Source organism: Bubalus kerabau, chromosome 1 (assembly GCF_029407905.1).
Source record: "Bubalus kerabau isolate K-KA32 ecotype Philippines breed swamp buffalo chromosome 1, PCC_UOA_SB_1v2, whole genome shotgun sequence".
NCBI lineage: Eukaryota > Metazoa > Chordata > Mammalia > Artiodactyla > Bovidae > Bubalus > Bubalus kerabau.
In genome coordinates, this window is record NC_073624.1 from 230,862,209 (window position 1) to 230,929,938 (window position 67,730).

A 67,730-nucleotide genomic window follows, 5' to 3' on the forward strand; every position below is an offset into this window, starting at 1 on the left:
CCAATCACCCGGCAGGATAGGAATTATGAGACCCCTACACCAAGGAGGAAACTGAGGCTTAGCATATATCAGGTAGTGGTTGCTCAGCTGGGATCTGAACTCAGGTTGGCTGGAGCAGAAAGACCATTCCAGATCAAATGGTAGCACGGAGCATTAGGGCTTTGGGAAGCCCCTGCACTACCTGGTGAGAAGGGCATTTCAGCTGGAAGGGGATTAACTGGCTGAGGTTGTCCCATTGTCAGTGAATCCTGAGCGACAGGAGAAGCACCTGGGGTTAAAGGATTGTGTTTGCTGTGTACACAATACCCACTGTGGGCTGGAAGGCAACGCCTTATGGGATGAGGTGACAAGGCCCCAGCTGGCACATCTGAGAGAAGCTAAGCCAAGGACCCTGGCTGGGAGCCAAAGACCTGTGTCCTGTGAGGTTCCAAACTTTCTCTGCCTCAGTTTTCTGGTCTGTAAAATAGCATCACAATCTCTGCTCTACTTCTTTCTCTGCCAATGTGAAGCTGCTAGGAAAGCTATAAAAGTGTGTGCATGTTCAATGATAATTACTGCATAGAATTATTTATATAAATATATTTTATTAAATGTATTTTCTGTTGACATGGGGTCTATTTGCCAGACTCTGTTCCAAGCATTTTCCTATTTGTTAATTTACTTAAAAACATGTTTATAAAATCAGGAGCTCTAGGGACTTCCCTAGTAGTCCACTGATTAAGACTTCACACTTCCACTGAAGGGGGTTCGGGCTCAATCCCTGGTTGGGAAATTAAGATCCCTCATGCCACAGCCAAATTTTTTCTTTAATTAAAAAATAAGATAAAATCATTAGCTCTAAAGCCCATTGAGTCCCCAACCTGGCAGTACTTCAGAACCCCTCAGGGAGACTGTTAGCATGAATATTCTGTGGTCCTGGCTCTGGGGCACAGCCCAGGAATCAGCATTTTGGACACCACCCCCCCCCCCCCCCCGCCCCCGACCCCAAGAAATTCTGCAGCACCTGTAGGTTTCTGATCTGGGCCAGAGAGGTGAAGGGACTTGCCTGAGGCTTCACAGTGAGTTGGAGACCAGATTGAGACTAAAACCGAGGCCTGAAGTTCCTGGTCTGGCCCTTCCTCCTACTCATCAGCTACCCCTGAGCACCTTAAAGGGATGAAGCCAGGGATGCAGATGACTTTGATGTGCAATGATGCCAGAGCTGCTGGTACCGTTTACAGTGCTGTGCTAGGCATTTTACATGGCTTTTCCATTTAATTGCTGAAGGGATAGAAAGGGGGACCTTTTCCACAGCAACACGATCCCTTAGGACATTTGCGCATCATGTGGCCGATTTTAATGTTGACCTGGAAATGGGAAACTGTGACTGAGGTGCAGAGATGAGGAGAAGGGAATTTGAAACCACACATCAGGTCATGTGCCCTCCAGACAAAGGTGGTCTGGTGACTTGGTTACCTGGAGACAGGGCAGGCTGGCAAGAGGGAGACACGTGTGTCTCCCACAAGGTGTGTACCTGTTGTGTCTGTGTCAATCTGTCACCTGAGTGCCTGTGTGTCTCCACATGCATGCGTATGGTTGTTCTGTGTGCACACACTGGTGTGTAGGCTCTGCCACCTCTGTGGGTGCACGCATGTGTGTGGAGGAGGATATGCTGTTGCCGGCTAGGCTCTCGCCAGCATTAAGGAGGTATTGAGAACGTGAGTGTTGCAGGGTGTGTGTGTGTGTGTGTGTGTGCACGCAAATAGTTGCAATGCAGGGGGGTCCCCGAGACCCTGTACGGCAGAGGTAGAAAGGCCACTTGAGAAAATGTTTTCCTTATTCATGTCCCACCTCCACATTTCGTGCACCATCCTCAAACCTGCAGGGTGTGAGCCTGCCTCCAGACCTTAGCCCTAGCAGTTCCCTCTGCCTGGTCTCCCCCGACATGCACAAGCCTCACTCCCTCACCTTCTTCGCTTCTTCGCTCAGACGTGACTCCCAGTGACATCCACTTCGATTACCTTATGTACCTTTGCACACCACTCCCCACCCCATGCCATCTGTGTATCTTCTTCCCCTGCTTTATTCTTCTCTATAGAAGTTACCATGTGACTTAGTTGTACAGTTACTCATACGTTTATTATTTGGCTCCCCTGCTAGAATGCAAGCAGGGATTTGTCTGTTTCTCTTCATAGCTATGAACAGTACCTGACCCTTAGCTGGTGAGCAATAAATATCAGTTGAATGAATGAGTTCATGTACCACCTGTACTTACTTGTTTCCTTTAAATTGTCTAACTTTTGTTACTGAGATATCCACTTTTACCTCCCCTTAAGTACTCTTGCCTGGAAAATCCCATGTGCGGAGGAGTCTGGTAGGCTGCAGTCCATGGGGTCATGAAGAGTCGGACACGACTGAGCGACTTCACTTTCACTTTTCACTTTCATGCATTGGAGAAGGAAATGGCAACCCACTCCAGTGTTCTTGCCTGGAGAATCCCAGGGATGGGGAACTTGGTAGGCTGCTGTCTATGGGGTCGCACGACTGAAGCGACTTAGCAGCAGCGGCAAGCAGTAATATACCTTTGATGTGTTTATTATACTCCTTTTCCAATATACACATGAAATTTACATAACTAGTAAGATGTTAAGTATCAGTTCAGTTCAGTGCAGTTTAGTAGCTCAGTCGTGTCCGACTCTGCGACCCCATGAATCGTAGCACGCCAGGCCTCCCTGTCTATCACCAACTCCCGGAGTTCACTCAGACTCACGTCCATCGAGTCAGTGATGCCATCCAGCCATCTCATCCTCTGTCGTCCCCTTCTCCTCCTGCCCCCAATCTCTCCCAGCATCACAGTCTTTTCCAATGAGTCAACTCTTCGCATGAGGTGGCCAAAGTACTGGAGTTTCAGCTTTAGCATCAATCCTTCCAAAGAAATCACAGGGCTGATGTCCTTCAGAATGGACTGGTTGGATCTCCTTGCAGTCCAAAGGACTCTCAAGAGTCTTCTCCAACACCACAGTTCAAAAGCATCAATTCTTCGGCACTCAGCTTTCTTCACAGTCCAACTCTCACATCCATACATGACCACTGGAAAAACCACAGCCTTGACTAGACGGACCTTTGTTGGCAAAGTAATGTCTCTGCTTTTCAATATGCTATCTAGGTTGGTCATAACTTTTCCTTTTGCTCCCACTCAAGGTATGGCGGTACTACACTCTGGGGATCACTGCTTTCCCAGTGAAGGGGGTAACCACTGCGAATCAGAGAAGTCTGATGTCTTCTCTGAAACGCATGGACAAAATGAAGCTCAAAGAGGATCAGGAACTAGTCCAACATCTAGTCCATACTGGAGCAGAACAGACACTAGAACCAAATTTTCTGATCTCCAGTCTGCTTTCCTTTTGCAGTGTGAAGGACAAGGGGAGGGTGGGGCTGGATGGTTCAGCCTCTCCTCTGGCTGGAGGGGAGCCAGATACGCCCAGTAACTGGCGAATGGCATGGGAGGTATTGGTAGCCTTCTGCCCACTCAGGGCTGCAGGACTACATACTGAGTGGTGGGAGCCTCGACCACACCTTCCCTCCCAGGAGTCTTGGGTCTGGGGGCCATTCCAAGGGGGCCTGGGCACTCAAACCCAGCGAGAAACAGACCTGGGATTCAAACCTGATTCTCCCCTGCCACAGCATGTTAGCTAGAGGTCGACACTAGAGCACCCTTGCTGAGAGGATGCTGGAGTGGGAGGTGTCAGGGGGAGGGAAAGGTTGCACTGTGCCTGATTGTGAACAGAAGAGGGAGACCAGACCCAGAGATAGCTGGAAGGGGGAAGGAGACATCCAGCAGCCTAGCCTGGGAGAATTATACAGAGGTAGGTTTGTGCAAGGGCTGAATTTAAATCCCCCTCAGGTGTGCACAGTGTTTTATGCTATAGAAATAATTTCTGCATTTCATTTGCTCAGCAGTGACTCTGCAAAGCAGATATAATCAGCTCTAGTTTCCTGATAAGGAAGCTGAGACCCAGAGGTGAAGTGACGTACTAAAGGCAACCCTCACAGGATGCTCTGTTGAGCAGGACATGGGAAGGGAACGGGCTGCACCTCTGGTTGGATTTGGTAAAGGAGGGCTGTCTAAGGGAGGGCGGGCAGGCTGAATAGATACAGCAGTGAGAGGGTAGACCACTTAAGATTCCTAGCGCCTTCCTCAGCAGATATGAGTGAACCTGAGACCAAAAGTGAGTTGACAGGGCTAGGGGAGCTGCAGGCAGGTGAGCTGTCTATCCCAGGGCCTGCAGTGAGGATGCCTCCTAGGGAGAGGCAGCAGCGTGCCCACCCTCATCCCCAGGACAGGCTCTGCTCTACAGGGCTGGCAGGGCAGCGAGCTGGGACTGCTGCGTGCTGGGGCCGTCATTATCATTCCTCCAGAGTTTTTTCTCCTCGTTATTTATTTTTCTGTGAGGAAGGAATGTGGGGAATTTACCACAGGGTGCTGGCCTTGCTTTCGGCGGCGGCCTCCTCTATGAGAGGGAAGCAGCACAGACAGATGGCTGGGGAGGTGGAGGCGGAGGAGGGTCCCCGCTGAATCTGTGGCCCCAGCAGTGGGGCAGTTATGTAACCCACCCGGAGGCCCAGGGAAGATACCATGGTGCTTCTGGGCTCTAAGCATGAGCCTGCTCATGTACATAGCTCCCTGGAACTCAACCTGGACCATCCCAGTCACCATCAGCCTCTGGGCAAGCCTAATGAGTGGGGTGTATCCCCCCGTCAGAGGTGCTTTCCTCTCCAGCTGTCTTGACTGGGGGTATGAGTAGAGGTGGGGTAGGGGAGTCAGGTGGGGATTGTCTTGAGCTTTCCAGCCTCCATGAGGCTGCCCCATTGCTTGGAATGCTTCCACAACTCAATCTTTTCAGAAGGAGGGCATATGCCCACCTCCTACAGGAAGACTTCCCAGGTTGCTTCATCCTCATTCATCTCTCTTTTAGGCTCTATGTTCTCCTGGCACTCAATGGAATATTTTGCCTCTTGGATCTAACACTGCCATTTGAGTTTCATCTCCCTTTTCACCTACAGGCTTGTTACTACCTCTCTCTTTCCTTTCCCTGCTTCCTCCAGAAACCATTCTCTAGATCTGGGATCTAGGATCTCAAGGAATCTGAGGCCTAGACAAATCTAGAATTCATCTCCTGGGATGCCTGGTGGAGTAAAATGTGAGGTGGATTTGGATTGTGGGAGCCCTCCTGGGTGATGACCTCTGCTGAGTCTGGAGAGGATGGGAACAGCTATGGCTACAGGCTGCCACAGAACCAAGAAGAAAGGCTTTGGGCTTTCCAGGTGGCATTAGTGGTAAAGAACCCTCCTGCCAATGCAGGCAGATGCAAGAGATGTGGGTTCGATCCCTGGGTTGAGAAGATCCCTTGGAAGAGGGCATGGCAACCCACTCCAGTATTCTTGCCTGGAGAATCCATGGACAGAGGAGCCTGGAGGGCTACAGTCCATGGGGTCACACAGAGTTGGACACGACTGAAGCGACTTGGTACACCTGTGCTGGGTGCTGGGGACCCTGAGATAGACTAGACCCCGCTCTACTCGTGGGAGAGGCACAGGTTGGGGGAAATTCTCTCTCCTCTGCCCTCTCTCACCACTTGTTTGTCTCCTGGATCAAGTGTTTTCTCTGGAAGGGTAGGGTGCGGTAATCCTTTCTGTACACTCAAGGCTCCCTGAGCAGGGAAGATGGAGGCTGCTGCAAGGAGAGGGCTTGGGGGTGGGGGCAGGCCTGGCTCAGCAAGGCTCGACTGGGAGGGGGAGCCTGGGTCTGAGCTTGGCTCCCTGGGAACCAACCCTTTCCAGTTTGCTGTGCATCTGGGGCTGAGCTTGCCTCTACTAGCTAGTAGAGTAGGTGGAAGAAGGTGGTGGCTCCTGGCCTTCAGCAGAGGAGGACCGCACAGCATCAGCCAGCAGTGATCAGTGCCTGTGGACTACAGGGTTAGCTACTCACCAAGGCCCATGCCAATCTGACCTGGGGGCCCTTGACTTGGCCCACCCACCCTGTGCTGCCTGATCCCAACCCCCTGCCAGCAGGAGATACAGGAGCTGGACCAGTCCCAGCCTCCTTCTCTTTGGGCCTTGGTTCCTTGGCTTTCTCAGTCTGTCTGTTTCCTCTAAACCCCCTCCTCTTGGAAGCCCCTGGGCCAGGTGGAGCAGGGCAGGAGCATTGATCTAAGAGTCTGAATGGGTTGATGGGAGCTTCCTGGAGGAAGCAGCAATTGGGCTGGGCCTGGGACAATAGGTGGGGAGACTGTGCTTTGTGGGCAGAGCTCTTCAGAAGGAGGGGCCTGGGCGTGGAATCAGTCCGACTCCCGGCTCCAGCTCCACTCTGCCTGTCCCTGGCTGGATGGGAGACCTGGGGTGAGTTTGCCGATTCTCTGGTCTTGTTTTGTTCATCCCTAGAACAGCAGTAAGGGGGCCTCCTTTATGAGTTGCCGTGAGGATTCAATGAGAGCACACAGGCTACACTTTTGGCTTGGCAGTGTCTGGAGCAACTCCCTTGGCTGTGGCATCCTCATCGACGTCATCATTTCTGCAAGCCCCCAGGAAAGGTGCAGGGGACAAGGCAGAAGCAGCTGAGACCCTTGCCCCTAGGCTCTTGCGCTCTCTGGGGGAAATCAGACCCAGACCCTGACTGTTGCAAGGCAAGACGTTGGGAGGAGGCAGCATGGCCCATGTGATGGGTCCTGGGCTGGTGCTGGGCAACCCTAGGTTCGAATCCCACCTCTGCCTCTGACTAGCCATGCCACCTTGAGCAAGTCACTTCACCCCTCCAAGTCCATTTCTTCTCTAATGCAGAGCTGAGGGGACCACTGTCCTCCTGGCTGCTGTAAATGAAGGAAAGGCCTGTCATGGGGCATGTGGTGAGCATGCCCTGGAGGAGAACTCTCACTCAAACGAATAATATGCAAAGTGATGAGGTTGTTTAGTGGTGCAGATAAAACCTGGATGATCTGAGGACTGAACCTATAGAAAGGACAGGAGACAGAGCAGTGTTCTGGGTGGAGGCGTCTGTGCAGACCCATAGCAGAGGCTGGAACTCACAGGGCAGGTGAGGGAAACACGCGCCTTTGGACCCCCTGTGACCCTTGCTGAGGATGCAGGGAGCAGTGAGCAAGCTCTTGGGCAAGCCCTGACTGCCAGGATGAGGCCTGGCTGCTTGATGCCCCACGTCCTGGAGAGGAGGAGAGAGGCCCGACACAAGTGGAGTCAGGAGGGAGAAAGATGAATCTGGCAGCTTGGGGCGGGTAGATTGGCGGGGGAGAGACTGGAGGCGGAGAGGCCATTTAAAAGGCTGTTGCAAAATCAGTTTTCCTGATAAAGAGCTAAGCTGAGTCATCTGTGGAGGAGAGAAGTCAGATCCAGCTCCTCTGCGTTGCCGTCGATGTAGGATTTTCCTCTCTGTCAGCTAGTCGATGGGCTGCCTTTCCAGGAGGCTTTCAGAACCAAGGCCGGCTCGGCATCCAGGGGGGTGCAGGACAGCAGGGAGGACCCTGGCAGAGTGAGTAAAGCGAGCCTCGGTGCTTTGGGGCGTGTGACTCAGGGCATAGGGCATCCTTCTCTGGTCTCAGGTCCCCCCGGGGCATTAAGGGAGAGGCATGCAATGACTTCTGCCAGCCTGTTGATGGCAAGGCTGGAGCTAGGTCTGGGGCTCTCCACTTTCATTCCTATCGACTCCCATTCTGGCAGTCCTTCTCACCTTAGTATGAATTATTCGCCTCTGAGAAGAGACCTGGCAGTCTGCCGGGACTCAGTCAGGTTGTGCTCACCAGGACTTTGGCGTGGATGGAGAACTCCCCAGGGAAAGGAGCCTGTGTCATTTCCTCCTTTCAGTAGGGAGGATGTGGGGCAGGGGCTGGCAAGGTAGCCAGGCCATTACTCAGGCCCAGTTCATCTTCCTGCCCCCAGCTGAGGCTGAAGTTGTGCAGCGGCCAGCCATTGGTTCCTTCCTGATCCCACAGGGGGGCAGTTTACCCAGCCTGTTTACCTGTCCCATTGCCAAGACTTCCAGGCAGCCACAATGGGCTGTCTCCAGCCAGTCTCTCTTCCTACCTCTGGCTCCCCGACCCTCTCCACCCTGCTCGGGGCCCAGGCACTCCCATTGACGGCAGCCGTGTGAAGAAGCATTTCCTTGAATTCTCTCCCTGTCCTGACCTTCTGCTCTGGCCTCCGTTCCCCTGCCCCGCCTCCCTCCTTTGGATCCTCGGTCAAGAGGTCTGATGGTCAGCAGAACAGACAGCTGCCAACAGAAGCGATGGGGTGACAGAAAGGGCTGATCGCCGCCTGGGCACAGCTCGAATTCAGGTCTCCTGACTCCCCACAGCGCTCTTTCCACTCCACTAGTTTTTTATGTCCTAGCAGTCATTTCCCCCTTAGTAACAATGAGTTTATCAGCTCTTCTCCTGAGAGGAAGATGGGAAAGAAAGCATCAGCCACTTTAGGCAGCTGCATATGCAGAGGAGAGAACACCATGGTGGGTGCCGATTGTCAGATGTGGGAACAGAGGGGCCCGCAGATCAGCTGCATATGCAGAGGAGAGAACACCATGGTGGGTGCCGATTGTCAGATGTGGGAACAGAGGGGCCCGCAGATCAGCGTCGGAGAGCACTAGAGCCTCTATCCATACCCCTCCCACCAGAGTCAGGGTCCGGAAGGCAAGGTGGTTAAGAAATGAGATTCAGCAACCAGGCTTGGGAGTTTTGAATCTCAGCTCTGCTATTTACAAGTCATATGACCCTGGGCAGGTTTCTCTGAGCTCTAGTTTCATTTGCAAACTGAGAAGAATAACAGTACTTATTCCTCGTGATTGTTGGACGGATCGAAGGAGACGATGGGTATAAAGTGCATGGCGCAGAACATTACAGCGGGCCGCCGAGGGCTCAGTCATTGCAGCAGCCTCTGCGAGCTTCACTCTATGGGCGTACTCAGGGCTTCTTATTCCCCTTCCCCACTTAGGGATTCAACCCTGTCAGACCCAGGTCTCCTGACCCCGGGGCAGCTCGTCCTTGAGTCTGCCCTCATCCCTGTATCTCCTGAAGGCCTGTCTTCAGAACCCCCTCATCCACTGTCCAGGGTGGGTCTTTCATGGACCACCACTGAAGAGGCTGGGAGAAGGGAGGTGTTACGGCTTTTACGGGTGCAAGAAGATCGGGGGCTCAGCAAGGGGACTGCCCCCTGTGGGCTACAGCCATCTCTTGTGTCTCTGACACTGAGGACCACAATCTTGAACCCAGCTGGCTGGGGCATCACCAGGGGTGGCAGTTCCCTAATCTGGGGAATTTGGGGTGGAGCTGCCGCCCCTGATGCCCTGCAGTGCCTATAGTTGGCCCAGCCCCCCATTCTCTCAGCTTTGTTTGTGCAGGGTGGCAAAAGTCGTCTGGATTGCTGGCTGGGTCTGGTCCAAGCCTCCTGCCAAATTCCTTTTCCATGGAGTCACTGCGGGCTGGGATGGGGGTACGGGAGCTCCCTCGGAGGCAGGGCTGTCTCACCCCCTGGCCTTTTCTGCTGGGTTCCTCTGGTCTGGGAACAGTAGCGGGGGGGAGGGTCCCAGGCTGGCTGGAGGTCAGCAGACCAGGTCCTGGCCCATGGCCTTTTCTTTGACCCTCTCCCTCTCTAAAGCCTCCCAGGCCAACTTCTCCCTGAGGGCCCTTCATGCTCTGACACTGGAGCATTTTCTAGCCCTGTGACCCTGAGAACCAGCCTTGGGATAGGACTGAAACAGAGAAGCGAAGAGAAAAACAAAACAGAAGCACAGAGGCTTTGGAAGGTCTGAATTATACACACACTGAGGCCCTGTCTAGGAGCTTGGCACTGTGGAAGCTGCTGGCTGGAAAGCCTGGTGCTTCCTACAGTCCTGAGAGCCAGGGGTGAGTCCACCCTGCCCCTGCTTTCCGGCTCTATGACCTTGGACATTATCTCTGAGCCTTGGTTTTCTCGTCACTAAAAAGTGTATCATAGGGGCTTCCCTGGTGGCTCAGTGGTAAAGAATCCGCCTGCCAGTGTAGGAGACACAGGTTTGATCCCTGATCTGGGAAGATCCCACATGCCGAGGAGCAACTGATCTCATACGCTACAACTACCGAGTCTGTGCTCTAGAGCCTGGGAGCCGCAACTTGTGAGCCCAAATGCCACAGCTAGAGAGTAGCCCCCACTCCCCACAACTAGAGAAAAGCACACGCAGCAACAAAGATTCAGCACAGCCAAAAATAAATAAAAAGGTTTTGTTTTTTTTAAGTGAATGATAGTAATGTGTGCTTCATAGAATCGTTTCAGAAATTAAATAAGATAGTATGTGTGAAGCCCATGTCTGGGTACACAGTAAGAGCCCAATCAGTACGTGCTACGATGGCTGCAGCTGTGTTGTAAGAGCCGCTGGTGGGCCCAGGGATGTTTACCCTTACCGTGCCCTGTGGGATGGGACTTGTGGCTGAAGTCTCTGCAGGGCTGTAAGTTGGAAAGAGAAAGCTCTTTATCTGTGTGGCGGTGGGGGGCAGAGTCATGTCAAGAGGTGGGAGTTAACATAAGGAGTGACTTTAGAGCTGAAGAATATTAATTAGTAGAAGGCGCATCCTTAGGGTAGTGAGCACCCTGCTAGTTGAGTGTGTAAGGCTTAGACACTCAGGGACGTGGTTTCAGGGGTGCAGGAATTGTGTGGGGCGGTGGACACGGTGACAGCCATCCCTGAGATTCTGAGGTTCTGTGACTTGGGGCAGTGATCCCTGCCTGCCGATCACTCTGGAATCCCCTGCTGTGTGACCATTAGAGAGTCATATCCCCTCAGGACTATAATCTGTGGAATGAATCTCTTTTGCTAGAAGCAGCTCTGACCCCTTCCAGGGAGTCACGTGGGGTCACCAACTGCCAGCTCCATTCCAGGGAAGCATGAGGCCTCTGTCCTGTCTACTTGGGCTGAAAGACAATGACCTCCCTGGCATCTGTGACCTCATCGTAACTTCCAAACCCTAATGTCAGTGCTTTTATTGCCTTCTTCTCAATTAAGGAAACTGGCTCCGAGAGGAGCAGTCACTTGCTAAGGTCACACAGCTAGCAAATAGCAGAGCCTGGATTTGGCCCTGGAGGCCTGGTTTCTAAGCAGAGCAGAGGAGAGGGACATGGCATGAGCTGAACAACTCCTCCTGTGTGGCTGGCCTGCCCCTACCCAAGTTCCCCCCCGGGAAGCAGCCTGGCTCAACCTTCAAAGCTATCACCTTTTATCGATGGGGTGATCCAGGCAGGAGAGGAGCCCTACCACGAGCAAAACAGGTACCAGGGGCACATGGGGCAGGCTGTGTTATAGCTGTTCTGCACAGGTGAGCACAGGTGTGTGTGGTGGGGAGCCAGGTGGTGATGGGAGGAGGGAAGGAGGAGGTTGGGGCCAGAGAGCCTGTGGCCCCTTGAACTGGCTGTTGGCAGTCACTGTGCTCTGTGTGGGCCTCGCCTGGAGTGAGCTCCACCTTGAGTCATCTCCAGACCTTGATTTTTTCATCTATAAAATGGGGCTGATAGTGAAAAAGCTCCTTTGTAAGGGCCCTTCCAGCTCTGAGAGTCCATGAATTCTGAGCCTTGCTGGCAAGATGCCTAGGAAAACTGTCCCGGGAGACCCACTCAGCATGTCACGGCCAGTGCTAATGAGGGCAAGGTAGGAGGGAGGGCAAGGTCAGATTCCTCAAGAACTAATTAGCTTCCTCGGTGGGGAGGGTGACAAAGGGAGCAACTTTCCCAGCCACCGACTGAGCTGCTAGCCCTGGCCAGAGCCTGTGCCATCCATCTGTGCACGGGTCCATTTGTTCATGTGTCCATTTCTTCATTCCTTACTCAAGAAACACAAAGTGAACACTGACTTTGTGCCAGCTGGGCACTGGCGATAGAAAGAGGAATGGTGGCCTGTGGTGAATTTACAGATTACTAGGGCCTGACCCCACCTGATCCCTGACCTCAGGCCCCAGACTGAACCCTGACTTCCACTGACTCTGTCCCCTGTAATTCCCAAAAGGGACCTCTGGGACAAGCAGGCAGCTTGAGCCTGTGCTGTGGCCCACACAGAGCTGGTTCTGACTCCAGCCTTGCCGCCCTTTGCTGTGTGATCTTGGGTGAGTTACTTACAAGTCTCTGGACCTCATTTTCCATTTCTGTAAAATAGGGGTTTCTAGGGTTCTTGTGAGGATAAGATGAGGTAATGTGCTGTTCTAGTATAGTCACTGCTGAAATTAGCTCAATTTATTACTTTTATAACATTAAAGTGTGAGAATTTTTAAATGATTGTTTAAATGAAAATGGGAAGAAATTTTTCAAGGACTTATAAGAAACCATTAACGATTGCTACCTGATTTGTGATGTGGAGCACTCGGAGGGAGAGGAACTTTTTTTTCACTGTATACCTTTTTATGTGTTTAATTTTTTTTAGTCCATGTAAATGCATCACCTATTCTAAAAAGGGAAAGCATTAGTATTAACAGATGGCTATACTCTGAGTTTGAAAGTATAAATGGCCCTAAGAGATGCAGAGATGTCCTGCCAGTTCATTCATGCAGATAGTAATGCTTACTGGGTGCTCACTTTTTGCCAGGCACTATTCTAGGGCCCAGGGTTAGGGGATGAACAAGTCAAGAAAGGTCATTTCCCCCTTAGAGCTTATGTTCTAGGCAGGGAGGTGGATAATAGACAAGGAAACTTATAAAGAAGATAATACTGAATTGTGTTGAATGCTATGAAGAAAACAAAGAGATGGGTTAGGAAAGGGTAGGGCTGATTATAGAGGAAGACCCCCCCACCCCAGAGAGGTGAGTCCTGAGTGATAAGAAGGAACATGGAATGCCCCCTGGGAAAAGATCATTCCAAGTAGAGGGAACCGCAAGTGCAAAGGCCCTGGAGCAGGAACAAACCTGTCATTTTCAAGGACCAGAACGTCAACCTGGCCAGAGCCCAATGAGAGAGAAGGGTGGCATAAGACACATCCAGGATGTAGTAGGGCCTTGACTGCTGGGGTGAGGCGTACTTGCTGAGTCTGGGAAAGTGCCTTGTCAACAACCTTCAGGGGGAATCCAAACAAGGGGTCGGTGAATACTGAAAGGGCAATCCAGGAAGGTTTTACACGGTGGCATTTGAGTTGGGCCATAGTGGTTGGGTCAGGGATCTTTATGAGGAGAGGAGGTTCTAGGAAACGGTGAGTAAAGATCAAATTCCAGAGGAAAAGGCCACCTGTAGTTGGGCAGCACGGGTGACCATCTGTCTGTCTGTGTACCGCTGTGGCTCTGCAATCCCATATGCTAACTGGGCCTCTGTCCCTCCCACAGCACTGGGCCGGAGTACTAGCCTCACCGAGAAGGATCTAAAAGAGGCCAAGGCGAGGAGCCAGCAGATCGCTGCCCAGCTGACCACCCCTCCCAGCTCCAACTCCCGTGGAGTCCAGCTCTTCAATAGGCGCCGGCAGAGGGTGAACGAGTTCACCTTGGAGAGCCACGGCCAGAGGGGACCGAAGTCTAGCCAGGAGCCCCTCAGAGTGCCCCCCACCAGCCCCACAGGCCATGCCCCAGGGCTCAGCCTGAGTCCCACCTCGCTCCCTGAGCCAGGCCCTCCGAGAAACCCCGCCTGCCAGAGCGCTGACACAGGGGTCCCCAGTCACAGCATGGAGGGCTGCTCGGAGGAAGCCAGCCTGCTCCGGCACCTGGAGAAGATGGCCAGTGAGGAGGAGGAGGTACCACTGGTGGTTTATCTAAAGGAGAATGCAGCCCTGCTGACGGCCAACGGGCTCCACCTGTCCCAGAACAGAGAAGCCCAGCAGAGTCCCCCAACCCCACCTCCGGAGGAGGTCCACAGCCCGGCTGCAGATGCCAACCAAAACCTTCCCTCAACCGGCACCACACTTGTCACGCCAGCTTCTAATGGCAACCACAACCTGCCAGCCACAGAGGTCAATCAGAACCTATCGGCAGCCGTCACCCCACAGAGCCTGCCGCTCTCCAGCGTCCAACAGAATTCTTCCGAGGTGCAGCTCCCTCCGAATGACGTGGCGCCAGATTTCAAACCCAGCACCCCGTGTGCTGGCGGGCAACCCCAGGAGCCAGCCGTAGAGGTGAGATCCAGCACGCTCCTAATTGATAAGGTATCAGCTCCACCTACCGCCACCAGCACCTTCTCTAGAGAAGTTACTCCCATCTCCAGCTCCAGGCCCCTGGGCCCAGATTTCATGTCCAGCTCCCTGCTCATTGATGTCCAGCTTGGAGCCCCAGTGGTGTCCACAGAGCAAGAGATGTCCGGGCGGACAACCGCCACCACGCCCACCAAACTGTACAGCGAGGTCCACCTCACGCTGGCCAAGCCTCCATCCGTGGTCAATAGGACGGCCAGGCCCTTTGGGATCCAGGCGCCGGGCAGCACCGGTCAGATGGAGCGAAGCCCCATGGTAGAGAGACGACATCGTGGGGAGAAGACCCCCATCCCCCAGCCCCCCAGTGTGGCAGACAGGAGCCCCCGGCCACAGAGACACGTAATATCCCATAGCCCCATGCTGGAGAGGAGGCCCGTGGCACAGCGAAGCCCCGCCTTGGAGAGACGCCCCCTGGGAAACTTCACCCCACCACCCACCTATGCTGAGACCTTGTCCACAGCCCCTCTGACTTCCGGGGTTAGGTCTCCCCCATCTTATTCTGCCCTGTACCCCAGCTCCGACTCCAGGCCTTCTCATCTAAAGGGCCAGGCAGTCCCTGCCAGCAAGACGGGCATTTTGGAGGAGTCGATGGCCCGCAGGGGCAGCCGGAAATCCATGTTCACCTTCGTGGAGAAGCCCAAGGTGACCCCGAATCCAGACCTGCTGGACCTGGTACAGACGGCTGATGAGAAGCGCAGGCAGAGGGACCAGGGGGAGGCGGGCCTGGAGGAGGAGCCCTTCGCCCTTGGGGCCGAGGCCTCCAACTTCCAGCAGGAGCCGGCACCCCGGGACAGGGCTAGCCCTGCTGACGCCGAGGAGACCGTCCCCGAGTGGGCCTCCTGCCTCAAGTCACCGCGCATCCAGGCCAAGCCGAAGCCCAAACCCAACCAGAACCTCTCGGAGGCCTCGGGGAAGGGGGCTGAGCTCTACGCCCGCCGCCAGTCCCGGATGGAGAAGTACGTCATCGAGTCTTCAGGCCACGCTGAGCTGGCCCGCTGCCCGTCACCCACCATGTCCCTGCCTTCATCCTGGAAGTACTCCACCAACGCACCTGGCGGCACCTTCCGAGTAGCCTCCCGGAGCCCGGCTCGGACCCCACCTGCCTCGCTCTTCCACGGATACCTGCCCGAGAATGGGGTCCTGCGTCCAGAGCCCACCAAGCAGCCGCCCTACCAACTGCGGCCCTCCCTCTTCGTCCTCTCACCCATCAAAGAACCTGCCAAGGCTTCGCCTAGAGCCCCCTCGCCTGCCAAGCCCAGCTCCCTGGACCTGGTGCCCAGCCTGCCCAAGGCGGCTCTTCCACCGTCACCTGCCCTGCCTCGGCCCTCCCGCTCCTACGCCACCACTGGCCAGGACGGCCTCCAGCCCACCGCAGTGAGCCCCACCTACAGCAGTGATATCTCGCCCGTGTCACCCTCCAGGGCATGGTCTCCCCGAGCCAAGCAAGCCCCCAGGCCCTCCTTCTCCACCCGGAATGCGGGGATCGAGGCTCAGGTGTGGAAGCCATCCTTCTGCTTCAAGTAACGGACCCCGCAGGGATCCCACTGCCTGTCCGAGCCCCTGTCCGGGGACCGGATGGAGAGCAGGAAGTGGCACGGGGCTGAGTCAGGAGTACGGGGACTCAGGGCTGACACTGCCACCAGCTAGGTTTGTGCCGTTTGGGCAAGTCACCTCCCCTCTCCGAGCTATCACAGCCCCTTCCCTCCCGCGAGGTGGCTGGACTCCACGTCTGAGAGATCTGAAGTCTGCTACCAGTGGGGAGAAGGGTCACAGAGAGAGGACCACTTGGCTGGCCCTAGTGAGACTGGGGGCTTCTTCACCTGGCCTTTGTGAGCTGTAGGGCTGCCAGCGTCTTGCTGAGGAAAGGCCTAGAGGGGCCCTAACAGGGGCTTCTGCAGCACACAGAGCTTGCCCTTGCGGTGAGACGGTCCAGCCCAGGGCCTGCCGCCCCAGTGGGCTGTCCTCGCCGTGGCCCTGGCTCCTGCCTCTTTCTGCCTGTTGCTGGATTCTCACCTGCACGGGTCTGTCTCTTCCACCTCTGCCTTCCGGATACTGTTTCCTCTCCGCTGCTTCAGAGACCTCTGCCTCAGCCTCCACACTATCTCCTCTCCTGGGTTCTGCTGGATGAGGACTCAGCCCGCCACTGCTGGCTGACGCTTTTCTTCCTGCCCCTCTCCTCAGCTGCCTTCACACCCTCTTCGAACACCTGGCTCTGCTTTCTAGACAGCTTATGCAGTTCATCCCAGACCTCAGTCCTGGTTCCACCTGGCTTGCCCCCACTGTTCTGGGGTGTGGGAGGTCCCCAGGGATCCCCGAGAGAGAGCCCAGGAGGAGGCTCTGCAGAGGTGGGTGTGCAGCTGGGAGAGAGGTCCCTAGAAATAGATCCATTGGCTATTTTGGTTTCACCCTCAGCCCAGATTTGCATGGCTGAAAGAAACCATCTACATGCCACAGAAAGGGGCCCCAAGGAGAGAGGCATCTCGGCCCCCCATTTGCTGTGTGACTTTGGTCAAGTCACTTTATCTTCCTGGGCCTCAGCTTTCTCATAAATACAGTGAGGGCCCTCCTAGCTGTGACAGTCTGTGAGGAATGAGAGGGCAGGACAGGCTGGTACTTTGGGAGAAAGGTCCTGTAAGTGACAAGAGAGTCCTCTGGGAAGAGAGGGGAAGGAAATTAGGACAAAGGTGTCCTAGGATGGGAAGTCCTAGGTGTCCAGAGATGTCCTAGATGGGAAGTAGATGTCTGTAAGGGCATCCGGGGAGGGTGTGGCTGGGAGGCCAGGAAATCAGAAGTTTAGGCTCAGGTTCAGGATTGCCTGGAGACAGACTGTGGGAGCACAGCAAGGGCTGGGGCAGGAGCACGGCAGCCCAGGGAGGAGACCGAGGAGACCTTGAGGTCTGGAGGAAAAGGCTGGGACTTAGGAGATCTGGATTCTAAAATATGGCCTCCATGTGTATCTTTGGGTCTCAGTTTCCCCCTTGATACTGTGAGGGCTTTGAGTCAGGTAGCCTGAGATCCTTCCCATCTCTGACACCTTTGATGTGCTGCGGCCCCCCAAAACCACATTTTGTGGGGGCGAGAAAATATAGACGCAAGAGGCAGAATTCAGATGGAAGCCTCCCAAGACCGGGGGCTGAGCGCCACCCACCCTCTCTTTCCTAGCCCTATTTCTGGGCTCCCCAGCGGATCAAGGGGTGGTGGAGGCGGTGCCTGTGCTGGGCTGAGCCTGCAGTTTTCGTGAGCTCTCCGCTCGTCGCCATGGGAACCGGGGGTGCCTTCCCAGTGAGTTCATTCTGCCCGGAACGTGGGGGCATGTGTGGGGGAGTCATGAGTGAGCTCAGCTCCTTCATGCCAAGCCCCTCCCAGGACAGTGAAGGCCGTGCTCCGGACCCCTGCTCCCTTCGACCCCCGAGGGCCAGCAATGGAAGAGCCCACCCTCCATCCTGCAGTTCCTTCAGCCAGGCTGTCTGAGCTCTGCCCTCAACTTTGTTCTCTCTCCTGTTCTCAATACACTCTGCCTCAAATCTGTCTCGCTTCTTCTTTTCTTCCATGCTCACTGGCTGGTGGTCTGGGCCCTCTCCCTCCTCCCCGATTCTGGCCTGGGAAGTGGGGTGGGACTGTCCAGTTACTGTGTGTGAGCCTGTGGTGAGAGTCCGCATACTGCCTGCATCTGCTGAGTGTCTGGATCTGCTGTGGGTACAGATGTGTGCTGGCTTGGAAGTAAGGGCTCCCTTCTCTCTTCCCCAGGTTAGCACTCAGGGAACCAAAATCCCTTGGAAGACACGTTCTGTTTTCTCCTTCCTTTGGAGTTTGGCCAAAAAGTCTGTAGATGGGAAAAACCCACACTCCTTATGGTCCAGATTTATTTGAATTCTTTATAAGTGCCTTTAGCCAGAGCATGTACACTTTTTTTCCCCCTTAGTTTCCCTCAGCATCCCACTCTCCCATTATCTAAATCTGGGAGCTTCCCAGTCATCACTGCATACAATAAGTTTCTTCCCCTCATGGAGCCAAACAAACTGCCATCGGGAGCCAGAAAAAATGAGTTCCAGCCTCATATCTGCACCTGACTCCTTGTGTGACCTTAGACAACCCCTAGGCCCCAGTCTCCCCTTCCACACAAAGAGAGGATTACAGAAGCTGTGGGCTAGCTGGCTGTCTTTGGTCTCTGATATTCCTCTTTGCTCTACTCATGCCCACCTCACACACATGCCCTGCTTTGGGGCTGGTGCTGGGTTAAGTGGGTGCTCCTTTCTGAATTTTCACCCATGTGCATTTCCAGGAAGCTCTGAGGTATATGATGAATTGAGATCTTTTTCAGAAAGTGAATAATTCTGATTCCCTGCAGCATTTTTGTATTATGCACTCCCCCCACCCAGGGTGCACATGCACACGGACACACGGACACACACAGTCAGTACCCAGACAGGGCAGTCCTGATGAGGTCAGGCCTTGGCCCAAAACCAAAAGATGAGGACTTGCTCGCCACTGCCCCCAACATTCCAACCCACACATTCTGAGAAGTAAGTTCTGTTACTCCTTCCACTTACTGGCCCTAGCCTTTCTCTTGAAGCCACCAAAGGCAAAGGCAGTCCTTAGAGATGTCAGACAGTTATCATAGCTCCTCCTGCCTCAGCCTGCTCTTCTCCTGGCTGACAGCCCTGGTTCCTCTGCCTTAGTGCTTGTTGATAGCTTGGATCATGAACTCTTGGCCCCACTTCCCACAGCCCAGCTGATTGAAAGATTCCTGAGATGGCTCACAGACAGCAGCTTGCACTGTCTCTGGCTCATATATACACAACTGTGACCCTGGAATAAAAGGGGTGGAGCCCATGCTGAGCTTTAACTTTCCTACTTGATGATTGGAGCCTTGGATGTCCCCAGGAGGTCCCTAATATTACCAATCCCATGAAAACTCTTTAGACTGTGATACATTCCTCTTTAGGTTAAAAGTCTCCATTTCTGAGTCTGGGCCCATCTAGTGGCTGTTGCATTGTTTGGAGAAGACAAATAATTTATCGTTTCTTTTTGATTGAGAGAAATGAGATTCTGACTAGCTGAGAGGTTGACTGGTTAGGCTGTGAAAGTTTACTGATTGGATGAGAGAATGGAGCTTATGAGTGGTTCTAGATTTTGATTGGGTAGGAGACACTGAACAGACCAGCTAGTTCTGGACTCAGAGATGACTGCTGGTTATTTTGGATTGGATTGCAGACTGATTGGACTGACTTTTGCTGGAATCTGATTGGCTAAACAGATGGATGGTTTAGTACAGTAGTCCTCAACCTTTTTGGTACCAAGGGCTAGTTTTGTGGATGACAATTTTTCCACCAGGTAGGAAGGGGTGGGAGTGGGATATGGCTTTGGGATGATTCAAGGGCAGTAAGGTTCATACTCTTATGAGAATCTAATGCTTCTGCTGATCTGAGAGGAGGCAGATCTCAGGGGGTAATGCGAGCAATGGGGGGCGGGGGGTGACTGTAAATACGGATGAGGCTGGCTCGCTGGCCACTTATCTCCTGCTGTGTGGCCTAGTTCCTAACAGGCCACAGACCAGTACCAGTCCATGGCTCGGAGGTCGGGGACCCCTAATTTAGCAAATACATGCTGGACATGGGTCCCCAAGATCTGTACTCTCAAACCAGTTCAAACTACTTAAGCCCGCCTGCAGCCTTTGAGCAGCAGTCAGTCACACACACATTTCCTGGTGGGGCAGAACAAAGCTATTTACACCTCTGAACTTCATTTTCATCACTGTAAAATGGCTTGTGATAATCCTGGCTACCTCACCAGGCTGTTGTGAGGATCTGATGAGAGAGGAAGGACGAGAACAAACTTTGTAGGCTAGAAAGTCCCTAAGGAGGTAGGAAGCAGGTATGATTGTGCAGAGCAGACCAGTGCTTTATAACCTCAAAGAGGGTCACCAACTTGGCCTCACCAAATCCGCTCTCCCCTACCCCACGCTGGCAAGAGGTCCAGGGAAGGGAGGGAGCAAAGACCCAACTTCCTTTTATGTTTTATCTGTCAGTAGGAACTTACGTGATCAAGGATCCAAGGAGCTACTAGGAGGTGACCATGGCAACACAACAGGGGGATTGGGACTGAGAAGGCCTTTCCCTAAGTCCAGGCTTAGTAATAATGATCAATAATTTTGGTTTTAATTTTTTTAATAGTATATCCATACTGTTCAAAACCTTAAACTTATATAAAAAGTAATACATTAAAAGTCTTATTCCCACCCCTGTGGCTGTGTACCCTGCCCAGTTCACCCTACTTCCCAACAGAGACGCACTCTGAAAGGATTTTCAGTGTGTCTTTATGGTAACTAACATCTGTTGCACACTTAACCTCTTCTAGCAAATCTTCTCATACTGTGATATTCTTTTACATAAGTTACCTATTTACTGCTCACAACAACCCTCTATGGTACAGGCTGACATTATACTCCCATTTCACAGAGGAGGAAACTGAAGCCCAGAGGCTTCCAGTTGGTTCTGTTGCTGAAGCAATTTGACCAAGTTCATTCATTAAACAAAGGGGTCTATCTCCAAAGTGAGCGATCTTAAACCACCCGGCTCTCTGTGACGCACAGGGGCAAGAAGCGTGGGCTCTTTCAAGCACCTGAAAGATGAAAGTTGGGCACCTGCATTTTACTGCAGGCACTACTAACTTCAGTCCAAAACCCCGGTATAGAGGAGCCCAGCACTAACGCCTGCCCCCAACCTCTCTGCTCTCTCTCCAGGACCGCCGGGAGAGCTTGCCCACCTCTCCGCCCTGGACGCCCGGCGCATCCCGGCCCCCCAGTAGTCTGGATGGCTGGGTGAGCCCGGGGCCCTGGGAGCCGGGCCGTGGGAGCAGCATGAGCAGCCCCCCACCGCTGCCACCGCCGCCGCCCATGTCCCCCTCGTGGAGCGAGCGCTCGGTATCCCCGCTGCGATCCGAGACGGAAGTGCGGCCCCCCAGCCGCCAGCTGCAGGCGCTTCTGGCTCGAAACATCATCAACGCGGCCCGGCGCAAGAGCGCCTCCCCGCGGCCAGCGGGCGCCGAGAGCCTCCGGCCCTTCTCCCCACCGAGGGCGCCGCCGCCACCGCCACCGCCGCCGCCGCGCATGCGCTCGCCGCAGCCTTCCCGTCCCGGTCCAGCCGCGGCCCCCGGGGCCACATTCGCTCCCATCCCCCGGAGCCCGTTGCCTGCACCGCCTAGGCCCTTCCCCTACCGCCGCTCGCCCACAGACTCCGATGTGTCCCTCGACTCCGAGGACTCCGGGGCTAAATCACCCGGCATCCTCGGCTACAACATCTGTCCCCGCGGGTGGAACGGCAGCCTGAGGCTCAAGCGTGGCAACCTCCCCACCGAGGCCTCCTGCACCACCTAATAAGCCTTCCCCGCCCGCACCCTATCCCTGCCCTGGGAGGGCCGAGCGGGAAAAAGTGTCATCGGGCTTGGGAGATCCCAGCACCATGTCCCCAAGGGGTCTGGCTACTTTGACAGCCCCAGAGATCAGGGGTCAGCGGGGGAGAGCTCTGGGCTTGGGGGTGGGGTGATGATCCAAATTTGGGTTCTAGCCCTTGCTCTATCATTCAGTCATTGTGGAAAGACCTTTCCAATGCTCCTCAGCTTTCCCATCTGTTTAACAGAGCTTTGGCCAAGGCGATCTCAAACCTCTAAATTACCCCTTCTATTAATACACACACAAGGCAGGGCATTGTATGTATGGCCCCCTAAACTTGCTGCACTGCAGAATTCCATACTCCTCTCCCACCTTTCTGGCTCTGACCTCTGGAGTCTGGCAAATGAGGGGGTGTGTTCCGAGGATCTTATGCCTGAGTTGCCTGTCCAAGTCCTGGCTTGACCATCCGCCTCCCTGGCACCAAGTCCTAGGGAGCAGCTGTTTTCCATCCCTTCCCAGACAGGCTCTATTTTTACCATGATGACCTTTAGAGAGGGTCTCCCAGGCCAGCTCAAGGTGTCCGGCTGGCCTCTCTGGAGAGAAGAAACAGGAAGATTCCTCCTCTCAGATCCCTCTCATGTTGTTCCCGTCCCAGTTCAGACTGCCTGGGACATCTGTAGCCAGAGAAGAGAGTTGTAAGGTGATATTTCCCCCAGGCCCAGGACTTGGGCTTCCAGGAATGCTATAGGTGTCTGCAACTCATCTGTCCCTTCTGGGCCCTTTCATGGCAGACTCTGGGCTCAGAGCTGAGCTAGGGAGAAAACAGTTTGACCTGGAGCTATCTGTTATCCTCTGGCTTTACTTGATAGCCCTGAGTTTGAGGTTGCCCACTTGGAAAGAGGGAGGCAAAGAGTTGTTATGGGCAGTATGCAAGCCATGGCAAGGATGCATAGAGGAGATTCTAGTAGGGAATGATTTGGCTCAGATGACCTCTGAGGGCTCTTCCAGTCCTGAAATGCATTCCATAGTATTTGGAAGGAAGGGAGAGTAAGTAGTACTGGAGGACTGGCTGGGCAGATGAGTCTGGGTGGGTGAGTGGGGGGTTAGACCAGAGTCTGCCTGTGTTTCTGGTTCCTTAGGAATTACCCCCACTCTTCAGTTTCAGGCTCAGCATCTGTATTGTGCCCAGATGAGTAGGCACTGTTCTGCCTCATCTCTTTCCTGTCACACTCTGGGCTAGCCAGTGTCTGGTGCCCAGTAACACTGGGGAGCCTGGCTGCAGGCCCTAGCCTGCCCCTTAAGCTGTAGTGACTCTGGTTGGGAAGCCTGGAAGGGACACAGGGAGGAATGTGCTTCAGTCCTATAGTTTCCAGAGCTGGCTCGTGGTGCCCTCTAGAGGTTTAAAATATCAGTTTCAGGATCCTAAGTGTGGGGGTGGGTGTGGGGGCTGGAACTGGCTGAGGATCAGAGGTATGTATGTAAGTGAAAGGTTACCAGGATGTTGCCAAAGGTGAGGGACAGAGGGTGATTTTGGGGGTTAGGGGTAGACTTGCCCCACCCCTCAGGTTGATATTAGACCTGGAACCCCTTAGTGAGGCTAGGGCAATCTGGGGTCAGGATGGGAGAGAGAATCAGGGTGAGGTGCTTTGGAATAAAGGACTGATCCCAGAGGATTCCTCAGGCCTAAAGACTGGGAACATAGGCTCTGGTGGTAGGAAGTTGAGAGGGTGCTCCAGCTTGTCAGTGATGAGCGATCACATTACTGAAGTCCCCTCCTGCTTCAGGGACCCTTGTAGCATGGGAGACTGGGGCTAAGGGCCTTTTTCAGAGAAAAGACACCATCAGGTTACGGTTAATGCAATGGCACAGAAAAAGCCACTTCTGCCTGCATTTCCCACAAATAGCCAGCAGGAGGCAGCCTTGGGAAGCTGCAGTTCTGTCTGGCTGTTCTCTCCCTGTCACCGCCTTCTTCCCTAGTCCTCTTCTCTAACCCGCTAGAAATTGCCTGGTCCTGCCTTTTGCCTCCTGTAGAATTCAGCTCTGGCCCTCAATAAATGCTTCTTGCATTCTTCTGTCCCTTGTGTCGTTTTCAGCTATGTCTAAAGCTCTTCTCTTTCCCCAACCATGGAACAGTCCATGGGCTGTGGGGTGGATGAGAATGATACACAAGGGATGGGTGCTTGGAAAGTCGCAACCCTGAGGAGAGATGGGGGACAAAGATAACACTCTGGGCCACAGACGAAGTCCCTGGGTTGAAGTTCTCATCTTATCACCTACTAGCTGGGTGACCCTGGGTAAACCCACTCCTTCTCCAGGCCCCAGCATCCCTATCTGTATAATGAATGAGTCGGTTGAGGGGATGTCTCAAGGTGGTATTGCCTGGGCCCTGACCAGACACTCACTGCAGTGGTCAGGGCCAGGCTGCATCAGGGCCCAGCACTCCAGGGCTGCTTCCTGACGACGGGCTTCAGGCAGGAGGAGGAGCTCCTACAAGAGGTAACATCAGAGTCCAGGCAACCCTAGAGAGCTCAGGACCCACACCATTAGCAGTGCTCCTCTTCTGATGGGGGCGTCCTTTGCCCAGAGAAGGGTATCATGGCTCTACTCACAGGTGAGGCCAAGCCTGCCCTAGGAACATCCCTCACCTTCTTCTAGCAGAGACAGAGCAAAGGACTCTGAGGGTCAGGAAGCTGAGTTCAGGTGATCCACAGCAGAGTCCAGGCTTCTTGAGAGAGATGCCCTTGGACAATCTATCTGGCACACAGGTACAGGAGATCACTTCCCTGGACCCAGCACATCCCTGCCCGTCCCACCTTTCCCTGGCAGCATTAATGCACCTCTGACACAATCTTTATCTTCAGCAGAATCCTCTCCTGAGCAGTGTCCCCATGCCTACTGGTGATCCTGGTGCCCAGACACCTCAAACCAATTTCATTCCAAACTTAACTAAGTATCTGCCCCCCGACCACTGTTGTTTTCCTTGAACGACTCAAGCCAGAAGTGGGAGTGGCTCTTTCCTCATCTCCTGCAGCCAGTCTGTCACCACGACCTGGTAATTCCCCGAACCCCTCAAGCCCCTCTCCTCCTCTCCATGCCCTCTGTCACCGCCCTGGTCCAGCCACCCCCTGGCTCTCGCTTGACCACAGTGAAATCCTCCTGCCTCCAGTCTCGCTCCCGCCAACCCACTTTCCACAGAGCAGCCAGAGATATCTTTGGAAAATGCCATCTGACTGCTCCATTCCACTGCTTTAAACTCCAACAGCCCTTTATAAAACTTTGCTTTTGAAAAGCCTGCTGTGATCCAGCCCCTGCCCACCTGTCTGGCCTCATCTCTCAGCACCACCCCAGCCCCCAGTCCTAGCTGGCCCCTAATATCCTTATACATGACGCAGCCTCGGCCTGCAATTACTCGTGCCCCTCTCTGCCCCGTGAACTCCCACTCATGCCTCGAGGCCCAGCTCAAATGTCTCCTCCTCTGGGAGGCCTTCCCCACCCCCAGGCTGAGCGAGTGGCACCCTCCCCTGGGGCCCTCCCAGAGCATTTCCCATGATGCGCTGCAGAAGCTGTTTACGGGGCTGACAGGGGCCTGGCTGAGCTCCTTGAGGACAGAGCCCTGCCTTATTTATTTTCAGTCCATAGAGAGAAGCTCAGAGAATGTGAGAAGGTAGAGGGAGAGAGAGAAGAAGGGAAGAAGGAAGCAGAAGGAAGAAAGGAAGGCAGGAAAGAAGGAAAGGAAAGGAAAGAACACGTCAAGCAAAGACATTGGGGGATAATTCATTCATTCACCTACCCACCCATTCCATCACTCATTCAACAAATATCCACCAAGTTCCTACCAGGCCCCACTCTAGGCACTAAGGATATCGTTAGCAAGCTCAGGAGACCGGTGACTCACTCTCGGCATTTCCAGGTGACTTTGGTGTGTGCGTGTGTATGTGTGTTGTACATGTGCATGCAAGGCCTTCTGTGTGCGAGGGCTTGCTGCCGGGGCACCTGTCTTCTCTGGGGCCTGGTGCTTTTAGCATCTGTCCCTGGATCCTATTGCAGCCCGAAATAAGGCTGTGAGCCACCACAAGGCAGGGGCGACTCTCGTCAGCTGAGGCCGGAGCTGGCTGCAAGGCACACCCAGCTCGCCGACCCCCTGCACAGACACTGACCACTCGACTCTCAGCTTCCCGAAAGAGGTGTTAATCTGAGGGTCTGACACCCCCTCCTGCCCACTGTGCTTCCATCTCTCAGGTACCAGGATCCAAGGGGAGCTTGAGGGCTGTGGGGAGTGGGTGGTGGAGAAGAGTAATTCCAGAGCCCCTTCCCCCCACAGCAAAGCAAGGACCCTGCAGAAGGGCCGGGAGTGTGGGGCCTTGTGGAAGCCTGGATCCTGAATTGGGAAGGGAGGGATCCTAACCTCTCAGTTAAACGGGGAGGGGTGGCTAGGATTCCAGCTGGAGGGTAGGTTATGACTCTGCTCAGACTTCAAGATCTTTCAGCAACGGAGGGAACAGGGTCCCTGTCTGTCAAATGAGGGGTCCTTCCCGATGTCTGTAAATTTCTGTAAGGAGAGTATTTGTCAAGAAACAGATTTGGAACTGTGGGATCCTAAGTGGTCACAGTGGAGCATGCTTCACAAGCCCATGGGCCTCACCCCAAATGCATGCACATGTGCTCATGCTTGCATGCAGTTTTAGGTGGCACAGAGAGACACGGAGCTGGAGAGCTGCTTGCTCACACTTACCGAGGGAGTCAGAGAGACCGATTAGAATCCAGGTTGCCAAGCTCAGCACCAATGACCTGGGGCCGGGTATGGGTACGGGAGGGGAGAAAATGGATGGAGGCAGATTGTTTTTCTAAAAGAAGGAATATAGAAAAACCTGGCAGCAAAGCAGAGGGGCATAGAAGTGGGTAAGGCTGTCAGGTGGCTCAAGGGCTCTGCCTTCTCTCCTGAGGGCAAGATGGGGACTCTAGACTTGGGGCCTGCAGGGCTTCTCTGGGGCTTTGGGCCTCATTTTATTTTAAATCACCTCCAAGATTCCTGGGACACATCATAGATGCAAATGGGGGACTGGTGGAGGAAGGAGAGAAGCAGAGCACCATGGAAGGGCGCCGAAGGATGGGGACTACGAAGGGGCTGATGGCTCTTTCAGCTTCCTTGCACCAGCCTGTGCCCTCAAGCTTCAGAGCTGAATACTTGGGACATGAGGGGCACACCTTGAAGACCCCAGTGCAGCCCCAGCCTAACCGGCCATGCTCCTCTCCCCCAGACTTCAACCTTCAACCTCTTTAAGCCTCTGAGTAGAGCTCACTCAAGTCAGTGGACAACAACAGTCAGACACCCCCACCTCCCCTTCTAATGTCCCAGAAACTACTCTCGATGAGCCTTGTGCTTCCTTAGCAACCTGGAAGCAGATCTGCATGACTTTGAGCATCTCCCTTGCCCTGCATGGACCTCAGCCTCCTCTTTCCCACTTGGACAGCCCTTGCTTGAGACTGGGGTGAGATATGGCTGTGTGGGGCTGAGGCTGGGTGGATCAAGGACTGGGAGGAACGGAGGCAGCTGGACCCATCTGTAGGGGTGTCTCCTCCACAGGATGATCCCCAAGGAGCAGAAGGGACCGGTGATGACTACCACGGGGGACCTCACTGAACCAGGTAAGGCTGACCCAGCCCCTGGGCATCCCTCAGATCCCATCCTTTCTTGGTCCCAGGCTATAGCCACTCAGCCTGCTGGCCCCAGGCCTGGGCAAACAGGTGTGAGTTCCAGGCCAGCCTGTGGAATCTGCCGCCTGGGCTGGGAAGTTTCCCGAAGCATTGGGAGGGGCCTGGCCCTGATTTCGGGGCACACGAGAGCTGAGGTTGAGTGCCATAGACGAGGCCCTGGCCCCACCTGAGTCATTGCCTCAGCCCAAGATTGAGCTCTGAGGGTCCCAGATCGAACCCTACCAATGGCCCAAGCTTCCCACATAATTGCTTGTGCTTTAACTGGGGGTCTCACTGAGCAGCCACAGCACGAGACAAGGGGTCAGGGGAGAGTGGGGCAGCGGGGCAAGAGCAGGCTGCCCAATCTGAGTCAAACCATTTCACGTAAAAGCTGATTCAGCCAATGGATAAATCATCTAAAATACATATTTATCAATTTTATAAGACCTCTTCCAGAACTCTTGGTAAAATTTTGGAGTCTTTATTTGGCCTACTTCAGAGCATTTTATGTATTTTAAAAATAAATTCAGCTAAGTCAGAAGTCTCACACTTTTCTGTGAATCATAGTGACATGGCGCTGTTGCTTAAAAGTACAGATTACTGAGGGAGCGCACAGTTACTGAGGGACTCAGGGGGCCGATCAGAATCCAGGTTGCCCAGCTCAGTGCCCACCGACCTGGGGCCGGGTATGGGAGGTACAGATGGGAGCAGGTTATTTATCTAAAAGAAGGACTATAGAGAAACCTGGTGGCAAAGCAGAGGGGCACGGAAGTGGGTAAGGCTGTCAGGAGGCTCATCCCAATATCCCTACCCAGGAGTTCTGATCCAGGGGACCTAGGGAGGAGGCCAAGCATTAGCCACTTAGACAAGTACCCGGATGGTTCCCATGCAGGAGAGCAGTGAACCAAGCTCTGATAAATCCCTGCCTAAGGACTTTGCTGCAGTTTTGCCTCCTTAGGTGAGGTGTTCTAAGAACTGTTTCATCATGTGTACAGCTTTATCTGTGAGGCATACTTTTAATCCATTTTGTGTGTTCTTGCCTCCTTTTGATGGTTTCATTTTTTTTCATTCCATGATTTTCATGCTGAAATATGTAAGCTTTGTGAGATATCGAGGCTCTAAATAGAAGAACCAGGCAAAGCATTTTCTTTTCTTGTCTAATTAGTTACAGACCCCCCAATGTTGACGCACATCATTTATGCCAGACTGGAAATAAGTTTTTTGTTGTTGTTGTTGTTGATTATTGCTAGAGTATTAATTAAAGACAATTTTTAAACTAAAGAAAAGTAGAAAGGGAAAAAAAATCGCATGAGCTCATCACCAAAAGACAGCCATTGTAAAATAATAAAAAAAACACTGTTCTTGTGCGCTTACTGTGTCTCAGATATGGTGCTAAGAGCATTTGAACTTTTTGTTATATATATAACCCTCACAACAACTCTGTAAATTAGATACAATTATGCCCATTTTTTAGATGAGAAAACAGAGACTCAGGAAAGCCAGGAAATCACATCCTCAGTAGATGCAGAACAGATTTGACCCCAGATCTCTTTGTCTCCAAAACTGCTCCTTTACCACATGGTTACATAAATAAAACATTTCATTTTATAAAATATTCAGACAAAACAGATATGAATGACTTTGAAAGCGGAAGTTCCTCATAATGAAACCATCTGGAGATAACCATTGTTAACAGATTTGTGTAAATCCTTCTTCTGTTCATATATAAACATTTATATAAGCACATATACACGTGGGCTGAATACTATACACTGTGTTCGTCATCTTAAATTTTTTTTCACTTTGCAGCACACCACATCTTAAATTTTTTTCACTCAGCTACATACCACATCTTAAATTTTGTTCACTTAGCAGCATACCACAGACTTCCCATCTTAGTATAATTTATCTCACCCCTCCTCTCCCCCAGCATATAAGATATTATATATATTTATACACCCTCCCCTGACAAGGAGGCCATGAAGGCTTGACTAAGGTTAGGGGTAGAGCCTGAGGATTCCTGAACAAGTGACTTGTTGAGATTGCACTCCTAGGAGACGGGAAGTGACAAAAGCAGAACTGGGCAGAGGAAATAGCTAAGGAAGGAAGTGGGTTCCAGAGCATAAATTAACTGCCCTATAGAAATCATCTCAGCTAAAAAAAAAAAGAAAAGAAAGAAATCATCTCAGCTTTAGCAGGGGGGCTGTTGCAGCTTCTTCTCACCGGGGCAGTTCTCTGCAGAGGTGGCCGTTGTGAGCTGTTAGTCACTGATAAAGGGTGTCCAGGCGGCATCCCTTGTAAGACTGATTCCCCGTTTTCATAATCTGACACCTCACTGCAGCAAACATCCTCGTACGTATATCCTTGGGTGTATTTATTCAACTTTTCTCCCCAAGGATGAATGCCTAGAATTAGAATTGCTTAGTCAAAATAGGTTTCATCTATAGCTTTTTTTTTTTTTTGTCTTTAAATATTGAGCTCAGTTCATCTGAACAGCAGTTGAGAATATATGCCAGGGGACTTTTATTACATATTTAGGTATGTATTTAGGTATTACATATTTAGGTCTTTCATCTGTTTAAGACAGAGTGCATTGTCTCGTTTGAAAAAAAACAAAAACAGTGCAAACAATTTCCAGCCCTCCTCCTTTGTATATCCCATAAATAGTCACTGCTCATATTTGGCATGTCTCCTTGCAGATTCAATACATGCATAAGCATATACTTATTTTTTTAAACATATGAGTGGGATCTTAGAATACAAATTCTTCAGAAATTTGCTTTTTTTCCCCCCTCTTAATCTATAGTGGATTTCTTTCTGATTCTAATGTGTAGAAGTTTCTTTCTCTACATTTGCTGAAAGAATGAAAAAACCATCAGCCTCTTTTTTCAAAGGCCATTTAGGGTTCCGCTGAGTGGGATGAAGCGCCGCACTTGCACGGCCCTCAGAGCTGACTGCTGACCACGTCCGTCTTCCTCCCCCAGTCACTCTCTCTACTGTTCTCTGGGACAATTTCAGCAACCGCTCTTCTCAAACCTAAAGTACCTCCTCCCCCACTTCCATTCTCAGCTAGTGACCTTGCTTCTTATTTCACTGAGAAAAGGAGCCAAAGGAGACTTCTGCAGGCTCCCGCCTCCACATCTGTCCGCTTGTTTGCCTCTGTGTCCCTGTTCTCGGTTTTCCTAGCGTGAGAGATGAACTCTCCGTGCACCTGTCCGAAGCCAACGCTTCTAGCTGGGCGCCAGACACCCTCCCTGCTCTCTCCCCAGCTCTAGGACATTCCTTCAGTAATTCTCCTCTTTAAAAACAAGCAAGCAAACAAACCCCTCTTGTTTCCATAGCTGCATCCAGCCGTGGTCCTTCAGAGCACAGCTCCTCAAAGCTGCTGTCTTTACTTCCCTCCTCTCTCTCTTTTCAACATTTTATTTAACCAACTTATACATACACACAAACCAAAGTAGAGAGTTCAGACCCCCGAGGTCCCCCTTTTATTTCTGGAGTCCAGAACAAGTCCCAAGAAACATGTCATTCCACCACCCCCCCCCAAACACTTCACTATGCATCAACAGTAATAAAAAGCACATTTCCTTACATGTAAAGGTATTAACACACTGACCAAAATGAGCAACACTGATTTAATACTATCTAATAACCAGTCCTGTAGTCAACTTTCCCCAGTTTTCTTGTTTGTTCACGGATATCTAAATAAGAGCCACTTTGGATTCTAACATTATCTAGTTTCATGTGTACAACATTATATTTCTACTTCTGTACACATTAGAGCATGAAAAGTGAAAGTGTTAGTCCTGTCCAACTATTTGAGACCCTGTGGGCTGTAGCCCACCAGACTCCTCTGTCCACAGAATTCTCCAGGCAAGAATACTGAAGTTGATAGCCATTCCCATCTCCAAGGGATCACCCCAACCCATGAATCAAACTCTGGTCTCCTTTATTACAGGTAGATTCTTTACCATCTAAGCCACCAGGGAAGCCCATACACTATAGCATGCTCACCACCAAAAGTATGGTTTCTACCTTTCACCACAGTTGACCCCTTTACTCATCTCGCCCTCCCTCTTGGCCCCATTCCCTTCTAGTAACCACTACTCTGTTCTCTGTATCTGCATGTTTGTTGATGTTTGGTTTGATCATTCATGTTGGCTTTTGTTTATGTTTGTTTTTATATTCTGCATGTGAGTGAAATCATATGGTTGTCTTTATCTGACTTATTTCACTTAGCACAGCACCTTCAAGGGCCCTTGTTTTTATTTGGTAGCTATGTCTCTTAAATCTCCCTTAATCTAAATCACCGTTACCCCCTCCTTTTTTTTCCATGTCATTCACTCCTTTGAAGAAACTGGGCCAGATGCTCTGTACAAGTCCCACATCCTAGATTTGGCTCATTGCTTCCTCGTGGTATGGTTAAACTGTTCCTCAGTCCCTTTTCTCTTGAACCTTTTCCAATAAGGCTTTCACACCCAAGTACACCACAGGGACTGCTTTTGTGGAGATTACCAATAATAACCCCGTGTTACTAAATATAATGGTCAATTTTCAGCCCTCCTCTGACTCGACATGTCAGCAACATTTGACTCTGTTGATCAGTTCATTGTCCCTGAAACGCTTTCAGCCTTTGGTCCTAGGACACCACAGTCTTTAGATTTCCTCCTGCTTCTCCCCAGGCTCAGACTGTTTTCATCTCCTCGATCTAAATGTTGGAGGCCCTGAGGCTCAGTCTGTAGATGTTGGAGGCCCCGGGGCTCAGTCTGTAGAGCTCTTATGCATCCTCATAACCTTGGTGATCTCAGCCAGCCTCCAGGCTCAGAATGTCATTTAGAGAGCTGGAACATGAACCCACGTGGATCTGATTTTAGAGATGACACTGCCTGCACTGTCCACACGCATCCCGCTCCTACCAGCGTCCTCATCACCTCCGACACTCCTCTCTTCCCAACAAGTCTCCCTTTGTTGGGCCAGTGTGAAATGTGCATTTTGCTGGTGGGGAAGCACAAAGGATATGGATAGTCCCCCAAATTACTGACAGTCATCAGCCCCGAAATCCTTCTACATGGCTGTAATGACTGGTCCTAACCATGAGGAGAGAAATCAACAGAAAACTCTTCACTGAAAAACAACGATAGCAAATACCATTTGTATACTCCCAATGTCCCACTTTTTACATCCAAGTCAGTTTTCTCCCACAAACATTAGACTCATATATCCAGCTCCCTCCTCAGCATCTCCACTGGGATGCCTACAAGACTCTTCAAACCTTATTCTCAGTTTTGGAGACCATTAGGGGAGTTTGAATATGTGTTAGGCATTACATTGATATAAAACAAAAATTCATTCACTTGAAAAGGAAGAGAGCTTTGAATAAAAGCAAGTTCCAAAGAAGCTATGTTATGATTTCATTTTGGTTAAAAAAATCACATAAATATATGGTCAATTAAGAAGACAGGGGGGCTTCCCTTGTGGTTCAGTTGGTAAAGAATTCGCCCGCAATGTGGGAGATCTGGGTTCAATCCCTGGGTTGGGAAGATCCCCTGGAGAAGGGAAAGGCTCCCCACTCCAGTATTCTGGCCTGGAGAATCCCATGGACAGAGGAGCCTAGCAGGCTACAGTCCATACAGTCGCAAAGAGTTGGACACTACTGAGCAACGTAGCATGCACACACAGCACATCCTGATAAAAGGCTATTTTAAAATGAAAAGAAGACATGTCTAGACCTGAATGCTTGAGAGTGGCCGCTGCATCCTCCCAGCGGCTCAGGCCAGAAACTTTGCCATCACCTCCACTCCTCTGTCTCTCTCTCACATCCCACCCCAAGGGCCTTCCTTCAGAAGATATCTAGAATCTGATAATTTCTCATCACTTCCACCATTATGGGCACAGAGCTGCACAGGAGATTCAGGGACTAAATACACCTGACAAAAGAATATCTGAAATGATGCTTGATTTCAGCATCAGTTCAGTTCAGTCGCTCAGTCGTGACTCTTTGCGACCCCACGAATCGCAGCACGCCAGGCCTCCCTGTCCATCACCAACTCCCGGAGTTCACTCAGACTCACGTCCATCGAGTCAGTGATGCCACCCAGCCATCTCATCCTCTGTCGTCCCCTTCTCCTCCTGCCCCCAATCCCTCCCAGCATCAGAGTCTTTTCCAATGAGTCAGCTTTTCACATGAGGTGGCCAAAGTACTGGAGTTTCAGCTTTAGCATCATTCCTTCCAAAGAAATCCCAGGGCTGATCTCCTTCAGAATGGACTGGTTGGATGTCCTTGCAATCCAAGGGACTCTCAAGAGTCTTCTCCAACACCACAGTTCAAAAGCATCAATTCTTCGGCACTCAGCCTTCTTCACAGTCCAACTCTCACATCCATACATGACCACAGGAAAAACCACAGCCTTGACTAGATGGACCTTTGTTGGCAAAGTAATGTCTCTGCTTTGGAATATGCTATCTAGGTTGGTCATAACTTTCCTTCCAAGGAGTAAGCGTCTTTTAATTTCATGGCTGCAGTCACCATCTGCAGTGATTTTGGAGCCCAAAAAAATAAAGTCTGACACTGTTTCCACTGTTTCCCCATCTATTTCCCATGAAGTGATGGGACCGGATGCCATGATCTTCGTTTTCTAAATGTTGAGCTTTAAGCCAAATTTTTCACTCTCCACTTTCACTTTCATCAAACACAGGCAAATCACACTCAGAGGAGTCATCTCAGCCCATTGGCTAGGCAAAGAATCCACAGAATGACACCCAGTGTCAGCAAGCATAGGGAGAAACTGACATACTTGTACATAACGGACGGTGCTGTGAAGAGGTCCCCTTAGAGTTAGCAGCCGGAGTATCCTGAAGGTTTGGTGGTAAGAGCTCTCTCTGTCCTCTCCTGCAGTTCCTTTGCTGGACCTGGGCAAGAAACTGAGCGTGCCCCAGGACTTGATGATGGAGGAGCTATCGCTGCGTAACAACAGAGGGTCCCTCCTCTTCCAGAAGAGACAGCGCCGCGTGCAGAAATTCACCTTTGAGTTTGCAGCCAGCCCTCGTGCTGTAAGCTCCCACTGCACTCACAGGGAGACTGAGGGCCAGTCATTAGCCTAGAGCCAAACAACGAGCCAAGTGAGAACATCTGGCCCCTACAGGGGCCCCTCAAGTCCAACTAGGGGATGACTGTGGCGTCACCATCAGACTGACGCCTGCCCGGCTCTGTGATCTTAGAAGAGTTAGCTCTTCAGGCATGTCTCCCCAGACACGAAACATAAAGTGGGTTGGACAGGGTGAGCCATGGAGTGAAGGGACCCTGGCTCCTGTGAAAAGTGCCGAAGGACAGTCAGGTGCTCTGGGCTGAATGTGCAGCAAGCAGGATTTAGATTAGACCTGAGCTTGATCTAAGATGGAAAATACAGAACACCTCTCTCTTCTTCCCTCTGGAAGAAGGTAAAGTCATCTAAAGAATGGGGCTTCCCTGGTGGCTCAGTGGTAAAGAGCCCACCTGCCCATGTAGGTGACAGTTCGATCTCTGGGTCAGGAAGATCCCTTGGAGAGGGAAATGGCAACCCACTCCAGTATTCTTGCCTGAGAAATCGCATGGACAGAGGAACCTGGCGGGCTACAGTCCATGGCTCGCAAGAGAGTTAAGACATGACTTAGTGACTAAACAACAGCAAAGAAAGGAAACAAGAATGACCTGCCCTTGGACTTCAGAGAGGTGGCAGGCAGTCTCAAGTACTTCTGATGAACTCAGGGCCTGCTATCCTGCTCCACTCAATTTCTGGATAAAACAGGAGGGGGCACCATGTGGCAGAATAACAAAAATGACAAAACATCTACCTTTGCTATGTGCTTATGACAGTGCTAGCTAAGCCGTGAGCACGTGTCGTCTCGTTTAATGATCAGAGAGTGATAGTATCATCATCATGCCCTCTCTACAGAGAAGGAAACTGAGGCTCAGGGAGGTTAACGGAAGTCCAGGGGCAATACAACAATAGCCGCTAACATATATAAGAGCACTTCTCTGTTCCAGGGTCTAGCGCTCTACATTATGAACTCATTCCCCCAACATCCCTGGGAGGTGGGCTCTAGGATTATGCCCCTCCCCACCCCCTGCCTTTTTCAGTGGAGGCAGAACCCTGGTAAGCCTACCTGTGGTTTACTTGCCACCCACCTCCCAACCCCACAGGTCGTGGCAGGAAGTGCAAAGGAGAAGGTGACTGGAACAGCAGAACCTGGGATGGTGAGTGTGGACAGAGATTCCCCCAAGGAGGGAAAGCCCGGGGGAAGGGGCCAGGCAGCTCAGATTCTCTGAGCTTTCACTCCCGTGCCCAGGTTGCCAACAGCCATGAGGGGCAGAACTACCGCTCTGAGCTCCACATCTATCCCGCCTCTCAAGGGGGCCCTGGGGATGCTGAGTCCATGGCCTCCCGGCCAGTGAGCACCTACAACCCCAGCGCCCTGGCACCAGGTAAGTGGCCTCCCCACGTCCCAGGACCAGGACTGGAGGATCATAACATGGGTGTGTTCCCTGATGGGGCAGGAAGAGCACCCAGAGAGTATCTAGTCCATCTCCTTACACACACACACCCCTCTCTGCAGATACAGCACAAGCCCAGAGAGGTACAGCTGTGTCAGGCCACAGAGCGTGCCAGAGATGAGCCAAGACTAGAGTGTCTGCCCCAACTTGCACTTCCCCTGCTCCATCCTCCCCATTTCCAGGGATGGGAAAGGGTCCTCTTTGCTACAGCGGGTTTGGCATCACATTCCACTCCCTCCCTTGACTTCCCTTTCCTAGGTCCTTCCTTCCCATCCCCAGTGTCCATGGGTTGGGTGTGGGGACCAAAGGAGAAGGAAACCCAGGCAGCCCACTCGCCTGCCTCCCACATGCCATACTCCACCCCTAGGTTATGCTGAGCCACTGAAGGGCATCCCACCTGAGAAGTTCAACCACACAGCCATCCCCAAGGGCTACCGCTGCCCGTGGCAGGAGTTCATCAGCTACCGGGACTACCTGGGCGAGGGCAGAAGTCACACCCCCAGTCTGGCGGAGTATCGAAATTTCAACAAGTAAGACAAGGCGGGGCTGCTCGGGGAGAGACCTGGGAGGAGGACGCACTGGAGCCAGTCACAACCACAGCAGCAGCTGCGTTTCCTGAGCACTTTCTACATGCCAGGCTCTACCCCAACGCCTTGTATGCATTTATTGCGTTCCTGCTAAAACACAATAGAACTCTTGCGCCTTAGCACTTAGCAGGTGCTCAGTAAATGCACAGGGGATGAATGGGTGTGTGTGGCACACATCTTGTTGGATCCTGCTTCACAACAGGGTGGGGCAGGTGCTACAATTTTTCCCATTCTGCTGGAGAAGAGGATTATCAACAATCTGCCCAAAGTCACATGGCAAGAAAGCAATGGCAGGGCTGGGATCCACATCGGGTTTGTCGGACTCCAGAGTCCAGTTTCTTGTTCTTCATCACTGCTGTGTGCCACCTCCTTGATGGATGTGGAAGTGAGAGTCCTTCCCTGGGTGGGGGCCCCAGATCTCACCAGTCCTAGGCCACTTCAGCCTTTCCCTTTCATCAGTGGTCTGGAAGAGGCCTAGAAAGTGACCTTGAGGTTGCGCCACTGTGGGAAGTGGCAGTGAAATATTGGACACCAGAGGTGAGAACAACAGTAAGTGGCTCATAGTGTTTAGAGCGTGGGGCTTCATCAAGGGCTTAATGCAATCTCTACCCCCGGCTGTGTGACCTTGGGCGAATGGCTTAACCTCTCTGGGTCTCCAATTCCCACTTATAAAAGGAGACTCTTATAGTATTAATATCTACTTCATAAAATGGTTGTGAGGGTTGCATGAGAGGCCATGGGTAAAGTTTCTGGCAAGTGAGAATCTCTCAAAAAATGGTAGCTTCTATTATTACTATTTACAGGTTATTATTTTCAGGGGAGAACTTGAAAGGGATAAATTTAATGTTCCACTCTAGGGGCCTGAAAACAAGTCGCAGCAGGCAGGACGGGAGCCTGGCACTGGAGGAAGGCGTGGGGCTGGGGGATGCATTTCAAATGCAGTTGGCTTCCTTACTGTGCTGCTATTTATGAGAAATTCTCTGCTGGCTTGGGCTGCACTAAGTGAGAAAGTGGAGGGTCCACAGAGAGGAGGCCACAGCCCAGCTCTTCTGGCACCTGCTCAGACCACATGTGGAGACTATCTGCCTGGCTTGGCCTTGAGACCAGGTCCCCTAAGGAAGGGTTGAAGGAGCCGGGGTGATGGGCCTTGAGAAGAGAGTGCTCTGGAGGGATGTGACTGCCCTCAAACAGCTGAGAGCATGGGAGGACCATGATGGGAAGAACAGGGTCCAACAGGCATCGTGTGAATCACAAGCCATTGGCAGAGGATTGGGGATTTCCTGCCAGGAAGGACTGGGCTGCTTCTTCTCCCGGGGCCCTCCAGCCCTGCCTGTCTAGCTATTTAAAACCCTCAGCAGACATCAGTGCTAGCAGGCAGCTTCCAGGCTGGCCAGGGCAGGCTGTGGCCCCACCGATCTCACGCTATGACGGGCTGAGGCATGTTCCCACCAAAAGAAGGGGGGTTCTTAAGGAGCCTCAAGGCCAGACCCTTCCTGGCGCAGAAGAGGCAACTGAGGTAGAGAGGGAAGGACAGCAGTGTTGGCAGTCAAGCTGTGCTCAGCATCCACGGCCCGACTGTGAACTCTGCGCAGCTTGGAAGCTGCCTGGCCTGCTCCTGTGGGGCCCGGCTGTTGCCGCCACCGCTGGGGTGGTCCAGGCAGAAACACTGTCCTGGCTGGAACCTGGCTCCTGGCTCAGGAACGGTCCCAAGCTGCAGGGAAAACACTACATGAGCAATGCTCTTTGTTCTCTTAAAAGTAAAAAATAGTTTGAAAATCATGTATTTATATTATCTTAGAAAAAAAAACACAACCCTGCTGCTGCTGCTAAGTCGCTTCAGTCATGTCCGACTCACTCTGTGCGATCCCATAAACGGCAGCCCACCAGGCTCCGCCGACCCTGGGATTCTCCCATCAACACTGGAGTGGGTTTCCATTTCCTTCTCCAGTGCACGAAAGTGAAACGTGAAAGTGAAGTCACTCGGTCGTGTCCGACTCTTAGCAGCCCCATGGACTGCAGCCCACCAGCCCTCCTCCGTCCATGGGATTTTCCAGGCAAGAGTACTGGAGTGGGGTGCCATTGCGTTCTCACATACAACCCTAGGCAACTACAAATGAAAGTAGGGCCCTTTGTTCCCCATCCTCCAATCCCGGGTCTCTTCGCAAAAGGAGCACTGTTGTCAGGTTGGCGTGTGTTCTCAGAGCATCTACAAGCAGCTACATACCTATGGGCATGTAGCGTTGTTTGGTTTGCATGTGTATGTGTGTCTTTTGATATTCTGAATCTCATCCTATAACTTGCTTTTTTCACTCAACATTATGCTTTTGAAATCTCTTAGTATCTATAGCTCTGTTCATTCCTTTTAAGCTGTTACATAGTACTCTGCCATGAATATATTGATCTTATCCATTGTTCTGCCAGTGGGCATGTGGCTTGTCTCTGGTTTGTCACTAATCACTGCTCATATCTGCTCCCTTGTGCATATGTGCATGCACTTCCTAAGCCATATGCTTACAGGTAGAGTTGCTGGTTGACAGAATTTGCACATTCTCAGGTTTAAAGGATCCTGCCAAATTGCCCTGCAAGGTAGCAGCACCAGTTTAGCCTCCAGCCAGCAGTATATGAGTGAGAATCTCTCCACCATTCACTAACTTTGGCCAGTTACCAAATCACTTATTCTTGTCAGTATTGTGGGTGAGAAATGGCATGTCTTGGTTGTAATCTGTATTCTCTGAATCTGAATGTTCTTTCTAACTCTCCTTTCTCTCTCCAGTTTGTGATATATTTTTGTAAGGGGAGATGTCAAGAGGAAGGAAAAACCAGATTCCAATTCTTCCCCCTTCTGGACTTTATTTAAGGGGAGCTGAGAGTTTTGCTAGGACAGGCCAATTTTCACTCTGAAAACATCATTCTTATTAATATTTACAAACAACGAGCCATCCTGACTAGGGGCAGATTTGGGACTGGGCAAAGCTGGAGAAACCTGTTAAAGATAGTACAAAATCTTTTGCTGAGTAACAGAGAAACGGAGGCCCAGAGAGGCGGGGAGGGGGCCACACGCGGTCACCTCCATGTCTTTTCTGCCACCCCACTCCCACCCAACCTGCCTCTCCTGCCGCTCTTCTCTCCCCAGGACCCCGGTGCCCTTTGGAGGACCCCTGGTGGGAGAAACCCTTCCGAGGGCAGGCACTCCCTTCGTTCCGGAGCTCACCAGTGGCTTGGAACTCCTTCGCCTCAGGCCCAGCTTCAACAGAGTGGCCCAGGGCTGGGTCCGCAACCTCCCCGAGTCTGAGGAGCTGTAGCTCCAGCACCTTCACTTCCCTCATCTCAGAGTTCGAATAACACCTGGAGCCAAGATTTGTGGCCAGCACTTCAGTTTACAAAGGGCCATCGCACACAAAACCTTACTGCAAATGGCCTCAAAGTCACAAAATTCAGCAGTTCCCAATGTGGCATGCTTCAAAATCACCTGGGGGTATTTTCCTACAGGTTTCTGACCTGCCCAAACCTGCAGCATCAGAATCCCCTGAGCAGAGGATCTCTATTAGTAACTCGCACTCCGAGCTGATTCTAAGAAAACTGGTCCCTGGTTTGTGTCTTTAGGAATCGAAGCCTCCAGTGACTTCACATCCTGCCTCCACTCTCTCCTGTTCCTGTACTCTAGCTTAGTCTCCCCCAGTGACAGGGAGCCCACTAGCTGCCTATTTACCTGTGAAGCACTCTGATAATTAGTTTTTCCTTTTACTGAGACACAGATGGTCTTTATCTATTCACGCTGCTAACATTTACTAAGCACCAACTGTGTGTTAGCTGCTGTGCCAGCCATAGGGAGAAGGTGGAGAATAAGCCCAGGCCCTAGCCTAGAAAGAGGGAGGAAAAGACAGTAGCAAAGACAGATTTGTAAAGTGGTAAATCACCTTAATGCTCCCTAAAGCACACTGACAACTGAGGAACCATGTGAAGCAGAGGGGGGGTCTCTAACCCTGGGTGTGGGGTGGGGACTCTGGAAGGTGTCCCAGAGGATTTGAGTAGGGCCTTGGAGGACTGAAGGGAGGGGGTGTGACAGGGAGATTGTGGAGATGAAGGCATTTCTGGCAAGTGGGTGGTGAGGGCAAGGGTGCAGAATTGTCACGGGTACCGGTGTGAAGAAGGGGGACGGCAGTGTCAGAGAAGGCGGTGAGTCCTCAGCGGGGCGGAGTGGGGTGGGCTGCACTAAGGAGATGGGGAAGTTATTAAGCTGGGGAGTGAGGGGTCTCGCTGGTTGCTGTGTGGGGCACAGACTGGAGAGGAGCAAGGCCCATGCCGGGAACCCTTCAAGGAACGAGGCCTGGACTAGGGAGACAGCCATGGGGTCAAAGGAAGGAGCACCCCTCGGCACCCTCCGGGGCAGGTGCAGAGTGGGGTGCTTACAAGGACGACTCCCTTCCACCCGCTTCCACTCACCATTTGGAGCAGACCCCGGGCTAGATCTCGTTGTAGTGCCCACCAGGCGTAGTTCGGCCTCTGCGCAGGCTCCTTGGAAAGACGGGGAAGGGAGCGCCTCCCTGCAGGTGTGGGTGGTGGTGCTGATGGCGGTTGATTTTTATTGGGTGCCTCGGTGCTCGTGCTGGTAGCAGGCGTTCTGGATCCCCCATTTCTAATTTTCAGTACAACCTCGAGACAAAGGCGTGGTCTTGCCTTACAGATGTGGCTATCCAGACCTAAGAAGGGGAAGTGACTTGTCTGGGGACAAAGCCAAAGTGGGGATCTGTCCAATTCCAGTGAATATCACTCCACTGGGTGGCCAAGTCAGTGCCCGTTCAGTCTGGAATCACCTAATCCTGGTGTCATGCTTTTAGAGCTTAAGAGTGCAGGCTGGGGGTCAGACTGGATGGGGTGGGTTCTAGTGCCACTGCTAGCTGTGGGAACTCGAGCAAGTCATTTCTCACCTGTGGGCCTCTGTTTCTCCACTTGTAAGATGAGGACAAGAGTACAAGACCCTGCATAGGGTTTTGTGAGCATAGTGATGGACACACAGGTAATAAGCAGTCAGATTTTAGGCAACTACTGCTCTTGGCTGGATACGATGTTCCTGCAGTGAATGCACCTTGAGAAGTAGGCTCATGGAAATGTCACTGGGGGTCAGTTAGGCTGAAACCTGAAGGAGAGCCTCCGATGACCCTAGGGCTCCCTTTGGACATGATTTACTCCTTTCCCCGCTGCCTCCCTCTGCCTCCTCCCTGACTCCCTCTCCTGGGGAGAGGAGAAGGCCACAAATCTAGCTGATTCCCAGGTGTGCACGCTGGAAATCTAGCTGGTTTCCAGAAATAGAAAATGGCTGCATCTTCCTTTTGCTCTGGAGGAGTTTCTCTATGCCCCACCCAGTCTTAAGGGGCCAACAGCTGATTTAGATTTACTTGCAATTGATGTGCTGTCTTGAATGTGGGGGCTGCCATTTAAGGCTGTGTTTCTATGAACTGAAAGCCAACCGTTAAAGTGTCTGAAACAAGGAAGAGAGGATATGGACTGTCTTGGGTTGGTTCTGCTGTGCTCTGAGGGTAATGTTAGCCAGCGGGTATGGAAAAGAAGCTTGCTGCACCCCAGAGTAAATCCTCATTCCTTGTTTTTTCTGAGGTGTTTAAAAAAAAAAAAAAGGAATGCTTATTGTAAAAGTAAATAAATAAATGAAGTAGTAAAATGTGAAGGTATCGGTCCACAGAGCTCCTCCCATACACAAACGGAGCCCTTCCCTCCTTCCTGCATTCTGCCCCATTCCCATACATACACCAGAGGTAACCACTGCTAATTGTTTGGTCCCCCTAGAATTCTAGACTTAATTGAATAAAGATGTACATGTATATAGATGCATAAGTACAGAGACATGTTTTTCTTTTAATGGGATCATACAGTATTTGTTGTTCTGTATTTTGCTTCTTTATTCAACAAGTAAAATTTGGATCCTGAAAAAGCAGGCCATTAACCTTTCATGTAATTTGGGAGCCTAGTATGCCCTTCCCATAAATTCTGTACTTTTGCCTGCTTTTGTTCTTTACATGAATGAAATCTTACAGTGATATAGAAATGAAAGGGGCTGAGAGTAACCCAAACACTGGGACAACGGACAGCAGACATGGCAGCAGTGGCCATGAATGAACTACGGTGACACGACACGGAGGCGTCTTAGCAGCAAAACTGAGCAAAGACAGGCAGGCGCACAAAACATGTTTACTGACGCAGGGAGGGGTTTAATATGAAATCAGGACTTTGGAGGAAAAGAAAGGTTTGTGATTGTGAAGGGACATAATGTCCCTTCTGGGGAAAGCTGGACAGTTTCTATTTCCAGATATATGTGATTGTTATACAGATATCCACTTAAAACATTTAATTTAGCTGTGCATCTGTTGTTTATGCACTTTTTTGGTACATGAGTTACATTTTACCAAAACGATCCCTCCTTTTAAATAAGTTAGTGGACACGGGAATTCCCTGGTGGTCCAGTGTTAGGACTCAGCGCTGTCACTGCTGAGGGCCCAGGTTCCCTCCCTGGTCAGGGGACTAAGACCCTACAACTGTGGAGTGTGGCCAAAATAAATAAATGATAAAATAAATTAAAAAGTTAATGGGTAGATTGTCCAGCATTACTAACAAGAGTTCCAGAAGGAGTTTTGAATGACTTGGGATTCTCTGGATTTGATCAGAGACATAAACTCACATAAGCTTCACCCCGTCATGAGAAGGATAAACTAAAGCCACACTTAGGAACCATGGCAGTGAACACTCACAGAACCCCAAAGTCACAAAGATACTTTGGAGGCTCCAGACAAAAAAGGTCGACAGCAATAATGGAAAAACATCTTCAAGAAGTGAGAGCAGAGACTTCCCTGGTGGTTCAGTGGTTAGGACTCTGTGCTTCCACTGCGTGGGGTAAGGGTTCGATCCCTGGTGGGAAACTAAGATCCTGCAAGCTGTGTGCCACAGCAAATAAAAAAAAAAAAAGTTAACTTTCAGAGAAATAAATAGGAAGAGACTTTTCATTAATCTCCAAGGTAACTATAAAAGAACATTTTTGGGGCAAGATCCATACAGAAAGCATAGAATGTAAGGAGCAATGATGAGCAGAGAAATCAATTCAATAGAGAGCAGGAAGAGTTAAAAAAAAAAAGCAAAGGCACATAAAGTGGTATAAATACATTTAAATGTATCAATTATCACAATAAATACACATAGATAAGACTCACCAGTTTAAAGACAGAAACTCACAAATTGGACAAAAAGTAATTCTAGCTCTATGCTGTTCACAAAGCAGCACTCCTGAAAATATGACACAAAAATAAAATAAATGGAAAAGGATAAGCCAGTTAAATATTATCCCAAAGAAATGTGCTCTAGCCATATTAACATCAGACAAAAGAGACTTCTGGCAAAAAAAAAAAAAAGGATTATTGTGATAAATACCGTTATATAATACACAAAACACATAATCACAGTGGAAGGTTTAACACATTTCTTACAATTGTTGACTGCTTAGCAGACAAATAATGGATATGGATATAAAAATTTTGAACAATAAAATGAAAGTGTAGAATTCTGCCTCATCAAATTAGACAATACTAATTATTTTCAACTACCTATGAAACATTTTAAAAAGTGAATACACAAAATAAAAATTTTGTGCATCAAAAAACAGTCAAGAGAGTGAAGACAACCCATAGATTATAACTGAAAGAATAAAGTAAATATTCGTGAATTCAGGGATATAATTAAGTGACTGAATAAACAAATACACGAGGGGAAAGGACAGATCTTCCTTCCCTACAAAAGACTTAGAAATAATACATGTGGGTACCACCCCTTCCAGGAGGTGGAACTTATTTCCCCTCCTACTCATTACAGACTGGACTTACTGACTTGCTTCCAAAGGGCATAGGAAGGAAAAATAGTAACTTTACAAAGACACCACTTTAACCAAGTGATCAAGGTTAACATCATCAATTTAACTTCCTGATGTAAACGGATGAGAAGGGCACCCCCACCTTGTGATATTTCCCCCAAGTTCATAAGCCCAGTCTAAACAAATACAAACTGAGAGAAATTCTACAAAATACCTGACCAGTTAGTCCTCTTTGAATCTATCAAAATCATGAAAAACAAGGAAAGACTGAGAAATTGCCACTGCATTCTCTATTCGGGAGAAGGCATCTTTCCACCCAGTTGACTAAACCAGAGACTTGACGGGTTAGTGGTGAGGGAAGAAGGGTCACCCTAGACTCCTCTGATTTCACCTCTATTTTCTTCAGGTCCCCATGGACCTTTGATTCGGCTTTCCAACAGTCACTCTTTGCCCCATGGGCCATTACTGCCTTTATCCAGCTGTCCTGAGGCTATACCTTCTGAGCCTTCTCCAAGAGGGGAGGAGCTCAAAACACTACAGGCAGTGAGAATGGTTAGGAGGTAAGGCACTATGACAACTAGACAGAGGTTAGGTAGTGTGCGAGCTGGGAGTGCTGAAGTGAGGATTTGATCTCAGGTAATCTGGCTCCAGAATCTGTTTAAATCATCATTACTCTCACCCAAGTACTAACCAGGTCTTACCCTGCTTAGCTTCCAAGATCAGATGAGATCTGATGCGTTCAGGTGACATGGCTGTAGCAAGGTGGCAGGATACAAGATTAACATACAGAAATCAGTTGCATTTCTTTACACTAACAATGAAAGAGCAGAAAGAGAATATAAAAAGAATACCTTTTAAAATCACGCCAAATAAAATATTTAGGAATAAATCTGACCAAGGAGGCTGAAGAGTTATATGCTGAGGACCTGCTTTTGAATTGGAAGAAGACTCTTGAGAGTCCTGTGGTCTGCAAGGAGATCAAACCAGTCAATCCTAAGGAAATCAACCCTGAATATTTATTGGAAGGACTGATGCCAAAGCTCCAATAATTTGACCACATGATGCAAAGAGCCAACTCAGTGGAAAAGACCCAGTGAAGGACAGGGGAGCCTTGCATGCTGCAGTCTGTGGGGTCACAAAAGTGGGATATGACTTAGTGACTGAACAACAACAACAAATAAAATATTAATAAAATACATTAAAGAAGATTCAAATAAACAGAAAGACATCCCATGCTCTTGGATTAGAAGAATATTGGTGAAATGGCCATACTACCCAAAACAATCTACAGTAATGTGATCTGTATCAAATTACCCATGACATTTTTCACAGAACTAGAACAAATAATCCTAAAATTTATATGGAAACATAAAAGACTCAGAATTGTCTAGGCAAATCCTGAGGAAAAAGAACAAAGCAGGAGGTATAACCCTCCCAGAATTCAGACACTACACTACAAAGCTACAGTAACCGAAACTGTGGTATTGGTACAAAAACAGACACACAGATCAACAGGACAGAATAGAGAACCCAGAAATAAACCCATACACCTACGAACAATTGACCTTCAACAAAGGAGGCAAGGTATAAAATGGGGAAAAGGCTCTTCAACAAGTGGTGCTGGGAAAATTGGACAGTTGAATGTAAATCAATGAAGTTAGAATACATTCTCACACAAAGCACAAAAATAAACTCAAAATGGCTTAATAACTTAAATATAAGAAAAGACACCATAAAATTTCTAGAAGAGATCATTGGCAAAACATTCTGACATAAATCGTACCAATGTCAGTCTCCCAAGGTAAGAGAAATAGAAATAAGCAAATGGGACCAAATCAAACTTACAAGCTTTTGCATAGCAAAGGAAACTATAAAAACAAACAAAGACAACAGAATGGGGGAAAATATTTGCAAATGATGGGGCTGATAAGGGCTCAATTTCCAAAACAATATGGAGCCCACACAACTCGACAACAAACAAATCCAATTGAAAAACGGGTAGAAGACCTAAATAGACCTTTCTCCAAAGAGGACATACAGAAGGCTGACAGGCACATAAAAAGGTGCTCAGTATCACTAATTATTGGAGAAGTGCACATCAAAACTGCCATGGGGTACCACCTCACATCTGTCAGCACGACCATCACTAAAAAGTCTGCAAATAGCAAATGCTGGGGAGGGTGTGGAGAAAAGGGAACTCTCTTATACTGCCAGTGCGCATGTACGTTGGTGCAGCCACTACTGGAAACAGTATGGAGGTTCCTCAGAAAACTACAATTACCATATGATCCAGCAATCCCACTCCTGGGCACATATCTGAACAAAACTGTAATTCAAAAATACACATGCGCACCAATGTTAATAGCAGCCAAGACATGCAAACAACCTAAATGTCTATCAACAGATAAACGGATAAAGATGTGGTACATATATACAATGGACTACTACTCACCCACAAAACAGAATGGAACAATGCCATTTGTAGCAACATGAATGCCACTAGAGGTTATTATACCAAGTGAAGTAAGTCAGAAAGACAAACATCACATGATATCACTTATATGTGGAATCTAAAATATGGCACAAATCAACCTGTCTACGAAACAGACTCACAGACATAAAGAACAGACTTGTGGTTACCAAATGGAGGGAGAGGGATAGACTGGGAGTTTGGGATTGGTAGACGTAAACTATCACATACAGACTGGATAAACAACAAGGTCCTACTGTATAGCACAGGGAAATATAGTCAGCATCCTGGGATAAACTATAATGGAAAAGAATATTAAAAAGTATGTATGCTGCTGCTGCTAAGTCACTTCAGTCATGTCCGACTCTGTGTGACCCCCTAGACGGCAGCCCACCAGGCTCCCCCGTCCGTGGGAAAAGAACACTGGAGTGGGTTGCCATTTCCTTCTCCAATGCATCAAAGTGAAAAGTGAAAGTGAAGTCGCTCAGTCGTGTCCGACTCTTAGTGACCCCCCATGGACTATATAGCCTACCAGGCTCCTCCGTCCATGGGATTTTCCAGGCAAGAGTACTGAAGTGGGGTAGTATACATGTGTGTAACTGAGTCACTTTGCTGTACATTAGAAATTAACACATGTAAATCAACTATGCTTCAATTTTTTAAAAAGTAAAAATCTCCATTACTCAGTGTAAATAAAAAATGAGTTTCTTCTTTATTTTTTGTGATCAGATCTGACATCTTTTATGAGAGTAACACTAGCTGTTGTTACAGATAGATCCTCAGGACTCAATGGCTTACTCTAACAAAAATTCCTATCATAATGCTCTCCTTTTAGCAGTGATAGAGGAACCCAGCCTCCTTCCATTGTGTGACTGCCATCTTCCAGAGATCATCCTCCTGTGCATTCAGCCAGCAGATGGGAAAGAGTTCATAGCTCTGAGTGGGTGAGATGTTTCTACAGCCGAGGTCTGGGAATGGCAAAGTTTACTTTTCGCCAAGTGAACCCCTGGCTATGTTCTCTAGAGGAAAAAGAAATAGAGTTTGGTAAGCACCTTTGAGTTTTTGCCAAAATCTAATTGCTCATAATTCTGATTTACTTAAGGCTAATCAAGTACTTACTTTATACTTTGTTCGCTTATACTTTTTAAAAAACACTTATCCACAGCCAGCTAGTAAACAAACATTTAGAATGTTCTTAAAAAGGCAGGAATACACAATTGGATAGTCAAGATTACATATATATATAGATATATATATATATATATACATACATACATACACAGATATAGTTGAATTCGGAGATAAAAAACACTGCTTACATTACCAGACTGGCTAAAAATCTCTTACATGCTCAAAAGTAACCCTCCCTCCACCATCACAAAAAACCCTACCCGAAGGGTGTCAGAATATTTGGAAGTATCCCTACATTGCTTCACATCTGATACTACTAGAACTAAATTGTCTAAGTGCTTCTAGATTAATTTTAAATCTTAAAAAAAAAGAGGCAAGATAAAGTTCTCTAGAGGAAAACAAAAATTCTTGAGCTAAAACAGTAAAAAGAGGTATATTCATTCTATAAGTAGGTACTTTTGAGATAAAAGTGACATGGGAATTGGCTTCTAGAAAAATGGGCTTGTATCAATTTTTCTTGATTCCTTTTAAAACGACTTATATAATACTAAGATGACATTTTAAAGCTACCATATATCCATAACCACATGGCAGGCTCTGTGTTGAGTGCCTTCTGTGTATTATCTCATTTCAACCCCAAAAGTAACCTTTGACATAAGTACTAAAAGGGCCTGGATCTTTTAGACTAGATAAAGATCAGAATCAAAACAAAAACATACCTAAAGCAAAAACATATCTTTATATATAACTTGTTTCTAACTCCCACTGACCTCAACTTCAGCTACCAAGGATAAAGAAAACAGAAATAAACCTATGACAACATTTGGAAAATTGACCCGTTTTAATTTTTCAAAACAAAAATACAACACAACATCAATTTTTCTTTTTTTTTTTTTGCCATCTACAGTTCAATTATTTCCAAATATTCTAAGACCAAACAGAATCCCCTGCCCAGAGCAGGGAATTAAAATGAGACGCTGAAGTCACACAAAGGTGAATGCTGAAAATCAACATTCCAGCCGTAGGCCACAAGTCTTCCATTTAAACACACTCTTAATTCTTTTCCTTTCACAGTTTGTTAAAGTGTTTTACAGGAAGTTCTTTAAAATAATTTGATCTCAAATACCAGGTTTCTTCAATGATACACAGCTCCATGAAATCTGTGTCTCCATCTGATTGATAGGAATAAAAAGTAATTTTTGTCTTTTTTGGTAGCGTCAAGAAGTAAAACTATCAGCCAGATTCCTTTAGTAATAAATCAGGAAAGGAGAGATAAGATCTGGGTTGTGCTGGGTGCTGTTTCTATTTGTCTTTCAAGAGTGTGACTATAGAAGCATTAAATCACACTCTTGCCACTACAATGATTAGTACTAGTAATCTTTTTTTAGATGATAAAAAGGAAAATGTCCAATGGACATAAAAATGGTCAAAAATCGTTTGCTTGTTTTTCTTACTGCAGGTCATTTCCCACCCCCCACCCGCCAAAAGAAGATACAAAATGAACATATGGTTGGGATGGCAACTCCACTGGACATTCCAATTCACCCAGTTACTTGTTCCCCATACAGATGAGGGGAAGAGGCATTAAGTTTTATTAGTAATGTTATAGCAGTAACCAGATGTGTTAATGGCAGCTTATTTCAGGTCCATCAATCCTTTGAGAACACACAGAGGAAATCATGGCTGTTGTTCTCCAACTGCCCACATCTGAATACATTCCACTACCATGGAAACTACAAAGGAAGGAAAAATATATTTATTCCAGGATTCATTTACTAGGATTTTTAAGCGCCCTCTCTTCTGTAGAGCCCCAGAGCGGTGATGAGTGCTAGGGGCTGCTGTGCTTCCCGGCATGTGCTCCCATCCTCTGAGGGTCCTGAGAAGGATAATGGATTGGTCCTGGAGCCCTCATGAAAGGAGGGGGTGGTCCCATGGGGTGGAACATGTGTGGCCCAAAACCTACAGATGGGAGAGAACACATCTGTTAGGTTTGCAATTCTCTTGATAAACTTTCAAACCATGAATCTTTCTAAGGTCCAAACCAGCTACACATTGACTTCTTTGGTTTTAGAAACCTTTCCCCTCAGGACGGCTAAAAACAACTCCATAGGTCTCCAAGTATTGCTAGTATGTCACCTGAGCCTTTGCTATCTCTCAAACATGCCAATCCTACCAGATAGGATTTGATCAGAATTTGGGAGGTGAGGGAGAAATCAGGCAAGACCCTGTCATCGTTAATCTCAATGCTTTATACTAGAATGAAGGTTGTTCAGAAACCAGGACTTACTCCAGCAAGTATGGGAACTCTGCCCAGGCGAACCAGTTACTTGTGATTTACTCACACAGTTCACGCTGGCACTGACAGTGCTGTACAAAGTGCTGATCCCTGAACTGTTTATTACTTGTCACGAACAAGATAAAGAGCTAGAGTCAAATTGTAACTTCATTACACAATTAAGCACAGTTTAGTTCATCTAACAATTTTTTTGTTAACACGACTTCCTTAGGAGCTTCCCTGGTGGTTTAGTGGCTAAGACTCCACACTTCCAATGCAGGGGGCCCAGGTTCCATCTCTGGTCAGGGAACTAGATCCTGCATGCCACAACTAAGAGTTCCATGCCACAACTAAAGATCGTGCAAGCCACAAGTAAAGATCCCTCATACTGCAACAAAAACCTACAGTTCTGCATGTGGCAACTAAGACCTGGTGCAGCCAAATAAATAAATAAAAAGATTAAGGAAAAAAAAGACTTCCTTAATGAATTTACATTCTGGTGCAAACTCCTTATCTTGCTGCAAGCAGATGACACCTACAGCCTACCCTTTAAGCAATGATGCTCTAGGGCATCAGTTAAGATATAGAACAGAGAACAAACTGATGATGTTAAGTTGCTTTACAACTTAAGTTTAAACTTAAGTTTGTCCAACTCTTTGTTATACTATGGACTGTAACCTGCCAGCCTCTTCTGTCCATGGGATTTCCCAGGCAACAATACTGGAGTGGGTTGCCATTTCCTCCTCCAAGGATCTTCCCAACCCAGGGATCCTCTTTATGTCTCTTGGATTGGCAGGCAGGTTCTTTACCACTAGTGCTACCTGGGAAGTCCTAAACTGGTGACAGGTCGTTGTAATCACAGTAACTCCCATTCTGATGATACATATACTTAGATCTTTAGAAAACTGGTGACTTCCTTCTTAGCAAGCCAGTAAAAAATGAAAATACCCAGAATGACAACAATCAGATTTACTTGCAGACATCTATGGAGCAGACCCGAAGGCTTAGATATGTTAGACATGACGGTACAGGGTCTGGACAGACTTCAGGAGGATTTTCCTAAGTCTAACCCATTTCCCTACTTCCTAAGAAGTTACCTGGGGGTGGAGGCGGGGCAATACCAGGTGGGGGTGGCAGGGCAATGTTCACCACGGCCGGAGGACCACTAGGGGGTAGGTTGAAGTAGTTGGCAGAGGCTTCTTCTTCTGCGGCAGGAGGAGGAGGAAGAGCTAGAGAAGAGAAGAGAGCTAGTTAGAGCAGAGACCGCTGTGTTTCTGTGGAGTGTTTCCACTACCCTGAAATCCTGAGGGGTCCTGCTGGGAGAACGCAGCTGCTGGGAGCCAGAGACTGGTCTCCTCTAACATTCGAGGAAGGTCAGGGCAGTATGAGTATCTGAAGTTAGCAAGCTGCTGGGTAGGCAGAATCTGCACTCACCTCCTGGGAGCCCTGGAACGGGCTCGAGCTTGATTCCAGAGTCTGTGGTTCCGTCCTTCTCCTTTTCTTTCCCTCTGGCTGCCTGGGACCTGGGAGACACAAACATTCAGGCTATCAGCACTTGGTTCCACCTTCTCTCACACCTCTGTTTCTCACGTTTCCTAGTCCAGCAGAGCTCCTTCACTCCTGCCTCCTCTTCAGCACTCACTTTTTCCTCATAAATGCCATAGTGGACAGGAGCAAAGGTTTTGAAGACAGAAATACTTGGTTTCAAATTTTGCTAGAATCGCTTTAGGGGATGCAGGAGGCAGCAATACTGTGTTGAGCCCAGTGTTCAGGAAGCACTCTATGAGGCCTGCTGCTGCTCTGAGAGGTCTCCCTGGCTCCAAGCCAGAAACTTGTTCCACTTTTGAACGTTCAGGGCATTTTACCTGTCTCTCTCTTATGCAGTAAACACTTTCAGGCTTAAATTAGCTGTTCTTCTTCACTAAACAATTGGCCTTTAAGGACAGAATCCAGGTCTATTTAATTCATGTGTAAACTTGCATGCCCTAGTATTATCCTTGACCTATAATATCTGGTCACAAAACACATGAACCTTCAAAGCATCAGATTACTACACGAAAACCCTGAATAAATTTCCAAAGTAGCATCTTCCTGATAGCCACAGGAACGAGCATCAGACATAATGAAAAGTTTTTTTTAAATGTCCTACTGATTTAAGGCTGTTCACCAAAAGCTTACTAGCCCCCAGATAATGAAAAGGTTTCTTGAAAATCTCAATAATGCTTTTTCTTTTTTGGTGTGCCATGCAGCATATGGGATCTTAATTCCCTGACCAGGGATTGAACCCACACCACCTGCAGTGGAAGCACAGAGTCTTAACCACTGGCCGGCCAGGGAAGTCCCAATGATATTTTAATACAGTCTCATGCTCACCTTCCCCATTTCACGTTGAGCCTGCGGCCATTGACAATCAACTTATTAAAGGACTTCTCGGCAGCCACTTCTGCAGCCTGCCTTGTAGCAAACTGGATGAAAGCACACTGCTGTCTTTGCACAACAGTGATGGTCCGGATCTCTCCAAACTGATAGAAGTGATTCCTGAAGAGACACAGGTAGAGAAAAACGAGAGCTGACAACAGACATTCCCAGGAGTCAGAATGTGGATTTAATAAAAAAGAAAAAAGAGTTAATACTCTTTCACTGATTCACCACGAGGCAAGTGGCCTCACGGTGATCTGCCTAATTACCTGTAGGTGGTCTCCCCTAAGCCTACTGTGGTTGCCCCTACTGTGTGGGCACTGTGTACTGAGGAAGGGAAAGAAAAAAAATGAGTAAAGGCTATCAAACATCTCAGGGCCTTTCCTATGGAAGAAAGGGGGCTCCAGTAGGTTCCCTAAGGATGTTAAATCCTAGATAAGAGGTTAGCAAAGTATTGTGCCCAGGGCTGATGAGCCAAGAATGTTTAAATAAAAAATGTTTTAAGGTTGCAAAAAAGAAGAGAAAGAGGCGGTGGAAGAAAGTCTGCCATCCCTGGGGAACTGTCTAGCTCACTTAGTTTAATGTAGATAGGCTAACAAGGACAGGTTCTACACCTGGAAAGGTTTCTTCTCCATGCTCTTTGCAAGAAGTAATTTCCACCACTATCTGCCCAGATGTCTTATCTAGCCAAGCAAAATACAAGAATAACACAAAATTACCAAATACCAATCTCTTTAAAAAAAAACCAACAAGTTAAACCATCTATTTTTTTATAACTGCAAATCTCTCTTTCTTCTATGTAATTAATCATTCCTGGTTATGTGCCATCTTTAGAAATTCTAATGGTTATTAGGTCAAATAGAATCTCATGTAATTATTATCCTAAGCAAGCATGGAATAAGCACTGTCGAAGACTATTATCTGTCATCATAAAGAACTTTATAAAAATTCCAGTCAGTACGATACTATAGAGCAACTAAAAAAAATGTACTCGGTACAGAATTATCATGTTTTCTCAAGTTTTTGCCAAAAAATATTATTCCAGGGCAGGTGAAAGTAAAGATAACTCATAAAATTATACTCACAAACCTTAGATCGGTCTCAGTAATAGTATCGCCCAGACCACCAACATACAGTGTGGTGATAGTCTTGTCCTCTGGTGGGTCTAGACGTGGCATTGTTGAAGCCCGCTTCAAGAGTTTATCTGCCACAGGGTCATTGATTCCATAATATCGGTCTTTAATGTTCTGATCAGCAAGGGGGTCATCTGGATCTGTTGGTTTTTCATGTCTATGGTTCAAGAAAGAACAATGCATAAAGGTGAAACAAAGGAAAAAATTTTACAGGTATCAAACAACAGCAGCTATATAAAGACCCCTGAAATGTTTTTTGAACCAGATACCATGGCCATACCAAAACATAATTATTAAAACAGAGCTAATATCAAGGAACTTACTGTATCACACAAGGACATGCTAGCCTCCTAAAAGTCACTTAAATGGCCATAGGGTGGAAATTTCCTTATCAACAAATGCTTTTTGGGCTTCTCTGGTGGTACAGTGGATGGGAGTCTGCCTGCCAATGTAGGGGACACAGGTTCAGACTGCACATGCCGTGCAGCAGCTAAGCTGGTGCACCACAACTATGGAGCTCGCATGCTCTAGGGCCCTTGAGCCACAATTAATGAGCCTGTGTGTCACAGCTACTGCGGCCCAAATACCTAGCGCCTGTGCTCTGCAGCAAGAGAAGCCACCACAATGAGAAGCCTGTGCACCATAGCAAAGAGCAGCCTCCACTCACTCCAAGTAGAGACAAGTTCACACACAGCAACAAAGACCCAGAGCAAGCAACAAATAAATAAATGTGAAAGAAATGCTTCTCGCACAATTCACTTCAAAACCAAAGGTAACCACAACATGGTTACCCCTCTCTAGGGCAACGGTTCTTAATGTATCTGAGGTCTTGCATTGCACTCAAGAGCTTGATTAATCTATGGACCCAACCCCAGAAATAGGGAGAGCTAATTTTTTCTCATGGGTGGGGTTTACCAACTCCAAGGTAAAACCTCCTAATCCAGATGCCTGGCAGTCTTGACTCAAACATACTCACATTTTAGAAGTCTGGCTTTAATCTGATTTCAACTATACACTGAGATTTAAGCCAGTTGTACCATGAGAGCCAAGACTGACATCGTAGGTAGGAACCTGAGGTCAACACTGATATTTTACGACAGAGCAATTTAGTCTCCCAAGGCTTGCTTATAGGTAAAGGTTCCATTATACATAAAAACAACAATTCAATCTCTGCTCCTAAGATATAAGATACATGACACTAGCTGAATAAACTTTAACATTTTGAAGCATAAATAATTTAGTCTAGCACTTCCCCCTTCATAGGTAACTAGCCATCTGAAAGCAAACACTGAAAAAGCACTTCAGCTCTTGCCTGTATGGACACTCCTCTCCTCTCTTACATTCTCCTTTCACCCAGAAGGAGCAAATGTGCGGTCGATTCCTTTTGTAGTAGGGTGTGGTCCGGGCCAGTTTGAGCAGCATGTCACTGGTGGATGTGGCTTTCCCCAACATGCCAACTGGCCGCGTTCCATCAGAGTTGGAAATCTACAGAGGAATGACACATTCCGAAGGTAAATTACACAGACTATGTCAATCCCCTAGGATTCTTTCATCAAATATAAAACTATATCAGGCAAGTGGCAGCACACCTCTCTCTCCATATTCTGTGTGTAGTACTCTTTGTTGACGTCGGACTTTGGCATGTCATCCTTAAAAGACAATCCTGCATCACGAACCTGGATGGGCAGACCTAGAACAAAGGAAAGGAAGAAAAAACTCAAGATACATTTTAAACCATATCCAAACTGAGTACGTAGACAGAATAATATAATATAACATCATTCTTCCTTTCTCCACTTTATTTGGTAATAGAAGCTTTATTTTAATTCAGATTCTGTAGCACTGTCAAGCTAATACTACTACAGAGCATTCTAAGAAATTATCCAAATTCCTAAGTTTTCATGAAATGAATGTTTAAATATTTTAGATGAACAAGCTCTTACTGTAGTCAGATCTGACCTGCAATTAATAACGCATCTAGCTTTTACTATATCATGATTTAAAACAAATGTAAAAAGTGTATTATTTTTAGCCCTGTCCTGCAGATCCTCTGAATAGTCATAATCATGTAAGGATCACTGTACTGCAGAACTAGAACACTCCCTTAACAAACATACAAATAATATTAAACAGTATGTGACCAGGACTCTGATTAGCAGAGTTAACTTTCTGAACTTAACATAAATAAACCCAGATTTTCCTTTTTCATTTTATTGTATAGTAGAAACTTGCTGAAAGGATGTTTTTCTGAAAAACAAAAAGTCACCTGCAGTAAAAAAGTCACTGCCAAAAGAAGTTACTCTGCAACAGTAGCAATACAGTGTATCAGTCCTAACAACATAGTTGATATAAAAACCCAAAGCACAATTAGCCTGAACTTTGGTAGGGATTGTGGAAGAAATGTTCTGGATCTAGACAGGAGTCTAAGGCAAAGAAATTACCTGTCATAGCAACAATGCCTCTAACTTACCTTGGCTATAAAGGTATACAGAAGGCCTTAAACCTCCCTTCTGTATAAATAGTCTTTAGCATAGTTGTGTTGATTAATTACCAACCTTTCTTAAAATCACTATTGTTGTTCACAACTCTAGAATAACTTAGTATGGTTCTTTTCTTCTTGGGAAAAGCAGAGCACAACAGAAATTTCAAAGTGGATCAGAACGAGAGACAGGGTGAGAAGAGGGAGACAGGAAGACCACTCTGTTGTTTAGAGCAGCTGCACACTTTCAGAACCATGGGGCAAGTCAAACATACCATATTCTAGGTCTAAGAGGCAGGTCTGACAGACATTCTTCAATTTACTGCAGGTCTGGCACACTTCAGTCTTCTTGAAACGCATGCGGACCCCAGGGCACCAGCGAAACACTGTGAATGGCCTGGCACAGATCTGGAACACAAGATAAAGCCACAGAGTGTTAACGGTCCTGATCTGGACAATTAATCCAGGAGATTTAGTAACATCAGGAGATTCAAAGAAAGGATCCCCAAATCTAGGGTTTAGAGGAGATCTTAGCAATCATCTAGTCTAAACAGGATCTGATGTTTCAATCCTTTACAACACTCTTCTTCAGTAGTTTAAAAACTCAAAAATCAAAGTCCTCCCATTCTAGAAGTCACCAGCATTAACAATGTAATTCTTAATCTTTTATGGGGTAAGTAGGGAGTGTCCTATACTTCTTTAAGAATCTTATATCTATGACCTTCCCCCTCAGCTTAAAAATGTTCATAGGCATAATCACAGAGGATGAGATGGCTGGATGGCATCACTGACTTGATGGACGCGAGTCTGGGTGAACTCTGGGAGTTGGTGATGGACAGGGAGGCCTGGCGTGCTGCAATTCATGGGGTCGCAAAGAGTCGGACACGACTGAGCGACTGAACTGAACTGAACTGATAATCACAGAACATTTGGTATATGCAATCCCAGGGGGTTCAAAGACCAACCACAGACATCAAGTTAAGAATCCTTGCGTTAAATGGCTCATTTTCTTACCCCTACCCTAAATAGTTAACAGCCAAAGAGTACATAAATGATACATGAATGCATGTGTCACACTCACTTTTATCAAGGACTTCAAACCTCACGGAGTCGAAGAAAAAAGGAAAATAAAACTAAATCATTACTCTTTAACACACTTACTTTGCATTCCTTCCCATACTTTTCTTTGGTCTGAAATAGAAAAAATAGAGGAGTTACAGACATGGGGGAAAAAAGCTGATGCCTGCTCCTTCTCTACACAGTTTCCAAGAAAAGTATCTGGAAATCCCTGGCATCTTAAGGGGTGGGAGAGAGAAATGGGACCCTACCCTTTTTGGGGAGGAGGGCAAGGAAGGGGCTGGGATATAATCTAATCACATACAAACTATGACCTCTTAAGAATTTTATGGATCTAACATGGAGTAAGTATGTACCTTTCCACAACCACAATTCTTAGATTCACCTCTGGCTCCCAAGTTTTCTTCCAAGAACAATTTCCTAATGGTTTCCACAGTCCCTAAAGCACAGAGGATGCAGGCAGGGCCAGTCCATTTTTCAAAGTTTAGTCAGAGGTAACTACTCTAGACTCATCCTGTGATGGTACTCTGTATATAGTGAATCAATACCTCCGAGATTGATCACAACACAGCCCTAATTATTAAATATAAACTGCTGCTAAGTTTACTCTTATTTATAAGGAGAGAAAGTACCTTACACTAAACACATTATAAGGTGTGGAAGCTAAAAGGCACTTGAGTTCAGTCCTGGCTCTCCTTCTAATTTGCTGAGGTCCCTGGAGTCAGAATATCTGAACTTAAATCCCAGTTCCACACCTTACTTGCTGTATTGAAAAGACATAAACTTTCTTTGCCTCTGGTTAACAGATCTGACTCCTAGGTAAATGTTCAATGGATATTAACTATTATTATGACTCCTAGATCACAGACCGTCGCCGAGTTCCAAAGTGAGAGAGCATGACAGTCCTTTGCAAATTCTTCTACGCTTAGGGTTAGTAAAGAAGCATCATTACTTCTTCGTGGCTAAGAGAACTACATGACCGACAGTGTGCGAGTACCACAACATTGACAGAACATATACAGTAGGTCCCGTTTTACACTCACTCACTCACCATTCGGATATATGGGTTTTCTCCAAGACACGTCTGGCACAGAATAGGGAAGTCCTGGTGAAAATGGGAAAGCTGGTTGAACGCCAAGCTCCAAAGGCCTTGCCGTCTCAGCCACTGTCGTGCGGCGGGGGGGAGGGGGCGAGGAGCGAGGCTGGGGAACAGGGGGAACCCGTGGTCCAGCACGGGCCGGGTCGCGGGAGGAGGCGCTGTATGCACTTCCGGGAGGCGGCGGGAGTAAAGACCCGCTCGAAAAGAGTGGAGGGAGTAGGCACAGAAAGGGAGCTGGTCCCAGACCCTGGCTAAACCCCCTCCATCCAAGCCCTCAGGAGGGCCTCCCTCCAGCCTTCAGCCGTAGCCGAGTTAGGCCGCGGTGCTGGCTTCTTCTTGGAATTCCCTCGGCCGCACCGCAGCCACGTCCCTGCCCGCCCGCTGGAGCCCTGACTTCGCTGCCTCTTTCTGTCCTCCTCCGACAGGCTCACTCACCGCATCCTCCCAATTCTGCCTGTTGTAGGTGTTGGAACCTAGAGAGGTCGCCATCTTCAGAGCGTCTGGAGGCAGCCGCAGCTTCCGAGTTGGGAGAGGACCGCCACAATCCCGTCAGGCCCCGCGGCTGCCTCTCGGCACGTTGACGTCTTATTTACGCGTCTTGCGCGCCCTTGAGGGCGACACCTTGTGTAATGGCATCGCTTGCTTGGAATTTCTTAACAATTGGCCTCCAGTTACTTCCTTCCAGTGGTGACAGCCAGTAGTGAAGAGTCACAAGTTCAACTAGTTTATTTAAAAACTGAGTGAAAGAATAAAGGAACTATAATGAACGAGGGCCTGGAATCAAAACAGCGTCGACACCAATGAGCGCTTATTATGCTAAAAAAATGGGGGGAACGTCTTGCGGTGACTATCTAATTCCCACAGTAAGCCCGCCTTAGGGTGGCCAGATTTAGCAAAAACGCATAACGTCTAGTAAAATTTGAATTTCAGACAAACAACGGAAGTTATTTTAGTATAAATTTGTTCCAAACATGCTTACACTAAATAATGACTCGTTTTTCTGAAAGTGAAATTTAGGAGGATGTCCTGTACTTTTCTGGCAATCACTGCCCTCTAGGCAAGTGTGACTGTACCTCGTTTATAGAAGGAAACCGAGGTTTAGAGAGATTAACTTGCTTCTGGTCGTGTAGCTAAAAACTGGTGAAGCCACAAATCCAGAGACAATAGTACTTCTCTCCAACTTCTTAAATGAAAAGCCTTATGGATCAACACATGTATTGTTAAATCATTTTTGGATCAACTATCCTTTGGGGTTTGACTTCTCTTGCAGATGGTGATTGCAGCCATGAAATTAAAAGACACTTACTCCTTGGAAGGGCTTCTCTGTGGCTCAGACAGTAAAGCATCTGCCTCGCAATGCGGGAGACTCGGGTTCCATCCCTGGGTCAGGAAGATCCCCTGGAGAAGGAAATGGCAACCCATTCCAGTACTCTTGCCTGGAAAATTCCATGGACCGAGGAGCTTGGTGGGCTACAGTCCATGGAGTCACAAAGAGTTGGACACGACTGAGCAACTTTAAACTTGGAAGGAAATTTATGACCAACCTAGACAGCATATTAAAAAGCAGAGACATTACTTTGTCAACAAAGGTCCCTCTAGTCAAGGCTGTGGTTTTTCCAGTAGTCATGTATGGATGTAGAGTTGGACTATAAAGCAAGCTGAGTGCAGAAGAATGGATGCTTTTGAACTGTGGTGTTGGAGAAGACTCTTGAGAGTCCCTTGGACTGCAAGGAGATCCAACCAGTCCATTCTGAAGGAGATCAGTCCTGGGTGTTCACTGGAAGGACTGATGTTGAAGCTGAAACTCCAATACTTTGGTAACTTGATTCAAAGAGCTGACTCATTTGAAAAGACCCTGATGCTGGGAAAGATTGAGGGCAGGAGAAGGGGACAGCAGAGGACAAGATGGTTGGATGGCATCACTGACTCAATGGACGTGAGTCTGAGTGAGCTCTGGGAGTTGGTGCTGGACAGGGAGGCCTGGCGTGCTGTGGTTCATGGGGTGGCAAAGAGTCGTACATGACTGAGCAACTGAACTGAACTTGGCATACTGTATTTGAAATTCATCCATATTGTTACATATACCAGTAATTTGTACCTTTTTATTGCTGAGAATTTCACTGTATGGATGTATTTGGGGTTAAAATACACACACATTTGCCAATTAATGAACACTTGAGTTATCCAGATTTCAGTGAAAACAAATAAAGGGATTATAAACATTCACATACAGGTTGTTGTATAGACATAAGTTTTCATTTTGCATGTGGATTGGGATTGCTTGATCATATGGTCTATTTTTTCCTGTATAGGAAAGTGCTTGGGTTTATCTGAGCTTAACACATTTGTGATTTGTTTTCCTTCATTGTATTTTGAAAATTCTTAACAGTTATTTAAATATTCTGCTCAGTTTCTTCTCTGTCTGGGACTCCAATGACATATTAGACTATATGATATCATCCCACAGGCCTTGAGAGCTTCCCTGGTAGCTCAGACAGTAAAGAATCTGCCTGTAATGCAGGATACCCAGCTTCAATCCCTAGATTGGAGAGATCCCCTGGAGAAGGGAATGATAACCGTCTCCAGTATTCTTGCCAGATAATTTCATGAACAGAGGAGCCTGGCGGGCTACAGTCCATGGGCTCACAAAGAGTCAGGAACAACTGAACAACTATTATATATTATTATTCTTCATAGACCTTGAGTACTGTTTTCTTTTTGGGAGTTTCAGTGTGGATAATTTCTGTTGACCTGTTTCTGAGTTTCCTGATTATTTCCTCAGGTATGATAAGGTGTTCTGATGAGCCCAGAGAAGATATTCCTCATCTCTGATCTTGTGCTTTTCATTTCAGTTTGTCCCTTTCTTATAGTTTCTGTTTGCTGAAATCTGCTCATGTATATTATCCCAATTTTCAACTAGATCTTCAACATGTTAATCAGAATTAAGTCCCTGACCAACAGTTCCAATATCTAGATCATATGTGAATATAGTTTTATTGTCTATCACAAATGGGTTGGATTTTTATTGCTTGTGTATTTCAAAATTTTTACTGAATGCCAGTTGTTACTTATATATCAGTAGAGACTGAAGTCAATAGTATTAATGTCTGGAAATAATCAAGTCTCTTATTCTGTCAGGCCATTTGTATGGGGTTTGGTCAATCTAGGCAGGAACTGGGCTAGGTTTGCACTTTGTTGTTGCTATGCTTGCCTTTAGTGTACCACAGATTTTGAAGATATTAAGAAGAGGTGGCAAGAATACACAAAAGAACTGTACAAAAAAGATCTTCATGACCCAGATAATCACGATGATGTGATCACTGACCTAGAGCCAGACATCCTGGAATGTGAAGTCAAGTGGGCCTTAGAAAGCATCACTACGGACAAAACTAGTGGAGGTGATGGAATTCCAGTTGAGCTATTTCAAATCCTGAAAGATGATGCTGTGAAAGTGCTGCACTCAATATGCCAGCAAATTTGGAAAACTCAGCAGTGGCCACAGGACTGGAAAAGGTAAGTTTTCATTCCAATTCCAAAGAAAGGCAATGCCAAAGAATGCTCAAACTACCGCACAATTGCACTCATCTCACATGCTAGTAAAGTAATGCTCAAAATTCTCCAAGCCAGGCTTCAGCAATATGTGAACTGTGAACTTCCTCATGTTCAAGCTGGTTGAGGGGCAGAGGAACCAGAGATCAAATTGCCAACATCCGCTGGATCATGGAAAAAGCAAGAGAGTTCCAGAAAAGCATCTATTTCTGCTTTACTGACTATGCCAAAGCCTTTGACTGTGTGGATCACAATAAACTGTGGAAAATTCTGAAAGAGATGGGAATACCAGACCACCTGACCTGCCTCCTGAGAAATTTGTATGCAGGTCAGGAAGCAACAGTTAGAACTGGACATGGAACAACAGACTGGTTCCAAATAGGAAAAGGAGTACATCAAGGCTGTATATTGTCACCTTGCTTATTTAACTTATATGCAGAGTACATCATGAGAAACGCTGGTCTGGAAGAAGCACAAGCTGGAATCAAGATTGCTGGGAGAAATATCAATAACCTCAGATATGCAGATGACACCCCCTTATGGCAGAAAGTGAAGAGGAACTCAAAAGCCTCTTGATGAAAGTGAAAGAGGAGAGTGAAAAAATTGGCTTAAAGCTCAACATTCAGAAAACGAAGATCATAGCATCCGATCCCATCACTTCATGGGAAATAGATGGAGAAACAGTGGAAACAGTGTCAGACTTTATTTTTTGGGGCTCCAAAATCCAGGCAGATGGTGACTGCAGCCATGAAATTAAAAGATGCTTACTCCTTGGAAGGAAAGTTATGACCAACCTAGATAGCATATTGAAAAGCAGAGACATTACTTTGCCAACAAAGGTCCGTCTAGTCAAGGCTATGGTTTTTCCTGTGGTCATGTATGGATGTGAGAGTTGGACTGTGAAGAATGCTGAGCGCTGAAGAATTGATGCTTTTGAACTGTGGTGTTGGAGAAGACTCTTGAGAGTCCCTTGGACTGCAAGGAGATCCAACCAGTCCATTCTGAAGGAGATCAGCCCTGGGATTTCTTTGGAAGCAATGATGCTGAAGCTGAAACTGCAGTACTTTGGCCACCTCATGCGAAGAGTTGAATCATTGGAAAAGACTCTGATGCTGGGAGGGATTGGGGGCAGGAGGAGAAGGGGACGACAGAGGATGAGATGGCTGGATGGCATCACTGACTCGATGGATGTGAGTCTGAGTGAACTCCGGGAGTTGGTGATGGACAGGGAGGCCTGGTGTGCTGCGATTCATGGGGTCGCAAAGAGTCAGACATGACTGAGCAACTGAACTGAAGTGAATGTTATTTTGTCTTTTGGTTGGGACTGTAGAATTTTTCTCAAGTGTTCATACTTCATCCTTAGCTTTCAGCTGTTGTGCACACCTGCACCATAATGACAGGTCCCTATGCCCTTTGCCCATGCCCCCAGCAACTGCTTGCAGGGTTGGTAGTCAGAGAGAAGTCAGGGTTCTTTGTTCTAATTCAGCCTCAGTCTTTAGTAAGTCCTTTGTGCCCAGACTTGGGAATGAGTCTCTTCTCAGCATTCTTGTCCCTCCTTTCTGTGGCAGCCAAACCCTGACTTGTATCTGTGGTTGGTCTTGAAGGGGGAGTTTCCTGCCCCTCTTGCATTTGCAGGCCTTTAATGGTATTGGTATAAAATCCTGGGGCTCAGGATTGAATCCTGTCCCTTCCAAGAGCAGAGGTTTCTTTCTTACCTTGGCCCAGCAGCAATGAGTCTTTACCTGTGCCCTATGTAGACAGGGTTTTCTGCTCCCCCTTCTCCCCAGTGGCTTAGGCCTTTTTGCTCTTTGAGGTAAGGACCTAGGCAGGGAGAAGCAAGGTTTCACGACTTTCCTAGGCCTCCTTCCTTTGCACGTCTCCAAACCCAGGGAGGCTCTACAGAGGTCCAGCACCCCTACTCCTCCCAAGTCTTTCTCATGAACATGGGGTGGAGTTTTTGGAAAGAGCTGGTCCATGCATCCACGGTCCCTCTATATCTCAGGCTCCCAGGGGTTTTATACTATCATCTTAGCTTCAGTTTGGTCTTTAGCAATTCTTTAATATTTTAGTCGATTTTCTCTTATCTGCGTATATGGTGGTCAACACTTCTCCCATGCTCTGCTACAGGTGAGCAAGTCTACGTCCTGTCTCCTTGGAGGGGTTTGTCCATCCTTGAAATTAAGGCTAGTTGACTGCCGTGCCACATCGGCCATCTGACAGACCCAATAAAATGTATGATTTTGTCATCTATCCAGTTTTCTGTTTGAGTCAGGGTGATACCCTTTCCAGATCTCTACATCACAGGCATAAGTGGAACTTCTGAGTCTCCTTTTACTTAATATATTTTAAGAGGAACACTTTTAAAATCACTTCGGTAATGTTAAATCGTATCACATGTGTAGATGTAGCCTTAAGAACAGATACAATGAAAATGAAACAGTACTTTTCAGTAAGCTACTGTTGTCTGCCAAAGGCTGAGCCAGAAGCCCGTTTGTTTGTTTGTTTGTTTGTTTTTTTAAAGTGTTACATAGGACTTCCCAGGGGGTGCAGTGGATAAGAACCTGCAAGCCAATGTAGAGAACATGGGTTCCGTCCCTCGTCCGGGAAGATTCCACATGCTGTGGAGCTGTGTGCCACAACTCCTGAAATCTGTGTGCTCTAGGGACCTCAACAAAGAGTAGCCCCCACTCTCCACAACTAGAGAAAGCCCTGGAGCACCAATCAAGATTCAGCACAGCCATGAATAAATACAATAATATATATATATGTGTGTGTGTGTGTGTTACATAAAAGAACAGATACTTTACCTTTGATGTAACAGAAAAATGGGTGGGGAGGGGAGCAGGGCATGAAAATGAAACAACTTTTTGACTGAGTCCATGTTATTTAATGTTACTTTTGCTTCACTGTCTTGTGTAGGCAGTTTATAAATACTGTAAAATAAATTTCACTATAGATGTCCCTGACCACTAGAAAATGGGAATAAAGGTTGACCCTTGAACAACACAGGTTTGAACTGCATGGGTCCACTCATACACACTCTCTGTCCCCTGTCCAATAAACAGTACTACACAATCTGCAACTTGGTTTAATCCATGGATACAGAGCCCAACTATAAACTTACACACAGGTTTTTACCCCAGTGTCAGTGTTCTTAACCCCTGCACTGTGCACTACTCAAGTATCAACTATATTGCAATTGAGCAAGTGATTCAGCTCTTGAGTTTTTTAATTTACTCCAGTCTATCCTTTGACTGGAATATACTGGGTTGGTTCAAAAGTTCGTTTGAGTTTTTCCTTAACAATTTATGGGAAAACCCTAACAAACTTTTTGGTCAATCCAGTAGAAGAAACATTACAAAAGGGCCTGGATTTGGCTCTGTAGGGGTGTTGCAATACAGCAAAGGAGCGATACACATACAAAACCCAGTATTAGGAAGCGGCAAATGCCCCGGAAAGGTTAGGTACTAAAGATTATGACCACATCTAAATGGGATGGAGAGAGAGGTGAGAGCAGGAAATTAACTCTGGAGAAGGCACAGAGAGGAAAAAGTATCCTAGGCAGAGGTGACACCAGCACGAGAGGTCAAAGCAAGTAAGATATTTGGCTTATGACCAAAAAAAGCATATATGTATGATACATATTATATATCTATAAAAGATACATATTATATATATATTTTAAAGATAAAAGGTCAACAGCTATATAAGCAAGAAAAAGGCAGATGGTATTATTTAACAAATACTAGTTGCCCGCTACTTGCCAGGCATTGCTCTATGCTCTCGGAGAAGGCAATGGCACCCCACTCCAGTATTCTTGCCTGGACAATCCCATGGATGGAGGAGCCTGGTAGGCTGCAGTCCATGGGGTCGCTAAGAGTCGGACACGACTGAGTGACTTCACTTTCACTTTTCACTTTCGTGCACTGGAGAAAGAAATGGCAACCCACTCCAGTGTTCTTGCCTGGAGAATCCCAGGGACGGGGGAGCCTGGCGGGCTGCCATGTATGGGGTCACAGAGAGTCGGACACGACTGAAGTGAAGCAGCAGCAGCAGCTCTATGCTCTGCAGATCTATCAGCTAAAAAAAAGAAACACTATGGAGCTTATGTTCTAGTACAATGAATCAATAAAGTAGTATATAGTGCTGGATGGTGATTAATGCTATTGAGGAAAAAAGCAGCAAAGAAGGTGGATATGTGTCTATTAGCAGAGGGCAGTTTACATGATTACCTAGAGAGGTCATAGAAAGCCTAAGGAGGAAGCAATTAAACATAGATCTGACTGGTGGGGGTTTGGGTCGTACAGAAGTCTAGGAGAAGAGTTCTCCAGGCAGAGGCAACAGCCAGTGCAAAGACCCTGAGAGGGTGCCTCCTGGGGTGACTCAGGAACAGGAGACCCCTGTGGCTGGGATGCAGTGAACACAGGGATGTACTTGATGAATTCAGGGAAGCAGTGGGAGGCAGTGGGGTTCAGTTCCTATAGGTCCTCCTAAGTTATTGTAAGGACTTTGTTTTGCTCTTGAGCAAGCTAAGAAGCCTAAGGATTTTAAGCAGCAAAATGATTCTGGCTGCTATGCTGAGAACTGACTAAAGAGTGGGGCAGGGACCAGGATGGCTTCAAGATCAATTTAGACCTTACCGGATTAATCATCTAGGGGTCTATGTGGATGACTCTGACTTAACCCAGAAGAGTAACACTGGAGAGGCTGTGGAGTGGTCACAGTTTGAAGACAGAACTGAAAGGGGTTCTTGCTGACTTACCAGATGTGGCATGTAAAGAGGAGTCACTGGTGATGTGTGATGTTGTGAGCAACTGAAGGTATACAAATGCCACCTGCTCATTCGCTTCAGTCATGTCTGACTCTTTGTGACCCCATGGACGGCAGCTTGCCAGTCTCCTCTGTCCATGGGATTTTCCTGGCAAGAATACTGGTGTGGGTTGCTATTTCCTCCTCCAGGGGATCTTCCCCACCCAGGGATTGAATCGGTGTCTCCTGCCTTGCAGGCAGATTCTTTACTACTGAGCCACCTACTGGAAGACATCTAGTTAGGGATGAATGTGCTGGAGAGGCAGATGCGGCAACAGAACATCCAGACTGTGGTTCTGGACTTGCACAGACCAGGGCTGGTACGTAAACTGGGAATGGCTTGGAAAATGGGTGAGGTCACTCACAGTGAGTATAGAAATAAGACCTGGCGTATGCTCCAAGGTTAGGAAGATGGGCCACAACTAGCAAAGGGCACAGAAGCAACGCTGCCAGAAGGGCACAAGGAAAACCGGGAGAGCTGTGTTCCAGAAACCAAGAGAACTAATTCTTTCAAGCAGGGAGGCATCCGCTGGTAGATGCTACCCACGCCCTAAAGAGGTTAAGAACTGACAACTGACCATTGTCTTTAACGGTGTGGACTGCTGGGGACCTTCACAAGGACTGCTTTGGTGATGTGGTGGTGGTGGCAGCCTAAGTGGAATGGGTTCAGATGAAAATGGGAGGAGGAATTAGAAGGTAAACCTGGCAGCTTTGCTGAAAAGGGAATAGAAAAATGGAGTGGTGGTTGAAGAGGGGTGTTAGATCAATTTTTTAAAAGATAAATCACAGCATGCCAATGGAAATGATGCAAGAGAGGGAGGGGGAGAAACTGCTGAAGTGCATTCCTTGAATAGGTAAGAAGGTGAGACTGAGCGCAGGAAGTGGTGGCACTGGCTTTAGACAAGAGGAACATGAAAAATTCACTACAATAAGAGGCGGGAAAAGCTGAGTACAAATGAAAGTGGATGAGTGGCTACTTGTACATTTAAAAGGTATCTTTGCAAGCAATGATCCAGGAGAAAAGTTGGTAGAGTCCTAACAATGTCAACATTTAC

The 67,730-nt window shown here is 48.3% G+C and overlaps 3 protein-coding genes across 9 annotated transcripts; 2 read left to right on the plus strand and 1 right to left on the minus strand.

Moving 5' to 3' along the window:
- The first annotated feature begins 7,377 nt into the window (after positions 1-7,377).
- SYNPO (synaptopodin) lies at positions 7,378-21,637 on the plus strand. 2 transcript variants are annotated; one of them, XM_055558697.1, is made up of 2 exons: positions 7,378-7,519; positions 13,311-17,712. In XM_055558697.1, the coding sequence occupies exon 2, from the start codon at positions 13,643-13,645 to the stop codon at positions 15,686-15,688; it is 2,046 nt and encodes a 681-aa protein (XP_055414672.1). In that variant the 5' UTR covers positions 7,378-7,519; positions 13,311-13,642; the 3' UTR covers positions 15,689-17,712. The 2 variants fall into 2 exon arrangements, with proteins under 2 accessions (XP_055414672.1, XP_055414681.1); XM_055558706.1 differs by lacking the exon at positions 7,378-7,519 and adding an exon at positions 20,907-21,637 and having other exon boundaries at positions 13,496-15,658.
- Positions 21,638-25,133: 3,496 nt separating this feature from the next.
- MYOZ3 (myozenin 3) lies at positions 25,134-41,301 on the plus strand. Of its 4 annotated transcripts, none has more exons than XM_055558759.1 (7): positions 25,134-25,793; positions 27,122-27,200; positions 34,144-34,298; positions 35,428-35,481; positions 35,574-35,709; positions 36,146-36,308; positions 39,499-41,301. In XM_055558759.1, exons 2-7 carry the CDS (start codon positions 27,140-27,142, stop codon positions 39,665-39,667), a joined length of 738 nt encoding a protein of 245 aa, XP_055414734.1. In that variant the 5' UTR covers positions 25,134-25,793; positions 27,122-27,139; the 3' UTR covers positions 39,668-41,301. The 4 variants fall into 4 exon arrangements, with proteins under 4 accessions (XP_055414734.1, XP_055414738.1, XP_055414732.1 ...); XM_055558763.1 differs by having other exon boundaries at positions 25,134-25,464; XM_055558757.1 differs by having other exon boundaries at positions 25,135-25,793; positions 27,139-27,200.
- A 6,096-nt stretch (positions 41,302-47,397) lies between these two features.
- Positions 47,398-58,910, minus strand: RBM22 (RNA binding motif protein 22). Of its 3 annotated transcripts, XR_008706372.1 has the most exons (12): positions 58,753-58,909; positions 58,270-58,323; positions 57,303-57,332; positions 56,417-56,549; positions 55,252-55,352; positions 54,975-55,147; positions 53,619-53,819; positions 52,485-52,649; positions 51,546-51,634; positions 51,209-51,340; positions 49,613-49,795; positions 47,398-47,724 (listed from the first exon to the last, which is right to left on the minus strand). XR_008706372.1 is itself a non-coding variant. In XM_055558730.1 (11 exons), exons 1-11 carry the CDS (start codon positions 58,804-58,806, stop codon positions 47,690-47,692), a joined length of 1,167 nt encoding a protein of 388 aa, XP_055414705.1. In that variant the 5' UTR covers positions 58,807-58,910; the 3' UTR covers positions 47,398-47,689. The 3 variants fall into 3 exon arrangements, 2 of the variants coding, with proteins under 2 accessions (XP_055414705.1, XP_055414694.1); XM_055558730.1 differs by lacking the exon at positions 49,613-49,795 and having other exon boundaries at positions 58,753-58,910; XM_055558719.1 differs by lacking the exon at positions 47,398-47,724 and having other exon boundaries at positions 48,659-49,795.
- Positions 58,911-67,730: the final 8,820 nt, after the last annotated feature.

What these genes read in the sequence shown, in the direction of transcription:
- RBM22 (XM_055558719.1), bottom strand. Translation starts at nt 58,806, where the DNA reads ATGGCGACCTCTCTAGGTTCCAACACCTACAACAGGCAGAATTGGGAG. An exon ending in AAAACCCATATATCCGAATG is followed by an intron (nt 57,333 to 58,269) that starts GTGAGTGAGTGA and finishes TTTCTATTTCAG; the next exon opens with ACCAAAGAAAAGTATGGGAA. An exon ending in GGAGAGGAGTGTCCATACAG is followed by an intron (nt 53,820 to 54,974) that starts GCAAGAGCTGAA and finishes CTTGAACCATAG; the next exon opens with ACATGAAAAACCAACAGATC.
- SYNPO (XM_055558706.1), top strand. Translation starts at nt 13,643, where the DNA reads ATGGAGGGCTGCTCGGAGGAAGCCAGCCTGCTCCGGCACCTGGAGAAG. An exon ending in ATGCGGGGATCGAGGCTCAG is followed by an intron (nt 15,659 to 20,906) that starts GTGTGGAAGCCA and finishes CTCTCTCTCCAG; the next exon opens with GACCGCCGGGAGAGCTTGCC.
- MYOZ3 (XM_055558759.1), top strand. Translation starts at nt 27,140, where the DNA reads ATGATCCCCAAGGAGCAGAAGGGACCGGTGATGACTACCACGGGGGAC. An exon ending in GAACAGCAGAACCTGGGATG is followed by an intron (nt 35,482 to 35,573) that starts GTGAGTGTGGAC and finishes TCCCGTGCCCAG; the next exon opens with GTTGCCAACAGCCATGAGGG. An exon ending in GAGTATCGAAATTTCAACAA is followed by an intron (nt 36,309 to 39,498) that starts GTAAGACAAGGC and finishes TTCTCTCCCCAG; the next exon opens with GACCCCGGTGCCCTTTGGAG.